A 72089-nucleotide genomic window follows, 5' to 3' on the forward strand; every position below is an offset into this window, starting at 1 on the left:
GTATTTTTAAACTTAGGCATTTTTAAACTTCGGAGGAGAACGGTCCATTGTAGCAGACGGTGGCGCAGCCGACGCTCTATTCGATCGCAGACGACGCCGGCGACCGCGAATGACATTCGTGTGAGAAGACGGGCTGTTGGTCGTCTGCTGTTGTGCACGGTTCGTTTTTCGTGCCGAGCGATGACTGCTTTTAGCTTAAAAGCTTGTATCATTTGAGCGGCCGCCTTTAAGAGGGAACGGTGAAACTTTTGGAAGAGCAGACAGCTAAATTTCAGGCGTATGCAGGTTTTTACAACGCAGATTCATCGAGGCGCGTAAATATTTTTTGGCTCCAAAAAAGCTGTAGCATATTTTGTCATACGTCTTCTTCAAATCATTCGCTAACCTTTAACCATCTGCCGTGTTCATTGGGGCTGGCCTAAACTAGAAAATTATTTTGGTAAGTTTTCTTTGCCTATGGCCCATGGTGTCGATTTTTACGGCATACGTTTCGTGGCATTTTAAATATACTCCGCCTCTCTAATAATACTTCGTATAGTTTCGCAGTGTATTCTCCGAGGTTCATAGTTACTTTGCGCTGAATGATGACATCATAGGCGCACTGTTAACTCGGAAAACTGCTTTGGCCTGACATTGTTTCTTTCGGAAAAACGGTTTGCTTCTTCGGATTTAAAATTTGCACGGGGTTGCATTGTTAATTTTCGTTTTCTACTACGTTTGCTGGGGGTAGTGTTCCGATTCGGTTAAAGTTATTAATTGTATCCTCATCCTCTGTAACAACGACGAACCAAATCAGTACCTTTGCAGCATGGGTTCCATCTCTCGCCTGTCGGAAAAACAAAGAAGCAGGAGTTCCTGCGCTGGAAAATTCAGTCCTTGAATGGCTGCGAGATGACACTGCTTGCCGCGAGCTTTCAGACCCCTGCGTACGTATACGCTTCCGCCCTACTAAAAGTCTTTCTGTGGCATGTACGCGACCGTGGCGTAGCGTTCCGCAAAGTACGTGGGCTGTGCGTACGTAGCGCTCACTACGCAGTACTGTCGTTTAGTAGAGAATACTGTTGCAGGTTTTGTTGTCACCTCTCATTCTATCTGTAAGGAAACGGGGAGCTGGAGCTAGTGCATTGTTTATGATTTCATTGCGAGCTACGTTAGGAGCGATAATGGTAATTTGAAGAATTTAGTAATCTCGCAACCATTTACAAGTCGGAACTTCAGCGTCAACAAAGAAGGCCTTCTTTTGAAGCGTGTGCTACACTACGCGGGCTGGGAGGAGTTCCGCGTGTCGTTTGTTCAGACCAAGCTGTGCATGCGCGAGAGCCACGCTACGTCACAAGGACACAGCTGCCGCCGCTGTCGCCGCCGCAACCCTAGCATGGATGGATGGATGGATGGAAAAACTTTATTTTCGTCAGAGAGCATGTATGGATGGTTCCGTGTTAGATGGCCATCAACCCATGGCTGACGGCGACCTGGGTGGCCCACTCCACGGCCCTGGTCTGGACGACCGGGTCTGAGCTGGCCAACACGGCCTCCCACTGCTCGAGGGAAGGATCACGCATAATATCCGCCGGTGGCGGTGCTATGCTACAGCTCCATAATATGTGGTCATAGGTTGCCAATTCCTGACACCATTTGCACTCCGGCTGAATGTCCGGGTAGATTTTGCTCAACACGTATGGGTTTAAGAAACATCTAGTCTGCAATCGTCGCCAGACGCATTCCTGCGCCTTCACCAATTGCTTGTCCGGGGGTGGGTAAATCCTCCGCTCAAGTTTGAAATGATTAGTAATGTCATGAAAGGATACCAGCCCATCTCTCGTGGACCTTCCCGGAACGTCCGGCTCACCTACTCGGCTGACGAAACCTCGAGCATTCATGTGAGCCGTCTCGTTCCCAGGATTCCCAGAGTGTGCTGGTACCCAGACAATTTCGCCTCCGTAGTCCCTCGTCCCGTGGCCCGATTCAGCAATCGCGCCGCTGTGACAGATATTCTGCCCCTCGCCAAATTTCGGATGGCTGTTTTGGAATCGCTGAAGATCAAGTCAGCATTACTACTAGTAATAGCTAGTGCTATTGCCGCTTCCTCTGCAGTTTCTGGGGAGCGGGTTTTGACTGATCCGGAGGCGATCAAGCGTCCCCGCCCGTCCACCACCGCAATTGCAAATGCGTCCTTGTCCCTATACTCGGCGACATCTACATAGACTGCCCCGTTGTACTTCCCGTACTTAACATGTAAAGCTTTGGCTCTTGCCTTCCTGCGGTCCTCGTGATGTATTGGATGCATGTTCTTGGGCAAAGGTTTTATGTACAAGCCCTTGTGCATTTCCCGCCTAATCTGAATTTTAGTGTCACCAGCTGGAGCATCAACTCCAATGCCGATCCTTTCCAATATGTCCCTTCCTGCTTTTGTTTTTGAAAGCCTACCGAGCTGCATCACCAAGTGCGCCTCCCGTAGTTCTTCTAGGGTGTTGTGCACCCCTAATCCCAGCAGCCTTTCGGTAGACGCATTGTGAGGCAACCCAAGGGCCGCTTTATATGCCTGCCTAATCATAGCCTCCACCTTGCCTTTTTCCGTCGCGTCCAACTTCAAATAAGGCGTCGCATACACTATTCTACTGAGCACAAACGCCTGCGCCAGCTTACACAAGTCCTTTTCCTTAACACCTCTCTTACGATTAGCGATTCTCCTGATTAACCTCACGGTAGCATTGACCGTATTTTTAAGCCTTTTCAAGGACTCGCTATTTTTCCTGTTAGTCTGCAGGTACATACCCAGGATCCTGATCGTTTGAACCTCAGCGACCGGTACGCCCCCCACTTTGACCTCTAAAGTCGGTGGCGGCACATAGTGTCTCGCATGTATCCCTCTTGGCTTGTCCCTCAGCACAAAAAGCTCGGACTTGGGCTGAGAGCACGAGAGTCCTGCTTCCCCTGCTAGCTCCTCAACAATATCCACCGCGTGCTGTAGAGTTTCTTGCAAATGTGCGTCACTGCCTCTTGTTACCCAAAGAGTAATGTCATCCGCATAAAATGTATGTTTAAGTCCCGATATCCCTTGCAGCCTGGGTGGTATCTTGATCAATGCGAGATTAAATAGGAACGGCGATAATACCGACCCTTGCGGTGTCCCTCTGCCCCCCAATGGGAAGGGATCCGATTTCATTTCTCCGACTATAATCTCCGCAGTCCTACCCTCCAGAAACGATCTGATGTACCGGAAGGTTCTACCCCCCGGTCTTATGTCCGATAGGTTCCAGCAGAGGAAAAGGAGAAAGGGTGTGTCGAGCGAGAGAGAAATAGAGCAACCACGCCTATGACAGTAAAGAAGGAGGAGGAGGAATAGGAGAAAGGGGGTGTGTCGAACGAGAGAAAGGGAGAGCAACTGTGCCCATGACAGTGTAGTTCAAATTTCGTAGCTCGGCATTTGTAGGCAGCGTTCGTTAACCACCAGCGCTCGCACACTGGCGTTTCCAGCATAGATGAAAGAAGGGGAAGAACGCTCTCGCGTTCCAATCTTAAAGCGTAGTTTAAGCGTTCTACCAAGACCACCTAGAAGAAAAGTGTATTGGTTCTGAGTGATTGACTTATAGGAAGGGAAAGGCGCGGTAACTGTCTCACTTGTTTTCTGTGGACACCTCAACCGCGCCGTAAGGGAAGGGAGGAAGATGGGATTTAAAGTGGAATGAGAGAAAGAGGAGCCGTAGTGGTGGCCTACGGAGTAATTTCGACCACTTGGGGATCTGTAACGTGGGCTGACAGCTCCTGTGATAGGGCTGGGGCAGGTAGGTCACCGCACCGAATTTTTATCTGTTGTAGGCCGTCATTGCGCCCGCCACCGCTCCGGTGGTGGACAACGGCTGTTGTTGCGCCGCGCGTCTTTCTCTCCGTCTTCCTTTTCTATCTTCTCTATTTTCTCTTCTGTGTGCACGAGGCAGTGAAGATGGCTCAGCTACAGAGCCAGTAGCAGGCCCGTGCATTTTCTTGTTTTTCTTCCTACAGCCACAACAACAACATCGCACAGTACACGGGCGCCTCTTCATCCATGTGCTGTGCGATGTCAGCGCACGTTAAAGGTCCCCAGGTGGTCGAAATTGGTTCTACCGGGCTGGGTCAAGCGAGAGAGAGAGAGAAAGGGATCGCAACCACACCCATGACAGCTCCTGCTATCTGCAATCCCACACTCGAACGCGGCGCGCCAAGGAACGCCACGCGACAGGAGCGATGGCGTACCATCCAAACGCACACTTGTCAGAGAAAGTGTGACGGATACTACGCCTTGTCTAGCGTTCCTGCCATCTGCAATCCCACACTTGAACGCGCGCCAAGGAACGCCAGGCGACAGCAGCCGCAAAAGCGGGACACACTTTGTCCACGACAGTATGAGCCATTAAAAGCTCAAATCTTCCACAGCGTTCGCCTTAAAGCTCGGCTTCTAGCTCTGATAACAGAATTCAGCACCAGCGCGCCTCTCGAGCCAACAACCGCTTCGTCGTCGTCGGCAGCAAGCTCGGCGGCCGCGCGGCGCTAGGCACGTGGCAATATAATACTTGGTTTACAGTAAAGACGCGGTATCTGTGACGCTTTCTCCGGCAAGCGTGAGTTTGCACTGCACACTATCTCTCCTGTCGCGTGGCGTTCTTTGACGCGCGTTTTAGATGGATTTATTGAAAGGAAAAGGCAGAGAGGTTGGCCGGAATAATTCTAATCTGGCCTGCTACTCTGTACTGGGGAAGGGGAAGGAGACAGAAAGAAGATCATGATGCCTTTTTCTACAAAAGGCCATCACGGAGACAAAATGGGCTGGAAGCAGGGGAACCCCGCGCCTCCGCAAGCAGTGGCTCGAGGCTTATGTCGGTCTCTTGCTCAGTCCGCAGAGCCGAGGCGTCGGGAAACTCGGGCACGACTGAGGCGATGTAATAATCGAAGTCACCAGAGTCACATTCGGTCGTATGAAAAGGAAGACGTGAAAGACAGTCTGCATCGGCGTGTTTGCGGGCACTCATGTAAGAAACAGTGAAGTCGTACTCCTGCAGACGAAGGGCCCAGCGTGCCAGACGACCAGATGGATCACGAAGGTTGACGAGCCAACACAGGGCATGATGGTCCGTCACAACCGTGAAATGCTGAACAGCGATAACTACAGCGAGACACTCCTGCTCCGTAACAGTCTATAGTTACGCTCAGGTTTGCCGATGGAACGGCTCGCATACGCAATTACATGCTCGCCTGTTGTCGAACGTTGCACAAGCACAGCGCCAACATCAATCCCACTTGCATCAGTGTGGACTTCAGTCGGAGCGGAGGGGTTGAAGTGCCTTAGTATGGGATGTGACGTAAGCAGAAACTTTTGGTGGAAAAACGCGTCACAATCTGAGGTCCAGTCGAAAGGGGCGTCCTTTTGTAGAAGAGATGTCAGAGTAGGCGACGTCGGCAAACGTTGGGATGAATCGTCCAAAGTTGGAACATAGCCCCAAAAAACTGCGGAGCTCCTTTTGAGTCTGTGGTCGTTGGAATGCTGCAACTGCTGCAGTCTTCTGTGGATCTGGCCGAACTCCATCGCGGTCGACGAGATGCCCGAGTAACAGCGCTTGACGTTCACCAAAGCGGCACTTTTTGGAATTCAGGACGAGGCCAGCCTTCTGTAAGCCATCTAAAACAATAGCGAGTCGGGTGTTATGTTCAGTAAAAGTCCGGCCAAAAATAACATCGTCAAAATAGCACATGCAGATTTCCCACTTGAGGCCACGAAGTATTGTGTCCATAAATCTTTCAAATGTGGCCGGCGCATTACATAGGCCGAAGGGCATCACGTTAATTTCAAATAGGCCGTCCGGCGTTACAAATGCAGTTTTTTTCCTTGTCAGCAGGGTCCATCGGAATCTGCTAATACCCCGATCGCAAATCAACTGAAATACGACGCGGAGAAAGGGCAATCTATGGCATCGTCGATGCGCGGAAAAGGATACACATCCTTTTGAGTGATGGAGTTGAGGCGACGATAGTCAATGCAGAACCTCCATGTTCCGTCTTTTTTCTTTACCAATATCACGGGAGCACCAAGGACTGGAGGATTTCTGTATTATGCCCCTGTTCAACATGTCTTTGACTCGCTCGGTGATGATCTTACGCTCTGATGGCGACACACGGTGCGGCTTTTGACGTATCGGATGGGCAGATCCCGTGCCAATCCTGTGGCATGCGCGCGACAGCGGAAAACGTTGCGAGCCGTCGGACTGCACAAAATCAAAGACGGATAGGTGCTGGGACAAGAGGTTCTCGAATATCTGTCGTTGTGAGGTGTTCTACGATGCGCTGATCATCGGAAGAAGCTTTTCGTCAGCAGTTGAGTTAGTAGCGGGGTTGTCTAGGGAAGGAGTAACGACAGCTACACAATTCGGGAGAGTTGCGCTACATGAACCTAGTTTGGAGCCCGCTGGAAAAATAACTGCATGGTTCCGATGAGCAATTTACAGTCCACAATCCGGTACGGCCCTCTTTCACGCGAATCAAACGATGCGGCACTAACGCATTTCTCTCTATGCACTGTAAATTAAGAGGCGCCAAAGTAACCTCAAAAGAGTCGTTAATAGCACGGGAGCAGGACACCGGGACACACACTGCAGAATGTGGCGCTATGACGACTTCATCACACACATACAAAACGTCTTCATAATTTGACGTCTCTTCCAAACGTTCACGAGGAAGAGAACCACTAACACTTAGCTCTCCCGTTCGACAATCAACTGTAGCGCCGCACATACGCAGGAAGTCAGTTCCAAAGATTACGTCGTGCGTAGATCGGGGCAGTACTGCGAACTCCGCCGGAAATATTGTGCCCCCCCCCCCCCCCTGCATACCCCAACCGGATACAATAACTCTCCACTTACTCCATAAAAATTTGCAGTCTTGTCCCAAACAAACATAACTTTGTTCTTCAAAAGGTTCTTAAATTCTGAACTCATTACTGAAACTGTAGCACCAGTGTCTACCAACGGCAAACCATCAACAATCACATTGAAATTGTTCTTTAACATGCACACAGACGGAGGAATAATAGGTATCAGCGCACATTGTCCAGCGACCTCACCTCCATTGGCCGCGCTGGCTAGTTTTCCGTCATTGGCAACGGAGATCGGCGCTGTGGTGAAGGGCAGCGGCGCACACTAAATGACGGAGGTGGTGTCACTACGATCAGACGCTGGTGAATGGCTGCGGAGCCCTTCGTTTTGGAAACGGCCCCTCCGGGAAGGATGTTCTGGCCGATAGCTGTCGATGTAGGGCTGGACGATGCGTCGGTTCGATGACGTCGGGGGATTCCGGAACGATGCGCGCCGATTGCAGTAGCGAGAAATGTGACCCGCGACACCACACCGGTAGCACACCGGAAAAGGTCGGTCAAAAAGTGGCGTGTCAGCTGGTTCCTGCATGGTAGGCCGCGACGAATATCTAGATAGTGGTTCCGGGACGATGTAGTTGTCCGGCGGTCGGCGCGATGTACGACTGGAGTAAGGGCGAGGATCTCTGCGCTGATGGCAAGAAAATTGTTGGAAACTCTCTTCCGGTCTTGGTCGTGGAGTGTATAGGTCTTCGCGGCAAGCAAAGTCGGTGACATTCGCGGACATCGGCGGGCACGTACCCCCATAGGTTGGAAGAGCATATACGTCCCCTCCGAAGCCATTGAGCCAAGCAAGCTGCTCACGTCGTGACATCTCATCTCGAACAATTTCACGGATGGCGCACAGGAGGCTTTGAGATGGCGATTCTTCAATACTAGCCACTGTATTCGCACTTGCGAGCCGTCCAAATTTCGGTGTAATGCGGCTAGTCTTTAGGGCCTCGAATGTTCGGCAGTGCTGGATAACGTCAGAGACCGAACTCAAGTTTTCCTTGGCAATGAGGAAGTGGTAGACATCTTACGCAATACCCTTGAGCAGATAGCCTACTTTATCGTCTTCAGTCATCCTGCTGTCGACGGTCTTGCACAACTTGAGTATGGCCTCTATGTAGGTGGTGCAAGTGTCCCCGGCTGCCTGGGCCCTCTGAGCAAGTGTCTGCTCGGCCTGTTTCTTCTTTGCAGCTAGGTCACCGAAACATTCCTTGATTGCTTCGACAAAACTTTCCCAAGTTGCCAGCGGGTCCTCGTGGTTCTCATACCACATCAAGGCGTTTGCGTCAAAAAAAGACAACATTGGCTAGTTTAGCCACTGAATCCCAGCGGTTATGGCGGCTCACACGTTCATAACTAGTGAGCCAGTCAACATCTTCCCCTGCTTGGCCGGCAAAGGAACTAGGCTCGCGAAACGGTAGCGTCGCATTCGTGGTGGTCGGCGGCACATCGCGAGACGGGGGTAGAGGCTCCCGTGTTGATGTTAGGGGCTGCTCGGTAGTCTGCTGCATTCTTGTTGAAAATGGTGGGAGACCAGCGAGGCGACGGCTCCGACAGAGCTCCAGCGGTTTAGGATGCGTCTTGAGGGTAGTCGTACCCCACACCTGACCACCAATTTGTTACGACGGGGGTAAGACGTCGGAGCGCTGAACAACAAGACGATAGGGCAGGGAGCTCAGCTGCTCAACGGCAGCGCGTCCGGCACGAGTCTTTTTGCCAACGTCTTTCTCCTTCACTTGTGTTCTAAACTTCTTCTGTACTGTTACAATATGCAAGGGCAGTTAGGTCTTGCTCGCACTTGGAACTTACTGCGGTACCTTATTGACCCAGCCAACTCCAAATCTACCCAATTAGACAGCTTGGCAACCCTAATGCACAAATACCCGGTAACCGACGGAGATCTCCTCCGAGACCAACAAACAACATACATAAGGTCCCATCCCTCGGTCACGCTTCCAACGTATGCGGGGACTGCAAATCCAAACTTGACGCCACCATCACCTAGGCCGAAGTACGCTTCTCCATACCACAACTTCGCGTAAACTCTTCCCCCGGTGCGGAGGGTGTTACCAAAAAATCTTCAATGCACTCGGCGTCCACAACACTCTTAGCGAGCTGGTAGAGGCCAGCCTTACCTCTCAATACGAACGGCTAATCCACACACCGACCGGATGATTTATCCTTAACGCTCTCTCAATCGGTTTCCCCGCAACAAGACAGGACAAAGTGTCACTTCCAATAAGCCTGTGAACTCGCTTGAAACTCCTACCTCGCACGAAGAATGTGCACCCTAAATTTCGTTCAGACAGGAAAGTAGAAAGCGCCAAAGCCCTACACAAGCAATACCAGTACAGTCAGGGCGTGATCTATGTCGATGCAGCCGAACACGCGGACCGTAATGCATTCACGATTGTGACCGTAAGTTATCAGGGTCAACAACTGACGGCTGGTTCGGTCATTACCAACGATCCGCAGGAAGCGGAGGAGGCTGCGATCGCCTTCGCGATAAGCTCAACATCAGCCCTTCATATAATTAGCGACTCGAAAATCGCAATAAGAAATTACAGCAACTTATACCACATACTATGGGCTTGCCCACTAGACTCCCCTCCGCGGGATCTGCAGCTCTCCACCAGCGAGCAATGGGAGGCCGCTATGCTCAGCTCGGACCCGGTAATCGAACTGCGGGTCATCGAGCGTGGAACCCAGGTCGCCAGAGTTCAAGGGTTCCTGGCCATCTAGCGCGGAAGCTTCTGCCTGCCTGACTTCCTCAAATAATAAATGTTTATCCTCCTCTTCCTTTCTGTTTGGTTGGTTGGTTGGTTGGTTGTACAACTTTTAATTCATCGGAAATGGGCTTCCTCTTCCCCGCCCCTCGGCACGCGTGCCGGGGAAGACGAAGAGTCGTGCGCCCGTGGATTAGAGGCTGGCAGGTAGCCCTTGGCTTGTTGCGGTCTCTTCCGCCAGATGGACGGTGCGGTGCTGGATCGCAGGGTCCGTGCTTCGCAGCAACGTATCCCAGGCTTCTCTACTTGTAATATCTTTTCCTATCCCTGGAGATTGTGGGCACTCCCAAATTATGTGGTCGAGGGTCCCTCTCGCCCCACAGTGTTTGCACAGATCATTGTCCCTAAGGTCTGGTAGCGCGTGAAACGCCCAGACCGCGTTCATGAACGTATTAGTTTGTAGCCGCCTCCACGCGACAGCTTCTCTATTATTAGTCTAACATCTGGCGGGGGTATCACTCTACGTCCCAATTTATAATGGTCGATGATTTCCCCGTAATTTTGCAGACGCTCGTCGTATGCCCAGTGTTCGGGGGGCTCGACGGCTACCCGGAAGTAGAGAGCTCGGGCTAGCTCGTGAGCCGCCTCGTTACCAGGGACGGCAGCGTGAGCGGGTGTCCAAATTAAATGAATTTTCCTATTTATCGTTCTTTGGGTGAGGATTTTGGCCGCCTCCGGCGATATCCTCTCCTTCCCAAAATTTTGAATGTCATCTTTGCTGTCGCTAATTATGAACTTGGCTTCTGTTCCTACGCAAGCTGGCGCTATCGCAACTTCCTCCGCAGTCTCTATGTTGCGGCCTCTGATGGCTGCCGCGGATACCGGTGCCCCTCGGCCATCGACTACCGAAGCTATCGCCGCACCTGTTCTGCCACTTGCCGCATCAACATAGACTACTTCCTTTGGTCCCATGTTCTTGAACCGTCGCTCTAGAGCTTCGGCTCGTTTGGCCCTTCTTTCGACATTAAATTCTGGATGCATATTCCTAGGGAAGGGGGGGACTACCAAGGCATTCCTGATTTCACTATTAATTGTGACTTTTCTTTGAACTCGATTCTCTGTCTGGGTTGAGGCCTACTTTTGCAAGGATTACACTGCCCGTCTCGGTCGTGCTTAGTCTCTCTAATTGGGAGACTCGCACTGCCTCCGCCAATTCTGCCCACGTGTTATGCACCCCGAGTTCGAGCAGTCGTTCGCTCGAGAGACCCATGGGCAGTCCTAGCGCCTTCTTAACGCATCTTCGAATCAGGCAGTCTAACGTCTCTTTTTCGCCGGCCTTGATGTCCAGGTAGGGCGTGGCGTAACTGATTCTGCTTATTACGTATGCCTGGATTAGTGTTAGTAAATTTCTCTCCTCGAGGCCTCTTCCTTTAGTGGCGACCCTCCTCAAGAGCCTCTCCGTTATGGCCGTGGGATTGAATGACCATCCCCAAAACGCTGATCTGATCTACTTTTGGCACCGGTTTGCCCTCCACCTCAATATGAAACTCCCCGCTATTCGTGCAACGAAGGTACTTTGGGTTATAAACGAACAATTCATATTTATGCGGGGATCACGGAAGTCCCCTTTTCGCCGCGTAATCGACAATTATGTCGGTCGCTGCCTGCAGGCGTTCCTCTGTACTCTAATCGCTCCCATGGTTAATCCAGAGATTGATATCGTCCGCATACATGCTAGAATTTTGCCCCTTGATTTGGTTAAGTTTACCCGGGAGGCCTCTCATTGCCACGTTGAATAGGAAATGCGATAGCACTGAGCCCTGCGGTGTGCCTTTGCTTCCTAACTCTATCGTTAATAGGAAGGGAAAGGCGCAGTAACTGTCACACTTGCTCTGTGGACACCCGAACCGCGCCGTAAGGGAAGGGAGGAAGGTGGGAATGAAAGTGGAAAGAGAGAAAGAGGAGCCGTAGTGGAGGGCTACGGAGTAATTTCGACCACCTGGGGATCTTTAACGTGCGCTGACATCGCACAGCACACGGACGCCACTTCTCTATCGTAGGAGATTCTAAATTTTGAAATATCATGCAGGCTTTTCTGCCCGATAAGAAGTCTTTCATGTAGTTGTATGTTCTCTCCCCTACTCCAAGCACTTCGAGCCCTTCGAGGATAGCCTCGTGGCTGACATTGTCGAAGGCCTTGGTGTGGTCTAGGCCCAGGATCACTTTGGCGTCTCTCGACCGCGAGTCTATAATATCATGCTTTAGTCGGAGCATTACGTCCTGCGTGCACAAGTGTGGTCGGAAACCGACCATTTCGTGCGGCCACAGGTTGTTTTGCTCCATGAAGCACGTTAATCTTGTCTGTATTACGTGCTCCAGCAACTTCCCTACGCAGGAGGTTAGGAAAATTGGTTTCAAATTTTCCATTTGCGGGGGCTTTCCAGGTTTCGGTATTAGTATTATGTTTGCCGCTTTCCATTTATCTGGCAACTGGCTCGTTTCCCAAACTTTTCCAATGAATTCCGTTGGAAGACTTATAGAGTCTTCGTCCAGATTAACATTTTATTGGTGATCCCATCGGGGCCTGGGGCTGATTTAGTTTTTAGTCTTACAATTTCCACCCTTACCTCTGCCTCCGTGATGAGGGCGTCAAGCACCTCGTTGGGCGTGCCACCGTAGCTCGGGAGGGAGGAACGGCGGTTGTCTGCAACGTACGTTTTTACAAATTTTACATAAACGCCGCATCGTCTCCTTCAAAGGCGTGTCTGACTTTGAGTTTTTGAATTTGTTGGGTCCAGCAGATGCCAGAGCATGCCCCACGTTTTGGAGAGATTCATGCCTCCTTCCATTTCGTCGCATCTGCTGAGCCAGTTTTGTTCGCAAAATTGGATTGCGCAGCTTTCAATTTCCTTGTTATGCCTCGCGATTCGTCTTTAAGATTCTTGTTCCACTTTTGCTTTTTGAGCCTGCGTTCCATGCTTTGTTGAGCGTCCCACATGTGGAGCAGTCGGCTATCTGCTATACCAGGAGCGTCGTCTCCTACCAGCGTCTTTGTCGCCTCACCAACGTGGCGTTTGAGCGCCTCCGTCTTATCCTCAATGTTCTCAATCCGTTCTAATTTCGCGGTTGCCCTGATTTCTCTAAATTGATCCTATTCCGTAACGGCCGGTTGGCACGCCCTGTGCGTCTTGACGCCCTCTTTGAGGACCGAAACGACAATGAAATGGTCACTGCCAAAAATTTGCTCCGAATTTTGCCACTCTAAACCCTGCACGCTTTTTGAAAATGTCAGGTCTGGGGATGTGTCTGCGCATACGCTGTTACCCGTCCTCATTGGATGATCGGGATCCGTAAGGAGGGTGAGACTTAGCTCGTGCGTGTCCTCCCATAGCTGCCTACCTTTGGTGTCCTGTATAGCATAGCCCCATTCTTGATGTCTGGCGTTAAAGTCGTCAACGATCAGCAAGGGATCCCGGCCGCCTTGATGGCTTTGCGCATCAGGGCCCTAAATCTAATTTTCTTTTGCTTGGGTGAGCTATAAATGTTATAGCCTGGGATCCTTCTTTCGTCCCGCTAATATCTCGAGAAATACGTTATCGATATCTCTCGAATTCAAATCGTGTTCTATAACCGCTACGTTGCGCTTGACAAAGGTCGCCACCGTCGATTTCGCGCCTCTATCGCTGTTGAACTGGTATCCCATTAGTTTGGCTCCCTTCCCTGTTTCCTGAAGGGCGATTGCGAGGGGGGTCTCAGTTATGAGTGGAAGGTATTGGTGCAGTAGCGCTCTCTTGCGCTGGAAGCCGCGACAGTTCCACTGCCAAATTTGGTTTTCATTTACGCGCCTGGCCATTTTGCACCTGGGTTAGGGTTTGCTCGACATTCTGCTGCCACGTGTTGACGGCTATGAGCTCGGTTCGAACTCTTTGCACTTCCCCTGCAAGTGCCTGTACCTGGCTCTGAATTTGGTTCATGAATTGGGTCATTTGGTTCATCAATGAATTCAATTTTTCGTCAAGCCTATTCTCGAGTGCTTGGAACGGGTCTCTTTCATTAATTTTGCGCTTCACCGGGGGCGGGCGAGACGCTTCAGTCACCATTTGCTCATCCCCTTTCGCTGGTGGCACCGCTTGTGGCGGGGCGACTGGCTGAGCAGGTGGCAGCTGCTTCGCGGTAGTGGGAGGCCCTTGCCTTTCCGTATGCTGTTTCGAATTTTGATTTTGAGTTAGCTTTTTAATCACCCCCTTAAGCTTCTCAATTTCTTTTTTACGGATTTCGACTTCCTCGTCTTTTTATCTTTTCTAGGTTTAGCCTGGGAGGCCCCGCTGTTGAAGCTTACATTTTTCCGGTCTACGCTGGCGTTCCGCTTGGTCCATGAGTTGGCCGCGTCCCTCGAACTCGAGCGTCTCCTGGACCCAGACCTGGAGCGTCCCATGGTGCGAGAACTGGAACGCCCTCGCTGCTGCGATGGCGTCTCGTTGGCGGTAGATTCTAGCCTTGGGAAGGAGTCTTCTCTAACGCGGCAGTCTCCTCCTCCTTCTTGCTTGACGTTCGGTCGCCCTCTGTTGTCGTCGTGCGCTGGCTTCTTTTCGCTCCCATTGCTATCTTCTTTACCTCGGACGGAGTCCTGTATATTTCCTTACATTTCCGGTCACCAAGCAGGTGGCCCTTGCCGCATAGCTGGCATTTTGCCTCGCACTGGTGACCTTGCGGTGGCCTCTCCATTCCGCAGCTCCTGCACTTGAGGTTGCTCGGGTTCGGACAGAAGTCCTCCCTGTGACCGAGCCTTCCGCAGGCATTGCATACTTCATATTTTTTGCGGTAAAGTTGACACCTCTGCGCCATCGGAGTCAGGCGAACCCACCGTGGTACTTCTCTTTCTTCAAAGAGAATTAGTACAGTTCTTGAATTTTTGCCGAGTCTCCGCACACCCAAAACTGGCGGGTTGCCGTGGATTCTCAGGCTCTCCATGATGATCTCGTCGGTATAAGTAAGTGGCACGTCATGTACCACGCCCTTGCCGTAATCTTCCGGCGTCGCCACGTAGGCTGTCAATACGATCTTCTCCCCCTCGAACACAAGGTGGGTTAGGCTCGCGTAGTGTCTCTTCCTTTCGGCGCTTTTAGTTGCCACGAGGATCGAGTGCTGCTTAATATTCGTCGAAATGACGTCCTCCCCGGCCTCGCCCCGGGGAGATACCAGCTGCCACGATTATTGCGTCAGCCAAGATTGCGTTGCCAAACTTGAACAGACGCACGAGGCTGCCACGTGGCCTCAAAATGATGATCTCGGCGCCATCGGGTAGGCGAGCATGCTGCTTTTCCACCGATTTCGCAGCTATTTTTCTTCCAGCATGCTTCTCAGCAGCTCGCTGCTTCTCAACTTGTTGCACGGTCTTCTCGAGCGGCACGTATCATTTCTTCTTGGTGGTATACCATTGGCCAGGCACTTGAAATTCCTCCGCATCTACCGGCGTTCCTTCGACAAATTCCATTTTTTTGTTTCTAGCTTCAGTCGGCTTCGCGAGGCTAGGGGTGGGTACCCGACGGGGCCGCCGCGATCCCACGCTGCCGCGAGACGCTAGGCCACGTTAGGCCTAGCTTCAGCACGTAGTCCACCGAAGAAAAGTCCGAAAAAATCGGAAACAAAAGTCCCACCTTGGAAAAACTGGTATTCCTGTGTTCCTCTTGATGCGTTCCGTCGATTCGACACAAAATTCAAAAACGCCGAGCCGATGAATTGCCCAAAGTAACCGAAATTGGTGGAGCCCATGGAAGGCACGTCCGCTCGATTCCCTGGCCACGAAAGTACTCCCTCCTTTCTGCTTAATCTCGCTTTGTGATGTCATCGGTCATGACCGGATGTGACATCATGATGTCACATCCGGTCACTGTATTCCGTGGAATGTTGCGAAATGTGAGACATCTTGCGCACGGCACTCATGTCCTAAAACTTTTATCTTCAGCTTTGTGTGCCAAGAAGACTTAGACGCACGTGCTTGGACGCAACTTGAAACGCGTCAATTTAGAACGCAAGCTCCAACGCGCCAAACAAGCGCCGACGCCGGGGCACACGACGTTCTAACTACTGTATTGCGTCACAATGGTTGAGTCATTACCATGCTGTTATAAATGTTAATTGAATCATTAATACCGCAAATGTCTGCTGTAATTATGATGCTGAATATGGCTGTAAATCATTACTGGCCACATGACACACAACAAATACATGCTTTTTAACAAGCAGTCGTTACAAAACCATACATGGCATGCTTGTCATGGCCGCACTTCAATAATCATACTACGCACACCATACGAATGCACACACATCGCTGTACACGGCACCATGCTTTCCATATGCCACCGATCGCCACCTTCTAGTAACCACAGATACCATTTTTGCAGCTACAGGCGTAGCGCACAACCGTTACCAACCATGTCTAGCAGAAATACGCCACTCTGGCAAAGCACGACTAACGATTCCCCTTACTCTCTCACATAGGCTCCACCGGGAATAAAGTAATTTTTCATAAATTACGACTATAGCACGATTCTATTTGTAGAAGTTGGCGAATCTCAAATACCCCAAATCAAAACATGATTTACCGTTGTCCGTGTCCCAAGCCCAAGAGATGCCGGCGTGACTCGGCTGTTGTATACTCTTCGATAAGCTACCTGCATGCTCCGGGGAACTTGACTGCGTCTGACGTCTGGAAGGCCAACGAGAGAGGTTTAGCACTGCGTACGTAAGCATACGCAGAACCCTTGCGTACGTAGACGGCCTGCGTACTGCTTACTGCGCATGCGTCATACGCAGCACGATTCTTGCGTACTGCGTATGTGTTGTTCGCGTAGGCAGATATCCCTGCCTCTGCGTGCGGTCGCGTCTGCGTGTTCTCGTTGTGTATGAGAAAGCGCTGGTGTACATCGTCATCAGGATCGCTAAAACCTGAAGCAGTAAGTGCCAGGTTTCCAGTAGGCCTTACATCATAGTCCAGCGCCGTGTTTACAAAGGTGGCGTTCGTGACGCTGCCACAGACTAGGGGTGAAAAGTTGGCTTACCATTGAGAAGAGCATGTTGCCGGGCTAGTTGGTGATCCATTGGGTAAAAAATTAGCGCTTGTCAAACGTCTTATGTGTTCTTCTTTTTCCTTTGTGTTTTTTGCGCAAAATTTTTTACCCATTGGCTTACCATCCATGAGAATACGTGAAAGCGAAAGGTTTCAAAGCCGTTGTATGTCTTCACGGGGCACATATGATGTTTTGTTTGTTTTTTTTTTGTTTTTTTTGGTGTAGAGCAACCACAGACATCCTAGAACAGACTGAAAATAAATACAGCTAAAATATGTGTTGTAAAGTCGTCTAACCGCCTACAGGCTCGCAATGCGCTGGGTGCTTCTCCCTATCTCGCAAGCTTCTCGTATAGCCTGATATGCTGTCGTAAAAAGTTTGTAATATTACCGATCATTCAAAGTAAGCAGCCCATAGACAAAACTAAGTTCAAAAAGCACTTTTTAAACTTCAAAACGAAAACGAAAAAGAACGGCCCATTGTAGCAGACGGCAGCGCAGCCGACGCTCCATTCGATCGCAGACGACGCCGACCACCCAAACGACATTCGTGTGAGAGACGGACTGTTGGTCGTGAGCTGCTGTGCGTGGTTCGTTTATCGTGCCGAGTAAAGACTGCCTTCAGCTTAAAAGCTTGTATCATTTGAGTGGTCGTATTTAAGAGGGAACGTAGCCTGGGTGACGACATGCAGGAAAACACGAAAAGCTCTCGCCATTGAGAAAAGCACCCAAAGGACAGCTAGTTTTCATGGGTATGTAGGTCGTTACGACACAGGTTTATCAATGCACGTTAAAAATTGGTTGGCTTTAAAATGATGCAGTATATTTTGTCAGTTTTTTTTTCTTCAAAACATTCGCTAACTTTTAAAAATCTGCCGTGTTTACGGGTGCTCTCCTAAAGCGGCAAACTGTTTTGGTAAATTTTCTTTGCATGTGTTTCCATAGGCCATGCTCCCCACTTTTACCAGTGTTTTAAATATACCCCGCCTGTCTAATAAGACTGCATAGTCTGACAATGTGTTCTCCGAGGTACAGTCGTTGTCAAAAGTGTAGAGCCCAGGGGGTCTGCTTTTGAGCCATCTCGTGCGGCTTGTAATATATTGAGTGTTTAGAATCACTTGATGGTAAGATGACTTTTTGTCCTACCCTTTCTGATGGGAAGGACCTCCACTAATGCTAAACCAGAGCCACTACACTGCTCACAAGCAGACCCGGCCCCTGGGCTGTACACTTTTGACAAAGGCTGTACATAGGCAATTTGAACCGAATGATGGCATCATAGGCGCACTGTGAACTCAGAAAACTGCTTTGACATCGTTTCTCTACGCCCAGCGGTTTGCTTCTCCGCATTTAAATTTTGTACGGGGTTGTATTATCAATTTTCACTTTCTACTACGTTTGCAGGCAGTGGTATCCCGATTCCGTTAAAGTTATTCATTATATCCCCATTCTCTGCAACAACGACCCCCCAAAGCAGCACCTTTGCAGCATGGGTTCCATCTGTCGCTTGTCGGGAAAACAAAGAAGCAGGAATTCCTGCACTGGAACATTTCGTTTTTGGATGGCTGCAAGATGGCACTACACAGGCCACTGCGCTTGCAGCGTTAGCTTTCGGACCCCTGCGTACGTATGTGCTTGCGCCCTACTAAAAGTCTTTCTGCGGCATGTACCAACACCCTCTTATGTACGCGCCGTGGCGTAGCGTTCCGCAAGGTACGTGGGCTGTGCGTACGTAGCGCTCACTACGCAGTACTAAAACTCTCTAATACCTACCGCGTTCATTTGCATGAGTTCGGAACGTGACTCCGACATGCAAGAAAAAAAGGCCTCGTGAATGCCCTCTCAGTGTAGCTCCGCAGAGTTGCCAGACATACGAGTAGCGCTATACAGACATAGAGTTCCTTACACTACCTAGAGGGAAAGCTGAGGACGCTGCACTTCAGCCGCCATGGGCGCGCTAAGAATCATGGGCCAGTGTGCTACTTGTTGCGGGACAGTCGAGTTTTCTCGGGTACGTGGAGTGGCGTTACTGCAATGTTTCTTTTTCGTCATCATCATCATCATCTGAAGGTGCGTACATAGACCGCGAAAGCCATAGTAGCGAAGGCGCAAAAGCAGACGTCGTCAATAAATGGTTCCTGTTTCCCGAAATTCCACTAAAAACTTTCTTAAGTGATTGTACAACCATAAATATTTTCATAACGTTTTTTTATTTCAAAGTTTGGGTATTAGGTGCGAAATATTGGTATTTGTGCTGCTGAAAACTAAGCCAATAGGAGAAAGAGCCATCGCTTCTATTGGATAAATTTCACACTGACATGCTGTTTCTCTCTCTTTTTGCAATTTATAGTCACAATATTTAATCTTAGGACATTATTTACGGTAGAACAACGCTTATCTTTGCATTAGTTTTGGCCAAAAGTTGTAGTTCTGCACTCGGTAGCTCTCCGGCCCATGATGCTTTGAGCGCCCATGGTGGCTGAACTAGCCGTCTGGAAACTCCATGTAAACTCCCATAGACGGCAGCACAGCTTTCCCTCTAGGTAAGAGTAAGAAACTCTATGTATACAGATGTGGCAAGAGTTGGCGTCTCACAACGGACAACACACCACTTTTCGGAAGAACCTGCTATGCAACAGATTCATCCCCGCCGTGGTGGTGCAGTGGTAAGACGCCCGACTACTGTCCGGAATACCCGGGTTCGAACCCGATTTCGGCGGCTGCGTTTCGATGGAGGCGAAACGAAGAGGCGTCCGTGTGCTGTACGATGTCAGCGCTGTTGTTGTTGTGGATGTAGGACGAAGGAAAAGAAAATGCACGGGCCTGCTACTGGCTCTGAAGCTGAGCCACCTCCGCTGCCTTGTGCAGACAGACGAGAAAATAGAGAAGAACAGGAAGAAGGAGAGAAAGACGCGCGCCGCAACAACAGCCGTCGTCCACCACCGAAATGGTGGCAGGTGCAATGACGTCCTACAACAGATAAAAATTCGGTGGCAGACTAGCCCCCGCAGCAAGCGGCGGTGACCTACCTGTCACAGCCCCATCAGGGGAGTACAGGACCCTGGCCTGGGAAGGACAAACGTTAAAGATCCCCAGGTGGTCACAATTACTCCGTAGCCCTCCACTATGGCTCCTCTTTCTCTCTTTTCACTTTCACTCAAGCCTTCCTTCTTCTTTCCCTTACGGCGCGGTCCAGGTGTCCACAGACACAAGTGTGACAGATACTGCGCCTTTCCCTTCCTGTGAACCAATTATTATGTAACAGATTCATCGCAGCGGGAATAGTGAGTGACAAAGCTTGTCCCAGTAGCTTCAGAGTATTAAACTGACAATAAATTGCTGTAACGAACAGTATATGATACCGCTTGTCATATTAATGTGTTAACTGAATAAAAATATCCGCCTCATAAAGTTCCCGCCGGGATGGTGCAGTGGTAAGACGCCCGACTACTGTCCGGAATACCCGGGTTCGAACCTGACCTCGGCGGTAGCGTTTCGATGAAGGTGAAACGAACAGGCGTCCGTGTGCTGTGCGATGTCAGTGCACGTTAAAGATCCCCAGGTGGTCGAAATTACTCCGTAGCCCTCCACTACGGCTCCTCTTTCTCTCTTTCTGCTTTAACACCCACCTTCCTCCATTCCCTTACGGCGCGGTTCAGGTGTCCACAGACACAAGTGTGACAAATACTGCGCCTTTCCCTTCCTGTGAATCAATTATTATTACATAAAGTCAAAGGATAGGAGATTCGATGAATTAGGAGTAATGGCTGATTATGACATGATCTGGAAATCACAAATGAACAGCGTTTGCTGGAAACTCATGTCTGTTTTTAATTACCCAGGTGCCAAGCATTCTTTCACATCTTTATAACGACCGCATATTATCCCATCGTCTCCACTGTGTCTGTCCTGTGTTTTTCGCGACTTTAAATATTAATAACGCCTGATGAGGCAGGAATTTTATTTTTCTGATGAGGTGATCAAGATGATTGACCAGTGGTACATGAGTGCATAGATACGATGCACAGATAGCATGCATAGATCGGACGTAAAAATCCTGCGCACAGCCAGTGCACAACACTTGCGCACAGGAATTCGTATCCATGAGCCTGTGTGAAATGACAGAGGTACAATATATTGGTAAGCAGCAAAGTGCGTGTATGCGAACGAGAATGCGCAAGGAAAGCTGTAGATGGATGCCATTAACGCCGTCTCGTCATACCTTTAAAACCTTAACGACCGAGCATAATTGAATCCCTCTTTTTTTTTTCGTTTTCTTTTCTTAATTGCGCATTCGTAGGCGCTCAGCTGATCTCATTTGAAACAGCAAGGCATTGCCTCTTGAATTATCGCATATTGTTTAGAGCGCACCTCTTTGATGCCCGTTCCTGCGTTTCGCGTCATCGTCGGCGTCGCCGTCGTCCCTCGTAACCAGCTCCGCAGACGGAGCAGCGCGCTCTCCTGCCGCCACCGTTCGCCGGTGATTTCCACAATAGGTGATTTCAACAACAAGCAGCATGAAAGCTCTTTCCTATGTCTCGTTAGGCGTTTAAAGAAAAATTTCTAAAGCACTGAAAAATCTGCAGTGGAGAAATACGCAAGCCTGAGCATTGCTGCTGCACACGGTATATTGCGCACTCCTTGCAGAGACTTCCCACTGCCGAAATTATGACAGCAGCTTCGTCGTTGACGACACTGTGTAGAAAGCTGCGCATGTTATTTTTTTATGTTTGAAAGGATTAAATCACGCTACACATGTTCTGCCGACAGCCTACCAGGAGGGCATTTGTGTGTCCGTCCCTTTTCCAAGAGCAGACGAAGCGAGTACAACACTTTGATCACTGGCGTGAAAAATTTCGATTGCCATGTCGATTCTGAACCCTAATCTAAAGCTACCACTTCCACCCAGCCAACACGACAGGATGAAACTTTTCTCTGCCGCCTGTAGTTTGGTGCTGCCTTCACAAACCAGTATTCTTTGTTTTCAGCATAGCTGATAACGCTGCGTGCGACAACTGTGGTAGTGATGAAACCATTTCACATATTTTTTGCGAGCCTCGCCGTCGTGGTGCAGTGGTTAGGGGCTCGAATACTCTGTCCAAGGATGCGGCATCGAATACCGGCCACTGCTGCCGCTTTTCAATGGAGGCAAAAAGCAAGGCGCCTGTGTGCTGTGTGATGCAAGGGCACGTTAAACAACACCAGGTGGTCGAAATTTCTGCAGACCTCCATCACTGTGTCTCGCAACGCCTAAGTCGCTCTGGAACGTCAAAATTGGATAAACCAAACCAACTGCTTTTTGTCAGTGCTCCAAATACAATGTCCAAAGACGATCTCTTAGTCATGCACTGCAGAACAAGAGCCACGACTGTTGACGAAGGAAAAGATCCTCGGACTTCTCCTTTTCCTAAGAGCGCCGGGTCTCCACGACAGGCTCAGACTTTACAGGGCCTGTTTTGCCTTGGAATTTCTTTCCTGTTGCTCTCTTTTCTCCTCCTCCTCCTAATCAGCGCGGGCTGAGCATGCGAACACTTCAGGGAGTTTCAGCGATTTACGGCGCGACACGCAGGAAGCGAGCCGTTTTATTTTGTGATGGCGACATAGTTCCAAGCAGGCAAGGTATTGTGCAGACGAGGTTGCTTTTTCAATGAAAGCCAAAAGGAAAATAAAGTGCATGTTTTTGTTGGTAAGGCATACGGCAACTCAGTTGTGTGTGTGGGCGGTTATATTAGCAACTCACAAAGAGGATTTTGGTGGCTGGTTGAAAGGAAAGCACTTTGGCCCCTAAATTACCGAAATTCTCCTCCATGCTTGCGGTCACTTCCTTGCTTTCTGCACCCGGCATGTTTTTTCAGACCAGGTTCACCATGCGGGCATTCGCCTGATTGATATGTGCGCATCACACGGAAAGCTTTGTTGGCCAAGTTCTGGCCATGCATGCTAAGATAGCCAGCTGCAGAGTAGCGGCAGACAGCCTCCTGGCGGGTAAACAGGCGTCTGCAACAAGTAAGGAAAACAAATACATAGCTGGTGCCACGCTTCTATCTCTATGGAGACGAGAATAGGAGGTAGTCATCGCTCAGGTATGCGACTATTAGATATGCGGGCCAGGAGGAAGCGCGAGCGTCGGCACGTGCTCTGGTGGCGAAGTGCACAGTATGTCGCTGTTTCCTAGATCAAGGTGCTTTACTTGACAGTTTGCTGAGGCAGGCGAACTTGCAAAGATCATCGTAACAGAGCAGGATGGTAGCGACGGCGCTAAGAGAAATGCCTGCATGAAAGGGTTGCACATTGCAAGGAGCGCATGCATGAGCTAACCGGCAGCGGTATGTCGAAGGAGATGGAGGACCGTGCGAGCGTGTGCGTTCCCAGTGAGGCGGAAGCAGAAATTTTGCTTGACCAGGGAGATGAAATTGCAGATCAGCCACGTGAGTCGCGGACCCCACGGCAGTCGCGCCGGGCAAAATGGGGCAGGACTTGAATGATTGCATGCGGACCGGTCACAAGGGTCACAAAGATTCTCGTTAAGGAAAGAAGAGTAGGCAGGGGGAGCTCCGATCATATTCTTTGCAAGCGATGCATGAAGTCCAGTGTGTGGACAAAGAGCAGGACTCGAAAAAAGGAAATTGCCAAAAGGGGCACAACTTTGGAGATTATTCGTATGGATCACACTGAACCGACTGACCGTACTCCGCCGCAGGGGGCCGGAGGCAATCTCGCGCCTGGCCTGACGCGCTGTCGACGCTTGTGCACCAGCTCCATTGCTCATAGGGAGCAAGAGCCCTTTTGTTTCTATTTTTGCGTTTGTTCTTGTTGTCATGGTGCGCCGGAGGGGAATCAAAAACATCAGCCGCGCACTGGTGTCGTGTGAGATGTGACGCGTTCCAAGAAGTCACTCATCACAGTGGCGGCGGAGGTGTTAAGTGCGCGTTTGAAGCGCCCTGATCGAGGGCAGACCCAACGAACGATTGGAAAGACCGCGACGTGTGTGTGTATGCGTATTCCTTTGCGTTTCTGTTTGTTTTTGTGTGCGTACGTGCGTGCGTGCAAACGAAGCGGCCGTGGCTGACGCCCCCCTTGAACCGTCCGAACGTGGGAGGAGGTCTGCGGGCTGGCGCCGCACGGACGGCCAGCGATGTCGGCCATAGAAGAACGTAGCTCCCTAGGACACCTGATCCTCCCTCAACCACCCTCAGCTGTGCCAGCGAGTCCGGGAATTCGCCCGGAGCTTGCGACTGCTGCTACGGTGACACCGCAGACGGGGGAAGAGGAGCTGTGAGCCGGAGAAAGGGAGGAGCTCCGAGGATTCCGAGCGTCCGAGCTCCGCGGGTCAAACAGGAGACGGGTTTCGGGTGCCGTGATGAGAGCTAGAAGTGAAGATAGGCTGAAGAAGTGAAGTTGGGCTGAAATGTGTATATAGCTGTATTTATTTATTTGGTTACTATCAGGGCTGTTGAGGCATTACAGATAGGAGGGGTTTAACTACTTATACAAAAATTAGGACTAACGAGAATTTTTTAACATAGGTGATGAAGCGCAGATTTTAAAACTTCGGGTTCGGAAATGGAGAGTGAGTGAGTGAGTGAAAAACTTTATTTAGCTCTAGATTGGCTTATCTTCTGCGGTTTTCAGATGGCTTCGTCCATCTTCTAAGACAAAGGTCGGTTGCCCTTAGTCCAGGCTCCGCTGGATGCTGCTGCCAGTTGTGCTCGCCGAATCAGACCTCCTTGGTCGACTCGGCGATCGCTGGAGAGCACTCCCTCCCATTGTTCCGCACTCGGGTGTCTTATAACGGGTACCACGCTTATCCTCTGGCATGCCCACGTTATGTGGTACAGCGTGGGTGGTTCTTGGCACCAAGGGCATTTGTCAGTGTACTGTGTGGGATACATTTTGTTGAGTACGTGTAGGTTCGGGTACGAGCCCGTTTGTATCTGCCTCCACGCGACTGAGTCTTCTCTGCTAAGGGAGTTGTGTGGTGGTGGGTACCGCTTTCTCCAGCCCTTGTAATGGTTTAGTATCGCCGAATAATCCTGGGGTACAGGTTCGTTCCCCTCGAGGTCGCCTACGTTGGATGCTCGGTAATAAGCGTACCCTCGAGCTATCCTGTCCGCCTCTTGGTTCCCTGTTACTCCCGCGTGTGCCGGCGTCCATACTATCGTATGCTTGATTGGTTTTTCGTTTGGTTGTCGTGTTATGTGGTCCCCAGAGCGGAGTTTGCGGAGCGCTCTGTGCCAGATTCTGCCGCGAAGATAGTTGCGACATGCTGTTTGTGAGTCTGTAAGGATTGTTAGAGACAGTTTAGATCGATAGCCCTCCGCTGCCGCTAGAGCAACGGCCGCTTCCTCAGCCTCGACTTTGGTACAGTCTTGTAGTGATGCGCTGGTGATCTCGCGTATCATCGAGTTAATCACTGTTGTTACCACATTGCTGTAGTGCTGCCCCGCTTTTGTGGTGTATGTGGCTGCGTCCACGTATACCGTCGTTTCTCTGGGTGCTAATGTCTTTTGTCGATATTCAGCCTTGCCTCTCTGCGTGCTTTGTGTAATTTGGGATCCATCCCAGGTCGCACAAAATGGGCTATGACGTGGGGGCCCGCGTTGGGCCCGTGGGGGCAGCCCATACGGGCCCCATGCGGGATTTGCAATACGTACCCAGAGGGGGCCCGCGTGGGCTGCCCAATTTTGCGCGATTGGTCCCAATCTGTACCCGTGTGGGCAGCCCAAATAGGGCTGCCGGCATTCAGCCGAGATAGCCGAATGTGGGCAGCATACCAGAATCAATAATTGGTCCTACGTTTATGAAGGTAGTGCCGCCTCATTGATCAAGGTTTGAATTTTTATGTCGGTTAATCCTTCTAATACCTGAATTCTTCCGGCGCGGTCTTTGCGGAGGCCATTCCGTTTCGGGCTCGCCCACGTGCTGCCCTCATGAGTTGAATCTGGTATTTTCGGAGCTGCCGAAGTTCTGTTAATCATCAAGTGTGAAACATTGAGCCCTATTTATTCGTCTTGTATTCGACACTCAGTAACATAAGAGAAATTTATTCCCAACACTAACAATTATGTGGGCTGGCCCACATACCCCCGCAAATGTTGGTCTGAATATTTATTTCGGTGGTGCATGTAGAATAATAATAACGGCGCAGGAAAAATCTTGAGGTAGTTCAGTACTTACTCTTAAAGCTGAACAGTTACTGCTGCATATTTTCTTCCAATACTGCATAATTAATGTAGACTTTATAGTAAAATTAGATAGTCTTTATTTATGGCATGTATATATATGCATAGAATAGTTATGTGAAAAATCCAGAAGATGCAATTAGCCCCCGGTATATGATGAATTACATATATAAAATTTGGAGGACGCTTAAGCTTCGCCTTCAAGAGTGGAACGCGATAGCGTTATTGCACCTCGTCGAGAAAACAATAAACGCAAGGGTATTGGGGCATCCTCGCACCGGTACCCGCGCGGCCCGAAGGGGAGAAGCGGGTGAGCGAAGATAGTGATCTAAAGAAAGGAAAGACGCTTGATTCTACAACCCGTGAGGGTGCACGGCGAAACGTCAGGAGCGAGTGGCGCGCCACGTGTCGGGGCAGCGCCGCACATTGCGAGGAGGGGTTCTTCTTTGTTTGGCGCAAGATGGCTCTGCATGTGCGCAGAGCGCAGAAGAAATGTAGCGGAAACGTACTTCGCTACTGTGTAACTGCGACTTCTGTAAGTAACATGCTCATAATTACCGATATACACCGCAGTATAACGTTCTACGGCACGTTTCTAAGGCAACACCGCATTCACTAGAAGCGCTTTTGTACCGCTTTCAAGCATCGAACTCGTGGCTGGCTGTAACTAGTGACCCTGCTACTATCAAAAATACCTTTATAGAACACTACAATGAATTGCTTGGCCGTAAACGCGAAGTCAAAAATGGCTTTCAGGCAGAATTTTTGCGCCAAATGCCAAAGCTCGATGAGGATGTTAAAACGCGTCTAGAACGACCCATAAGTTTGACAGAAATAGAAAGTGCGATAGACGACCTTCCAATGGGAAAGTCGCCAGGACCTGACGGGCTTGGCGCTGCTTTCTACAAAGCATTTAAAGATTACACAGCCCAGATTTTGCTTAAAGTGCTAGATGAGTCATACGAACGTAAGCAGGTCCCACCTTCGTTTTCTACCTCGCACATTGTTTTGATTCCGAAGTATGATGAGCCAGGAAAACGCCTGTTGGTGGGTTCTTATCGGCCGATAAGCCTCACCAACGTGGATTACAAAATATACATGAAAGTGCTGGCGAAAAGGCTTCAAAGTGTAATACCGAGTCTGGTTGGGCCACACCAGACGTGCGGCATTAAAGGTCGAAGCATCGCAACTAATGTGCACGTGGTACGAACTGTTTTGGAGTGTTGTGACGCGATTGGATCTCGAGTGGCAATGATACAGCTGGATCTCGCCAAAGCATTCGATCGCGTTTCGCACGATGCCTTGTTCGAAGTATTGACACACTCAAACATAGGGCGAGTGATTGAGGAAGGTGTTCGAATGGTGTATGCGAACTGCACGACACGGATAATTGTGAATGGAGAGCTCACTGACAGCATTCGTGTGCTGTCGTCAGTGAGGCAAGGCTGCCCCCTGTCACCCCTACTGTTTGCGGCCTACCTCGAGCCTCTCTGCCGGTCTATCATAAACAATGAACGTATAACTGGTTTTATGCTGCAGTCAGCACAGGTCAAAATGCTGGCATATGCAGATGACATCGCTGTATTCTGTTCAAGCAGAGAAAGCATTCAAGAAGTTACTGCCCTTGTTGAAAAATTCTGCCGACAGACAGGCTGTGAAGTAAATTGGGAAAAAAGTGCCGGTTTCTGGCATGGAGACTGGGATGTTACGCCTGAATACTTTTCTCGTTTGCAATGGTCAAAATTGCCGACCCAGTATTTAGGCGTGCCGCTTGAATCGTACCAAGATCCCACCCCTTTCTGGGCTGGCCAAGCAGAGAGAGCGAGAGAGAAAGCTGATTCATGGCAGGGCAAGCCGTTGTCAATGTTCTCACGCGCTTATGTGTGCAATGTTTTCCTTGTGGCAAAGATATGGTACGTAATGAATGTGCTTTCGGCGACGCGTGTTAGCATTAAAAAAATTCATCGTGTCTTTGCCGTTTTCATGTGGGCATCAACATGGGAAAAGTGCAGCAGAACCAACCTCTTTCTTCCTGTTAAGGCGGGGGGCTTGGGCCTTGTGCATCTCTTTTTGCGACAGGTTGTCTCGCGCTTTTTTTTCCTTCGTGATCAAAAACGACAAATTCTTGAGGACGGTCATGCAAGTACGACTGTGTAAAATGCTTCCAGAATACGTTGTCTGTTCTGGTGAGAATATGAGTGGCGCTTTAAAAGGGTACATGCGCGAAGTTGTCTTGTCTTTCAGAATGTTGCATGCGCGTTTTTCAATGGAATACTTGAGCAAAGTGTGTAAGAAGAAGCTGTACAATGATCTTCTGGATGTGATGATACCGTTGCCGATTTACCGTGCACCACACCGTGGGGGCCCCGGACAGGATGTCTTAAAGCGTGTGAAAAAGATGCCAGTTAAGCCTTCAGTTAAAACGTTCTTCTTTAAGCTACATTCCAACACATTACCTGTTAAAACCTGGTTACATGAAAGAGGCTTATTCGTTCCCTGGACAACAGACTGTCTCCTTTGCAAAAAACCAGAGACAATCGAGCACGTCTTTCTGGATTGCTGGGACCCAGTCTTTCACTGGGATGTTCTCCAGAGAACACTAAAGAAAGACCTTCCGTTAGATCCGTATGGCATACGGTTCCTTCCAGTCGAGAGTGAGGGTATTCCTTTGGATTTAGTCATGGTCTTGGGCCTCCACAGCCTGTGGAAAACAAGGATGCAAGTGCAACATGCAGATGTCAATACGCGTTCTGTACGCGAGAACTTTATCGAGAGTGTGCTGCTCCTTAGAGAAACGTATCGGGTGCTTTCTGATCCACCTGACTGGATCAGTGTGCTCGATGAACTGGCTGTCCTAAAAAAATTTTAAACCTTTCGTGACAGCCGAAGTCTGGTTGTTGCGAGTTTTACCATTATTGTGGATCTTTTTTGAATTGATGTGAACTCAAAACAGGCAATAAAGAAAAAAAAAAAAAACTCGTGGCTGAGGGGTAGCGTCTCCGTCTCACACTTAGGAGACCCTGGTTCGATTCCCACCCAGCCCATCTTGGAAGTTGCTTTTTATTAACGCTACCGCGTTAAGGAGCTCGTGTCGCAGAGAGAGAGAGAGAGAAAACTTTTAATGAGCATGTAATCAGTAAATATTCGCAGGAGCTGGGTGGTCGGTGCCCCTAGTCCAGGGCTCCGCTGGCAGCAGCTGACTTGCGGACTAGCTGGATAATCCAGGCTTGCTGGTCCAGGTTGCGCTGGTCAGGGCCGCCTCCCACTGCTCGTGTGTCGGGCATGGCACTATTAACGTTGGGTCAGGTTTGTCCTGGCGTTCCCAAGAGATGTGAAAGAGTGTGGGGCTTGCGCCGCACCAAGGACAGTAGCTCGTGTATTTTGTTGGGCTTATCTTATTTAAAATTTGAAGATTAGGGAATGTGTTTGTTTGTATTTTTCTCCAGTCTATAGCGTCCGAGGAAGGAAGGTGTTTGTGTGGTGGTGAGAAAAGTCTTCTTTCTAACCGTAGGTGTTCCAGCCTGTCGCCGTAGGGTCCTAGGAGAGGGGTGAGGTAGGGATGGGGATCCGCCCGGTTTGTGAGAGCTCGGGCTAGATCATTCGCTACCTCATTTCCTTCTAGGCCTTCGTGTCAAGGTGTCCATGTAATTGTGTGCGTCTGGGCGATGGAACGTAATATTGCACACGCTCTTTTGTGAGGTTTTCCGGCCAGGTAGTCCCTGCAAGTTGGTTGAGAGTCCGTCACTACGTGTGATGACTTATTTTGGTTTTGTGTTTTTATGGTGATGGCTATTGCCAGTGATTCCGCTTCCGCAGGATCCTTTGCATAGATCGAAGCCTGAATAATTGGCCTCTTCTTGTGGTCAACTGCAGCTATTGTGAACTTGCCAGGTTCGCCGTAAGCCCCTATGTCCACGTAGACAACTTCCGCGTCTTTAGACAATTGTTTTTCCAATGATTTGACTCTGGCTTTCCTTCGACCCTTTTGTAACTCATGGTGCATGTGCTTGGGTATAGGGTTCACATAGATGTTGTTTCTTGTGGATGTCGGAATTTGTGATTTGATCTCAGAAGTTCTTAGTGCCTGCCATAGCCCTAGTTTTGACAGGATTTCCCTACCCGCCTGCGTTGTTGTTAGGCGTTGTTTCTGACTCTCTAGAACCGCCTCCTTGAGCTCCTCGAAGTTGTTGTGCACTCCGAGTGCCCAAAGACGTTCCGTTGATGTTGTTGGCGGGAGGTTTAGGGCCGTTTTATAGGCTCCTCTTATGATAGTGTCAATGGCCCTTTTATCAGTGAATCTAATTTCGTGATATGGGAGCCCGTAGGTAATCCTGCTAACGACTAGGGCCTGTACAAGGCGTAGGGTGTCCTCCTCCCTCATCCCTTTCCGGTGCCAGGTCACCCTTCTAATCATTCTGGAAATTTGGTTGACTGTAGTTTTGAGTGTTTTGATTGTATAATCCACTCTCAAATTGCTTTGCAACCACAGCCCCAAAACTCTGATCTTGTCCTTCTCTTGAATTATCTGGTCTCCTAGATAGAGCTGAATTTCTCCTGGGGACTTGTAATTTCTTCTGTGTAACCTGATAAGTTCGGATTTTTCTGGGGAGCATTGAAGACCACTCTCCCCGGCAAATTCTTCGACTAGGTCTATAGCGGCTTGCAGAGCTTCTTCTTTTTGCGCCAAGGATCCCTGAGTAGCCCAGATGGTGATGTCGTCCGCGTATAAAGTGAAGCCAATATCAGTGCGGGTCAACAGTTTTTTTGCTAAATTTATCATTGCTATGTTAAATAGCATTGGAGAGATTATAGAACCCTGCGGTGTACCTTTGTTCGGCATGGGTACTTTTGATGATCGGATCTCTCCAATTCCTATGGTGGCTGTGCGATCTGAGAGGAAAGCCTTCACGTATTTGAAAATTTTCTCTCCGCAGTTGGTATTGTTTAATTCTTGCAATATGGTTTGGTGGCCAATGTTGTCGAATGCTCCTTTGAGATCTAGTGCCAGAATGAAATTTTCGCCTTTTCGGGGTATGGCGTTGATGACTTCTTCCCTAATCCGGAGGAAAGCATCTTGCGTGCAGAGTCCCTTGCGGAAGCCCAGCATGCAGGAAGGAAAGATGTTGTTTTCGTCGATGTAATTTTGGAGCCTTATGTGGACTACTTTTTCATAGAGTTTTCCCAGGCAAGAAGTGAGGGAGATAGGACGGAGACTCTCCACAGCCGGTGGCTTTCCAGCCTTTGGTATGGTGATGATATCCGCGTGTCTCCAAGCTGATGGGACCTGTCCCTTCTCCCACAGTTCTTCGTTGATGTACTTCGTTAGGTCTTGCAGATGTTCGGTGCTTAAGTTCCTAATCATAGCGTAGGTGACTTTGTCTCCTCCAGGGGCAGTGTTTCTTGTAAATGTACGGGCGGCTGAGCAGACCTCCGCCAGTGTTATGGGGGAGTCAAGGGAGGTGTTTGGTTGACCCGCATATGAAGTTTGGCAAGCCGGAGTAGGGTCTCCTATGTATTTCTTGTGCATGGCGGTGATCAACTCTGCATCTGTGCCCGGGTATTTATGGGCTATGGTGTGGAGGGTTCTTCTTGTGGCCGTTTTGGTTTTTGATGTGTCTATCATGCTTCTTAATATTGACCATGCTTTAGCCGTGCTTAGGGTACCTTTCAGTGAATTGCAGAAATCTGCCCAGTTTTGCTTGGCGAGCTTTATAGCATACTCTTGTGCTTCAGCCGTAACCTGTGCTATCTTCATTTTAAGTTTTCTATTTAATTTTTGCATTTTCCACCGTTTTAATAGACTTTTTCGGGCGTCCCATAAATGTAGGAGATGTCTGTCTACTTCCGGGGTTTTTGTCGTTGTGTTGATAGTCTTGGTCGTTTTTGCATGAGCATCCTTCAGGCTTTGAACCCAATCTTCAATTGTTGTGATGCCGTCGTGTGGCCGTCTAATTTGTCTGAACTTATCCCAGTCTGTTATTTTAGTAGAGCCAATGTTCCTTTTCATACGGGTTGTCATTAGGGATAAGCTAAGGATTTTGTGATCGCTGCCAAGTGTTTCTTCTAGATTGGTCCAGGTGCAATGTCTTATGTTTTTGGTGAAAGCTAGGTCTGGGCAGGTGTCTCTGCTTACACTGTTTCCTATTCTAGTGGGGGACATGGTGTCCGTCATAAGACAGAGGTCCAGCTGCTCAGCCGCTTCCAACAACTTGGTTCCCTTCGGGGTGTCCTTGTGGTAGCCCCATGCCGTATGTACAGCGTTTAGGTCCCCCATAATAATAAGGGGGTTCGCTCCCGCTATGCGTGTGCATTCCAGTAAAAGTGGCTTGAAATCTTCCTGCGTGTTGCTTGGAGGACTGTAAAGGTTTAGAACAAACACACTCTGCTTTCTTCTTTTTTGAGAGATGATCTCGATGAGAACTTGATTAATTTCACTGAAGGGAAGGTCGTGCGGTATGACTGTTAGTGTGGGGGCCACTAGTGTAGCTATTTTAGGTGCCGTGTCATGGGTGTATGTGAGGTATCCTTTGAGGTATGTTGTGCATCCTGTTTCTTGGAGACAGATGACGTCCGGTGGTATCGGTTGTTTTTGAATAAACATCTGCAGGGAGCTGCGTTTCCTCTTGAAGGAGCGACAGTTCCACTGCCAGAGCTCTAGGTGGTTTGGTTGCCGGTTAGGGGAGGCAGCCATCAGCGTTACTCGCCACTGACTCGCAGTCGCTGAGATCTGTCATGCCAGCGGACCTTCGGTGGGTTTTTAGTCGAGGGTCATCGGGGATTCCCGTGCGTTTTCGCACCCCCTGAGTTATTATTTGGATTTTCGAATTGAATTCTTCTTGAACTGCCGCAAATTGAGTTTGCGTGGCAATTTGTTGGTCTTGGAGTTGTTGGGTTAGTTGTGTCATGGTGTGCTGCATTTGAATAATCATTTGTTGCATTTGAGTAAGAATGCTTGGTGCGTTTTCTTGAGTGTGAAGTCCGAGTGTTTGCGTAAGCGTTTTCTGCCGTTGCGTTTGGAGTACACTCGCCTGTTGAGGTTGAGATGCGGAGGTGTTTACAGCATTTTGTACCGATTGTGGCTGTATCGATACTATTGATGAGGGTTGGGGGGCAGTTTGCTTCTGACCCATTTGTAGCAGTTGTTGTAGTTGTTGTTCCACCTTATTAAGGCGTTTCTGTTGTTCTGATAGTTTTATTTTCAGTTGTCTATTTTGCTCCTCGAGCCTAGTGCAATCCTGGCATGGACCATACCCATTTAGAGCAGTGGGAGAGGCAACCTGAGCCCAGCTTACCCTTTTGCTGTCGTGCTCTAGCTTGTCTGGCGTCGCCCCTATCGCTTCTGGTGGTCCCTGCTGGTTGGGCCTGATCTGTTGTGTCTTCTGTTGGGAATAGTAGGCTGTCAAGTCCCGTCCCTTGGATCTCGATCGGGATTGGGGTCTCTGTTTCTCTGCCAGCTGCTGTTCCTCCTCCTCCGATGAAAACCAGCGGCGCTCCATCGGCTTGATCTGCTGATCTCTCCGGCTGACGTGCTGCTTGGGGGGCTTCTGTTGCTGATTGTTATTGCTTTGTTTAGCTTTGTTGTTGTAACGTCCGATATGTGCCCTGAGGCGCTGCTTGCAGGCCTTGTCTCCCGTTGGGTGGTTTCCCTGGCAGGCCACGCACTTGGCTTCACAGGTGTGGTTTTCCTCTGGTTCATGAAGGCCGCAGTTCCGACATACGTTGGCGTTGGGTGTTGGGCAGACATCCGCTCTGTGGCCTGCCTTGAGACAGTCTTGGCAGATCTGTTGGGTTGGTCGATATGGGTAACATGCCGTCTCTCCCCCGTAATAGATGACGTAGCGGGGGAGAATGGGGCCTATGAATGTTAGCACTGCCGTGCGAGACTTTCCCAACATTCGTGCTTGAACGAGCTCGACCCCTTGTGTGCGTAGTCGGATGTTTGTTAGAAGCTCCTCTGATGGTGTGTTTGGATCCACTCTATGAATAACTCCTCTGATGACGTCCTCAGGCGCCGCCAGCTAGACGTTGACTTCGTAAGCCTTGTTTTCCAAGGTCAAACTCTTGATGTGCCGTATGGCGTCCGCAGTCTCGTCGTAAGGAGTGCTGACTATGATGATGTTCGATCCTGTGCGGGGTCTCACAATAAATTTGGAGAAGTCGCACAATTCCGGGTTGTTGCAGGCAGCCACGATGGCTCGTGAGAACTGGGTAGGAACGAATTTTCTGACTTCCATGCCCTTCTTGGGTCTTATTATCACCTTATAGTCAGTTTTAGGAAGGGGTGGTAATTTCCTCCTCTTCTGAGACGTTGTTTGATCCATAGCCGGCTGTACTGGCGATGCTATCGTTTTCTTCGGTTTCACGACGGTCTGCAGCAAGTGTGTCGGGGGAGCATAGATCTTTCCTGCGATCACGACTTGTTCGCCTCTTGCTAACCTTTGACGATTTTTCTTGCATATGTTTACGTGCCAGTTGGAGTAAAGGTCATCCGGCGTCCAGGCATGACCCTCTTCCATGTCATTAGAAGTTTGGATTTGGACGTCTAATTCCATTCCCTGGTGTTTAGCAGAGTGAGCTGGGTTAGCGGTTGTTGAACACAGACCACTAGATCCCGCTTCGCCTTGGTCTAAGGTATCCATGCGCTCTGGATCGGCATTACTAGGCCTCGCATCGCCTAGCATGGCCGCCGCCGAGGAGCTTCAAAAGCCCATTTTGATGCCCAATAAAACACTCACGGGTTTGAGAAAGGCCTCGGTGAATTCCGGTGACTTCAGGAAGGTCCTCGAAACAAACTTTCCAGGATTTGTTGGATTTTCCAGACAATTTCCTTTCTTGTTAGCCGAGCCCAATCGAAGTGCATCCGCTCCCGTCGGCTTCTTCTTCTTGTCGCAGAAAAGCCGGTGTCGTCGGCGTCGGCGGCGTTAGCCGTGAGCGATAAATCCCGGCATGCACTTCATAAATAAAAAATTTGGAGGACGCTTAAGCTTCGCCTTCAAGAGTAGAACGCGATAGCGTTTTTATGAAGTGCATGCCGGGATTTATCGCTCACGGCCAACGCCGCCGACGACACCAGCTTTTCTGCGACACGAGCTCCTTTACGTTACCGCGTTAAAATGGTGCCTGAAATATAGGGTGAAGACGTGTCAGAGCGGTAAACCCACCTACGGTCAATTTGGGGCCCACTGCGGCCTTTCATGGGCAGCCTCAATTGGGCTTATCTTATTTTTACAGCATGGAGGAGGAATATATGTTACATTTGCCCACAATTAACCCAAGAAATACTTATGTGGGCAGCGTGGAGGCATGCCCGCTTTTCAGCCCGGATGCAAACCACGCGGGACCTATTCTGTTTTTGAGTGGGCAGCCAGATTTGGGCTAGCCTGTCTACTATTCGCTTTAGGCCCACATTTGCATCGAATGTGCCCAAAAGTGCCCCGCAAGAAACCGATGCGAGCAGAAGCGGGAAAGAGTACTTTGCAGCCCCGCTACAGACCATATGAAAATTATCTAGGTTTTTGGTGGGCAGCCCCTTTTGGGGCAGCCCAGGAATTTTCTGCATGAAGCCTACATTTCCGTTTGACCCTCCCTCGAGAGCCCCTCAAGGGTCCCATGTACGCAATGTGCGGGCATACCCGTATTTAGCCCCGCCGCGGCCCATGCAGGACCTATTGCGCTTTTGAGTGGGCAGCCCTAATTAGATTATCCCAGGGTTTTTCTACACAAAGCCCAAATTTTCTTTGCATCGGCCCTAAAATTTCCCGAGCGGGACCCTTGAGGGCCAGATGTGGGGATATGTACTCGGTTAGCCCTTTCCACGCCTATATGATGCCCCGATGGAAAAAGCAGGGGCAAGCCCAAATTGGGCTTGCCCGCTTGATCGCTACAGGGAGCTCTCATGGGTGTTATCGTGGTTGCCCAATCCCAACTTGCCCATACGGGCCCAGGTTGGCCACGTAATGTGTGCTACTTGGGATGTTCCTGGGTATGGTCGTTACTTGTAGTGTGTGGCGATATTCGTCCGGGATTGTTTGTGTTCTCTGTATCTCTTGAATTTGATCGGCGCGGCCCAGTATCCTAAGCAGCTCCCTGCCAGGTGGGGTCTGCTGTAGTCTGCGCACTTGGGAGACTAGTTGTGCCTCTCTCAATTCATCGAAAGTGTTGTGTAGTCCTAGGGCTAGGAGCTTTTCGGTTGAAGTGCGGTGTAGAAGGTGGAGTGCGGTTTTGTAGGCTTTGCGTAGAATCACGTCCGGCTGTTGTACCTCACTCTTGATAGGGTTGTAGTAGGGGAGGCTGTATGTCACTCGGCTGACTACCAGGCTTCTACCCAGCTTGAGTGTGTCCTCCTCTCGCATGCCATGACGTCTGCGAGAGATGCGCGTGATCATGCGGGTCACTTGTAGAGTGGATGCCTTGAGTAGGACGAGGGTGTGGGTACAGCGTTGGTTTGACTGCATCCACATCCTCAAAATTCTGATGAGTGTTTTTTCTGGTATCGACTTCCCTGCGAGGTAGACGTTTAGCTTTAAGTCGTCGCTAGTGGGGACCGTGCGGTTGTGTCTTCCTCTCCAAACTCTTAAGAGCTCGGATTTCTCGGTGGAGCATGCTAGCCCTCTTGCTCTGACGTAGTTCTCTACGCAGGAGGCTGCCTTTCGTAATTTCTCTTCTTTCTCTCCGAGCGAGCCTGTGTTGACCCAGATGGTGATGTCGTCGGCATACATGGCATGGTGTATGCCGTCGATTTCTTTCAACTGTTTTGCCAAGCCAATCATGGCTATGTTGAAGAGCGTAGGAGAGATGACCGATTCTTGAGGTGTTCCTTTGTTTGGCGTAAGGAATTTGTCTGATCTGAGGTCCCCCAGGCCAATCGTTGCCGTTCTGTTTGACAGGAAGGCTTTGACATAGCCGTAGACTCTCCTCCCGCAGTTCAGGTCGTTCGTGCCCGTAAGGATAGCCTCGTGACTGACATTGTCAAAAGCCCCCTTGATGTCCAATGTCATTATTATGTTCTATCCGCTCTTGGGGACGTTCCCGAGTACTTCTTCTTTGATTTGAAGTAGTACATCCTGTGTCGATAGTTTTGCTCTGAAACCGAACATGCTGTGGGGATAGAGTTCGTTGTTCTCCATGTACTGTTGTAGTCTCAGCGTCACTACTTGTTCGTACAGTTTCCCATGGCACGATATGAGCGAGATCGGTCTGAGGTTCTCAATTTGTAGTTTCTTGCCCGGTTTAGGAATCATGACTACTTCCGCATGCTTCCACTCTTCGGGGACGGTCTCCGCTTCCCAGTGTTTGTTGAGAAAGTCGGTTAATTCAGCGACTAGATCATCACTGAGGTTGCGGATGAGTGCGTTATTGATCTTGTGCGCACCCGCGGCCGTGTTTCCGGTTGTGTTTCGAATCGCTGCGTAGACCTCTTCTCGCGTGATGGGCCTGTCCAGGGTATCGTTTTCTCTTCCCCGGTAGTGCTATTGGTAAGCCGCTGGATTTGTGTCCCCGAAGCACTTAACGCGTACTTTCTCCAGGAGTTCTGAGTCTGGTCCCTCGAACTGGTGGATTAACCGGTAGATGGCCTTGTTGTTTTCTGCCTTGGTCTTGGCTGGATCTATGAGAGACTTGAGGATATGCCACGTCCTCGCTGTGCTCAAAGTTCCGTTGAGGGAGTCGCTGAATTGTTGCCAGTTTTGCCTTGCCAATTGCGCCGCGTACTCCTCTGCCTTCGCTGTGACTTCTGCGATCCTAAGTTTTAGTTTTCTGCTGTAATTTTGTTTCTTCCATCTCTTAGTGAGCCCGCGTCTAGCTTCCCACAACTTGAGCAGCCTGGCGTCTACCTCGGGTGTCTGCGTCGTTCGTGCGATTTCTTTGGTGTACTTGCGCTGTTTTTCCTTTAGCATGTTTCCCCACTCTTCTATCGATTGGATCCCGTTCTCGGCGAGATTCCCGTTGCATGCCTCTCGAAAAGCGCTCCAATCCGTGATTTTTGCCGATTCCAGCTGGCGCTTTAGTCTGTCTGAGGTTACTTGCGTTTTGAGTATGTAGTGGGCACTGCCCAGATTCTCTAACAGGTTCTCCCACACTGCCTGTTCCGCTCCCCGTATGAATGTGAGGTCGGGGCAGGTGTCGGTACTGACGCTGTTTCCGATTCTGGTTGGAGTGTCTGAGTCTGTGAGGAGGTTGCAGTCAATGTTTTCTGCTGCCTCTGCTAGTGCTTTACCTTTTGGGTTAGCTGTTTGGTATCCCCAGCTTTTGTCCATGGCATTGAACTCTGCTAGTATGATTAGCGTGTTGTTTTTTGCGAGTTTGCGTGCGCCATGGAAACGTTCGTGAAATTTTGCTTTCCTCTGTCTTGGAGGGCTGTATGCATTCACAATGAAGATGCTGCCCCTCTTTCTTTTCTTCTTTGGTATAATTTCTACTATCACGTGTTCTACGTCGGTGTCGGTTATCCTTGCGTGGCGGAAATGGAGACGATGCAGGCGGGCAGGGGCTTCCAGTCAGAGCTGGTCTTGGGGAGGAAAGAGTAGAAATACTGGTTAGTCCTGCAGTTTGGAACATTAAATTGAAAACGATGGTCAATGCGGAATGATATGTAACTCGGAGCAGTGAAAAGACTTTGTTTCAAGGATTCATTTCTGTAATATATTTTGTGGAATGTGGGAAGTTGAGAAAAATGACGCCGCATCAAAAGATCTGGGAGATCTAGAGATCCCTTTATGAGTGTGACACTAGATGAACGGGAGTAGTTATTCAAAATAAAACGAGCTGAACGATTCTGGACAGATTCCAAGATATTAATAAGAGTCTTGATGTTAGGACCCCACACAGAAGACGCGTATTCCATCTTACTACGAACGACCGTTTTGTAGAGAAGCAGCTTTAAAGAAACCAGAGCAAGTGAAAAGTTACGGCGAAGGAAGCCAAGCATGCGATTAGCGTTGTTACTTTCATGTTCGATATGCGTTTTCCATGAGAGGTCACTGCTGATGTGTACGCCAAGATACTTACATACTGAAACAAAGTCTAAAGAAGAGCCATTAAGAACGTATGGATGTGGGTTAGCCTTGTTAGGAAGTCGTGTTACATTCATTGCTTTACATTTGGATACGCTAAGTTTCATTAGCCAAGTTTCACACCATGCAGAAATGTTGTTAATATCACGCTGCAAAACAACAGTATCAGATGGGTTGGAAATTTCCGTATATATCACACAGTCATCAGCGAACAGCCGTACATATGATGCTACAAGATCAGGAAGGTCACTAATATAGATTAGAAAGAGAGGTCCTAGTACTGATCCTTGAGGAACGCCCGATGTTACCGATAAAAGATTAGAGTTATGGTCATTAGCCGTCACGCATTGTGTGTGGCTCTCCAAAAAACATTCAATCCAGTGTAGCACTTCATTATCTATGTTAAGTTTACTAAGTTTTAGGAGTAGAAGAGGATGAGACACGGTGTCAAAGGCCTTAGCGAAATCTATGAAAAAGCAATCAACGACCGATGAATAATCCAAAGCTGAAAAAAGATCATTAGTAAAAGCTATTAATTAATTAGTTTATTTATTTATTTATTTATTTATTTATTTATTTATTTATTTATTTATTTATTTATTTATTTATTTATTTATTTATTTATTTATTTATTTATTTATTTATTTATTTATTTATTACAGGTTCCTGCAGCGCCCGAAGGCACTATTGCAGGGGGGGAGATGACAAATAATCTTGCTGGGAACGCCAGTGGTACAATAAAATACATAAAAGTGAAGAAACTAGCACGACACAAGTGATAATGCAGAATGAGAAACATGCATCTAAAGGGGGCAACTGCGCGACGAACAAAGTGATGAAAACACTCAAAAACAAAGTGATGAAGGAATCACACGCAGGAATTACGCGTAGAAATACGCATTCCTGTTTCACGGGAATGATTACGTTGAAAACCATGTTGATTGGCTGTAAAAAAAGAAGTGGACTCAAGATGTTTTACAAGGGCAGAATAGATAACATGTTCAAGAAATTTCCATGGTATAGATGCTATCGATATTGGTCTGTAATTTAAAGGGCAGTGAACATCACCAGACTTGTGCACCGGAACCACCTTGCCCCCTTCCAGTCGTCAGGGAGTGTGCCGGACTGCAATGATTGAGTAAAAAGTTCTGATAACATAAGTGAAGAAAAAGTGACGGTGTTTTTCAATAACTTGTTGCTGATACCGCCAACGCCGGCAGATGATGGCACTTTAGCATTATCAATAAGTTTAGAAATGCCCTCCCACTCAATGGTGATAGCATCCATCAATGGCAAGCGTGAGGGAGATACGTTAGGAAGGTTAACTGGCGTAGCCCTCATGAAATATGAAGAAAACGTATGATTAAATAACGTGCAACATTGGTTCGATGGGGCGAGATCACCTCGGGTATTTTTCAGTACAATAGCATTTTTTTTTTTCAGATTCACGTCAAGAACAGTCCAGAACTTACATAAGTAATCAGTAATCTAGTCAAGGTATCTTGAAAAAAGTTGCGTTTCGCACTATATAAAGCATTCTTATACTGCGATGATACAGCACGATAAGCATTCCATCTATCACTAGAGTTCGATACGATGCAGTGACGAAAGATGTGTTTTTTTTTTTTTCTTGTTTAGGAGTCGTTTCAATGAAATGTTGAACCATGGTGAACGTTTAGTGCACGTTATTCTGCGAAGAGGGATGTACGTTTCACTAAGTGCTTTTAGGTTATCTTTAAAAAGGACCAGTTATCATGTAGTGAACGTTCCCAAAATTCGGGCAAAAAACACGTCATTAAATTGTTCTAGTTCATTGTCAATTGCAGAATAATTTCCTTTTTTGTAATCCGGAATTATTTTATGATGTTTGACTGGGTGAGGGGAGCGAAACGGTATAGTGAAAGTGATAACGGAATGATCACTTAGTCCTAGTAGAAGTGTGAAAGATGAAATAGAATCAGGGCAGGTTGTTAAAGCAAGGTCTAAAATGTTAGCAGTTGATGGTGTAACGCGAGTTGGCTCTTTTACAAGCTGCGAAAAGTTGAAAGTTAAGCATAAGTCGATGAAGTCTAGAGATTCTGATGAAGGGGAAATAACCGTAGGGCCGGCTTCCGTCCATGATATGGCAGGGAAATTACAGTCGCCTAAAAGAAAAATTGCCGCTTTTGGAAACCTCGCAATGATTTTGTTAATGCGGTCATAAAGGTCATCACAAAAACTACTTGATGATTGCGGCGGCCGGTAACACACACAAAAAACAGTCTCTTTATGGTTTATCTTGATAAACGTACAAATAAATTCAAGCTCCGATGGTGTGAAGACGTCATAAGAAAATAAATCATCCGAAACCGCTATCACAATTCCGCCACCCGAGCGCCCGGGACGGTCTTGTTGATAAACAATGTAGTGCCGCTCACAATCAAATAGTTCAGAATTATCAATTCTGTTTGACAACCAAGTTTCTGTTAAAATAATGACGTTGGCAGCAGAACGTCTATCAGGGACGATAAGGCATCGCGTTTATTTAAAAGGCTTCTTATATCTGTGAAAAGGAATCTGAAAAATACGTGTACACTCTACGTCACCGGCCACCGACCCCTAAGGGCCAACAACAAGCGAGTTGGAAGAAGCTGCTGCATCATGGGAACTTGTGGATTCTGTCAAAGCGGACTCGATTTCGCACACACGATCAGTTTGCGAACAATAAACGTAGAATTTTTTGTTCACGTATAGTTCGTTATAACGGAAGTTATAGAACGAGCCGGTGCTTTTTTCCAAATTCTGTAAGCTTTTTTCCGCAATTGTCTAGTCGCTTTACAGAAATCTTCTTGAACAGAGATGTGGCTGTTTTTTAGTTTCGACTCTGCGATAGGATGTGGTACTTTGTCCTGGGGGAAAGAATTTTACAATTATCGGACGGGTAACAAATAAATTATGCATTCTGCAATTAGAGTGGTCAGTCCATGTAATCGGGAGAGAGAGTGAAATTTGAAGAAAATAAGAAGAAGAAAAGAACCTGATATTTAACTGCTGGTGCCACGCTTCTGTCTCTATGGAGACGAGAATAGGAGGCAGCCATCGCTCAGGTATGCGACTATTAGATATGCGAGCCAGGAGCAAGTGCGAGCGTCGGCACGTGCTCTTGTGGCGAAATGCACAGTACGTCGTTATTTCCTAGATTAAGGTGCTTTACTTGACAGTAGTCAGGAAATATTTATTAAATAGGTATTCAAACATGATCGATTTGCACGATGCCCTTTTTCCAAAGCTTATCACCTCACAGAAGAGGAGCACTAGAAAGGAGTTAATGTACAGTCCTGAGCAAAAGGGGTTTACAACACGCAGCCAGTAACGGAGCTCGGAATAACTGCACCAAAACGTCATTTAGCAATAGCGAGAGAGGCAGCGACAGCGTCGCATGCAAGTAGGACAAATGGGTGACCACCACGATTGCCTCGATTCTTGGCATCGTTTGCTGTATGGCGTTGCAATGCAATAGGCTGCGTGTTGTACACCATTTCTGCTCACGACTGTACGTTAAAAATAAATTGGTTCACAGGAAGGGAAAGGCGCAGTAACTGTCACACTTGCTTTGTGGACACCCGAACCGCGCCGTAGGGGAAGGGAGGAAGGTGGGAATGAAAGTGGAAAGAGAGAAAGAGGAGCCGTAGTGGAGGGCTACGGAGTAATTTCGACCACCTGGGGATCTTTAACGTGCGCTGACATCGCACAGCACACGGACGCCACTTCGTGTGCTCAGAAATTTTCGGAATTTTTCTTAACTCGAAACTCCGCTTATCTCGAAATTTTTCCCGGATTTTACAACTTCGTGTTAACGAGGGTTTACTGTACGCTTGCTTACTTACTAGTGATGAACACTAATCATCGTAAAGAGCCCTAAACACTTTATTACAGCATAAACCAATAGCCATAAAATAACTTAAAGGTCCACTGAAACGGCCACCAAGAAGCCACACGGAGTAAGATAAGAAGACAGGAGCGCCGACTCTGGCGCGCTGCAATGCATTCGGCGTAGGCCGATTTTGCTACACGAACGCCGAGCCCGCGTCCGGCACTCAGCTTCGCACTGTACTCTCTCCTTCCGCTCGCCTTTCTTCGCCGACGCGGCTTTGGTCACGCTTTCCTCCTCCCGATCCTCCTTGTAGAAAGAAACAAATATTCGCGCCACCTGTCAACAGTGTTGCGAAACGAAATGAACCCGAGCTCGACCCAGGCGAACGTGCGAGCGTCGCGTACAACGGGCGGAGAGCAGACAGAGGCAGCAGACGGGTAGTTTTGCACGTCGTCTGCTAGCCGTAAAACGCACAAGTGGAATCGTGGTCATCACCAAGCTGTATCATTTTTTAAGTAAAACATTAAGATAAAGCTCCGCCAGTATTTTTTGCTTGTTTGTTTTTTGTCGTCTGCGTACTTCCTGAGAATGAGTCGACAGGGGCATGCAGACGGCAAACCACGCAGCGAGATCACCAGTACGCACCTTACGCACCTTATATCTACCTAAACTTCATGTAATACCGGACCACACAGCATTAGCGGTCTAAATAAATCAGTCTAAAGCAATATTTTGAAACATATGCTGGAACCCTGAGACACCAGCGGATATTTTGTCATAATTTGTTTATCGTTTTTGCAATTTTAAGCCGTACAAAATCCATATTAAGTCTTTGAATGCGTCATCTTTCAGTGAGCATGGACCCAAACGCTGATTTCATTCGCGCCCATATAATCTCCAGCCGATAGCAAAAGTCCTTAACATTGTTCGAGGTCTTCTTCGTATATTTAGTGCATGGCTTGTCGTTGCAAATGAAGTAACTCACATCGTACGCTCAGGAACCGCTTTTACTGACAGACGACCAGTTCGCAGCATCGAGGGAAGACGCCGGCTCCCTTTAACGAAGTGCACTCACGGTCCAGAGCCATTTGGGTCCTCCTTTCGCAACTGGAAATAAAAGCATTCATATATGGCATATATCCAAAACCAGTAGTATTCTATTGCAATCACGATAAATGGAGAGAAAGAAGACGGCTACGTGGTATACATGAAAGAGCACATAACAAAGTATTGAGGAGTGGAGCCTCAGTTCACAAGTGGAGCCAATGTTTCGACAAGTGGACTTCTCTTCGTCTGCCCGAACCAAGCCACACGATTGTATGATTGTTCTGTAACGATATGACAGATTATTCTCCCTTAATAGCCATTGGTAGGGCGTTATGTAGGAGGAAAGCAAAAATGCTTTCCCGATATATGTAATGCCCATCTCGCAATTCAGCTGATTACTAAATGCAGAAATAAATAGTCAGGGGGCTAAAACATAACAGTGAATTTATTTCAACGTTTCGATCGGGTACCGATTGTCAACAATGATTGCGGGCCAAGAATGGCCGCGAAGTAACAAGACGGTCACGAGGCTAGCGCTTTCGCGCACCACGATTGTGCTGCTGGATGGATGGATGGATGGAATATAGGAGCGTCCCCTTTGAAACGGGGTGGTAGCAGTAGCTATCATGCTCATTTTTCTCCCTATATCTTAATTATTGACTTAGAATGATTAACTAAACCACCATTCTATTTATTAAATTTTGTTCCTACTTTACTAACATTATGTCACTTCTCTGCTTTTAAGCCACCAATCTTCCAGTCGTTTTTTGCTAGTTTCCACGCGGCTTATTCACCCGGCCACTGTTATCTCTAAAGCCCAGAGCTTCAGGAACAGTGATTGCGCCTGCACCAACTTCCGGATGGATACCACTACATTCGAGTATAATATGGTCAATTGTTTCACTGGAGTTTCCACATACAGCACATGCGTCATCTCCATTGTTAAATTTCTTTTTGTAGCTGCGTGTTTTAAGGCACCCTGATCTAGCTTCAAAACTGCTCTCAGCCGGCGTTTGAGACACGAAACCAGTTGCGGTCGTGACTCCACGGCTGTGTTGCAGCGATAGTTTCATATGTTGGTAGAACAAATCACGGGCGAAGAAATCATCGCACACATATCGGCCGTCACAGTCGAAATTCTCTCAAGCTGAGGTTGAGAGCAGCACAGTGCTGGCGGGCGAATGAGCTATGCACATGATTTATTTGTTTGTTTGTTTGTTTTTAGCACTTTGCGGAGTTTTTGCAGCTCGCATAATGAAACACGTGTCTCTCTTTATTGGACGTAATGGAGCGGTGTTTTGAACGTGCTCTCTAATTTGCAAATCATACTTGAGTAAAGCGAATATTTTTTTTGAAAAATTACCTTAATTAGCAAATTGATTAATTGATTATATGCAAAACAAGAAATGCTGTGGTTCGTAGCTGCATGCACGTGATTTTCGTGGCCTACCTCAAATGTTTAATGTTTTTATCCCTTCGCTCAAGTTAGCTATAACACCCGGTATATATGTAACAAAACCACAGGAAGGAAAATATTTTCATGCGCATAAATAAATGTGGTTTGGGTTAATTTCGCTTCAGAGAAAAGGCTTCGAATTTGTAATATATTTTAACTTGCTTCTAACGCTTTTTCTCGGCAATATACCCGCTGCGTAGGTTCAGACAAATTATATTGCATGAAGGGAAGCAGTGGCCGCGGCGCCGCTGCAGCGTTGTTGTGTTGCCTTTCACAAGCGTCTTCGTGCAACATGGGGGCCAAACCTTCCTCATTTCGGTGTGGTGGTCGTGCTAAATTTTTACAGCCAAGCAAACGCTATAAGTGCACGCTAGGAGTTGCAACAGCCGCTGCGTGCCTGCCTTCTTGGAGCGCATGACAATGCTGCATCAGCGCTTGGACAACCGGACACGTCTAGCAAAGGGCAGGAGTTCTGTTTTTTATCTTAAAGACATGTGTCTCATTTGGAAAAGCCTTGTGGCCGCTCTGTCAGCTACCCGTTTCGGCTAATAACAAGTTCCAAAATAGGGTGACCTTAACGACTAGGGGGATAATAGAATAGCAGGTTGGAGTGCTCTTGTCCAGAACGAAAGCTACACCCCTCGCTCTTTCAGCAAAGCATGCGGCGTATACGCATTGTGACTCCGCAATCACCCAATACCGTTAACTGACGCACGTGTCTTTGTTCCTATTCCTCCCTATTCTGAAACTCGCTATTGCCTCGCGGGAACGCACCAAAATTTAGTTGAATGTTCAAACTGCCATCATTTCCGAATTATACTATGCGACCTAAATTTTTCACGGGAATAATAAACGGTGAAGTCACTCTAAGTTTGCAGCGTTCATAGTGGTGATTTCAAAAAGCTGTGCTACGGACTATACAGCATTGGCGGTCCCATGATTGAATGGCGGGAGAGGGGAGAGTCTTTTACCAAACGTGAGGAAGAAAATATAACCAATTTCTTTGCTTATCTTTTACTTTTAGTACAACAACTGTGCGCTTTGCTGTTGAAAGGCGACCGATATTAACAAATGCTTTATCACAACTCATGTTTCTTTATCACAACTCATGTTATACGTATCAACGCTTGCGTGAGCAAAGCAATTTTGTATTCCTCTACAATATTAAAAATTGAATCACAAGGTTTCGTAGGTGTTTAATTATCTTGCTTTGTGAAATGATCGCCGAGAAATTCTTTTAACTGCCACATCCATGCAGAAGGGGTTGTATTCAGCCTGTCCTTCATACTTCAGTGGTCAATGTCGCTGACGCCGCAACCAAAGGCGCAAGCAAACACTCACAGATACAAACATTTCTAAGGATTAGGCATCCCCACTTGGGCAAGCACAACTGTTCGCTCATATTAACCTCGATAAACGCCAAAGGAAATGCGAGGAGAAAATTGAATCGCGCACAATAAGAACACATTTTTTTTTTTCAGAGAACAAAACTACATCAGAGATAATTTTCAATTTCAATTGCGCAATAACATCGTTCTGTAAGCAACAGCAAATCCTTTATATATTTCTTAACTAGATGATTATAGCTCTGCGTTTAGAGCTGGCGTTTCAGTTATCTCGTTCGCTTTCTTTTTGCCGTCGATGGGGCGTTGCTTGTTCTCAAACGTCATGACCTTTTATAACCTTGCCATCTCTGATTCGCACATGCTATATTTATACGCTCAGCCAGCATCATTTCAAGACCACGGCAGTCGATCTGAATGGGGCCACCTTCCTTCTGCTCAAGAAGTTTATCGTCCTGGGACATCTAAGTATTTTATTGTGCTCTAATAAATCACGACTGTCAATGCAATAGAGCTTCACTTGCGCCCACTCATTTTTGCCTTTGCAAAATAACCAAGCCATGTGATGCTCACAAAACAGGCCACTGCTCCACCCTCATTCACGTTGTCAGCAAAGCACTATCCCAACCGCGTTGCAGTCACGGAGAAAATTTGGCAGAAAACAAATTGGCGCCAAAACAATCGTTCAGTTTTTTTCGTTGTTTGGAAGCCGAACAAGTAGTAGTCGATCCAGTCATCGATTCTCATTTATCTACTTTGTCTGACCACCAAGACATCAATTTTTTAACACGAAATCGCGTCTATACCTTGTGTCCATAACATCACACATTCCAAACATCACGGAATTCTCCTTTCGAATTAAGAATCCGAGCAGGAGCTATATTTCTAGCAGCAAGCGAATAAACCAAGGCCAATAGAAAAGAGGCAGAACTAACATCTTGATGATCAGTTCACCCTCCGGGATGCATTCCCAATCTTCACAAGGAAACTCGGCGTACAGATGTTCACCCGATGCAATCTCCGTCCCGTTGTGCAGGCATTTACCTTGAAATGGAAAAACGTATTTCCTTGTAATGCGCTCTAAGTAGAAACCTTGGCAGTAGGACACGTTTTATAGCTGGCAAGTCACGTTCATCAAAGCCAGGCGAAAACAAAAACTGATGAAGAGGGAAATATCCTAACCTGACTTCGTTATGGTCATGCCACCCATATCTATATAGTTGCTCTCAAGTGGCGCCAACGCCACTCAAGCCAAGAACGGGACAACTACATGCCGCCATCCGGCGACACGTTATGCTTATCCTGTATGAGCCCCATAATGAAGCCCCTCAATCTCAGTGCATTTGCTTCCTGATTTCCTTAAAAAAGGCTTCGAATCCGGCATTTTTTATGCCAAAGGTATGGCGCAAAACGATTATTCCCAGCCCACGCCCTTCCCGCTACAGATCCCGTTCTGTGTGACACTTTCGGTTATACATCACTGCCTATTTTCAATGCTGCGTTGTGTTACCTTTGCCCTGAGAGAAAGATTTATCAGGGATATTTATGAAAAAACTTTTTTTGCCGACCTTAGATGTCAGTTGTTAAGTAAATTTAGCACTTGAGCAGCATAAAGGGTACATGCTACCACAGGTGCTAACTTAATTTTACTCACACGATAGTTACTACCATATAGGAAACAAGTGTTGAGGGAATGAGGGACACTGGTTATGGCGATCGCATCGTTGGAATGTGGTCGTTTTTCTTCTAGTTGCTAGTTAACGTTTAACAAACACCTTACATCCCTAAAAATATCCTGCGTTTTGCTTTGCGTCAGTGGCTGTTCGCGTTCTTAATTATACCAGTATAGGAGTTCGATAACTGGTAAGATGTGTCTACATGCCGGCCACAAGAACAAAACGCTCATGTGAAAGTCATTCCTGAGTTTACATTTCGCTGGGCTGGCCAATGCGAGTAACGCTATCGCGCATGAACTAGAATGCCTGTAGATCAATAAATTCTCCCAGTGCATTTCTTTGAGGGCTTATGATGTGAGATTACTAAATGGTATACACTATTCCAATATCTAGAGGCTTACCATTTTCGAAGGGAACCTTGATAATCAGATAGTTATAGCCTAACGAGACTCGGCATTCTCTGGACAACAGCATCGCAATGACGGCAAGAACTGCTGCTTGAAAACGCATGATGGGTTGTTACTTTGCCCTATACTGAGCTCAACCAGTTCCCTCGTTCAGCCTGCCAGATATTAGCGCTGCGAATCTTTGCTGACAGCTTCGGGTATCTCTAGCAGCGGGACGGACGGTGTTATCTACACTCGACACGTAGCCTTCAGCGCTAAGACTCGGAAGCAGCGAGACGTTGTACTTAGCCTTCGCAGTCCGTGCTGCAGTTTTCAAGGCCTTTCCGCTGCCTAAAGATATTTAGTGAGCTCCTGAAACCAAGATGCCGACGCATGCACGAGGAACAACGCCTGATAAAGAATCATCTTACTGCAAGCTAAGCGCGACGTGGGAAACGCGTATAAATAGCATACGTCTCTTGGTGCTGTTAGAAACCACTGAAAGTCTCTATACATTTTGTCCCTCGTGACATTGCTCAGGTATTCAATGGAGAACCGCAAGTGCAACTTCCTCATTTCTCCAAAATCGACGAACCTGCGTTGGTTGTGAAACAAAGGAAATAAAGCAAAAAAAAAGAACTTTCCTATTGTCCAGCCATCTTCACCTGTCTCGAAAAAGGCACCTAATGAGGGCTAACAATAGAAGCGCTCGAAAATGACCCATTTTGGCTTCAATTTGTGGCTTCAGAATGAGATGCTCTCTTCTTCTAGTTCACTCTAGTCCCTACCCTACAGAGCATAGCTACACAACATGCATATGCCACCCGTGCAAATTCCACGAAGCTCAAACAGATTTCTCTATCTTCAAACAAAACCCAGATTCAACGGACTCTTTTCTCAAGAACCGTGCTGACGAGCTTCGGAGCGCCCTTTTCCTTCGCCAGCTCCGGCCTGGGACCACCGGAGGGGCAGCCGGAGAACGAAGACGCGACACCTGCCTTGCGGGCCCGAGAGAGGCGGCACTCGGTCGCACTAGGGCTTTGAATGTGTCGGTCTAACCAGTAACAAGGGCCATATGGCAGCTTAGCTATGATTGCGGGCGTTTACGGCTTTGGGGTGGGCTCTCCGTCATTGCTGTGAGAGAGGGATAGAGTCCGCAACGCAGCCGTGTTCGTACCCTGCGTTCATGTGGGCAACCAAGGGGCGACAGGGCTGCACCCTTCTGGCGAGTCAGACCTTTCGGCGTCAAATACCAGTTATATCATGCAGCCTAATGCGCTAACCTTAACTACCATTTTAAGGTGGAAGCCTCTCTTTACACATATTACACATGATGCATCCCACGACATTCAGAGACGAGTGCCCGTGGTGCGGGAAGACCCCTACACTGTACCACATAACATGGGAATGCAGCTCACATCAACTACAAAAAATTGAAAACCCAAATAAAAGACAGTGGGAGGCTTTGCTGGCCAGCTCTGACCCGGAGGCTTAGCTCTACCTGGTCACAAGAGCTCGCAAACTGGCGAAAGCCAGTGGTGCCCTGGACTGGGTGCGCCAATCGCTCGTCAGCCTCGGTTGAAGAGGCGAAGAAAAAGATCCCCGAACAGTTAATAAAGTTCACTCACTCACTCTCTTGTCTAATGAGTGGCATCCGCAGGAACTTCTCAGACGACAGAGATTCACAGTCAATCCAACAGTAACCATAAAACAAGACAACATTTTAAAATGGCTAAAGTACCTAAGCAGTGGGTAATCAATAGCCAAAAGCCACAAGCCAATCCAGAAAGGTCGTAAAACAATCCAGAAGTCCAGAATCCAATCCAATCGCCACGTAAGAAGACCTTGGGTAATAATAACCAGAAGTCATACAAAATTAGAAAAGGAAAATAAAAAAAAAAGTTGGAAAAAAAATAAAATGGCTTCCGCCTTAATGCACCTAAACAGTGTTAAGTGGCTCCTAGAAGTTTGTTGACCTGCAGCATTCTTTTTCATCCTCTTCATGCATCCCGGAGAATTTTATATTAAAAACAGGCCCAGCTGCTTGCCTAAATGTTCCAGCGGTATTTGAGGGCTCGGGATTGGCGGCGACTGGATGCGAGGGAATTCATTTATCAAATTTTGTTCGCATTAAAAAATCAGAGGTAGTTTTTGCTAAAAGTAGTGTCCTATTATTTGAAATCCAGAGCACAATTCTCACAAAGCAGCGACTCAAAAAGACGTTACTCATCTACCGCTTGAGGGAATCTAAGCAATTAAACATTCACAGTGTGATAGGCTAGTTGCCTGCTGCCAAGAAGATATAAGTGTGTTGTCAATAAGTCGAGCCCTTCAAAGCAAAATTGAGGCTGCCATTTGCAACGTTTGGACGATAGACGCTTCATTGGTAGATTAGCCACAAAGACTGAGTTAGGCATAAAATCAAGTGCTCACAGAACGACGAAGCGAGAGAAAGTACTGGCGACTGAGCCAATTATATCAATGAGTTTGAAATGATAGAGGATATTCAGCCACCCACTTGCTATAGGTACCCCGAAACTTAACGAAGCCACTGACCTCATTACATACTGCTGTCTGTGTAGTGCGCAAAAAACAGCATGCTATCATCAAGTTTCTGCGGAAGCAACATGCCATAAGACGTGTCTTACGAATCTCCGTGATCTGTGATAATGATGCAGTGTAAAAGGGCAGCATCGGAACCGCATATCTAGAGGCGTTAGTAGGACGAAACCCTTTTTTTGTAGCATTGTAGAGGGTTCAGCAACATGCAGGCATGTAAACTTGAATAACAGCATTCACTTTTTCAGAGTCTCGCGTACAGATTTTTCCGAAGCGTTCCGCTCCTCGACGCTTATTTCAGCTTTACTGGTCTGTTTTCGTACCACCGTTTGCGGTGAAAAAAGCCAACGGATTTCGTTCCTGTGAGCCCTGTGAGGCTTGCGTCTCAAAACGCTTCTACCGGCGACCGACCTCTCCACCTTTCGTTTCTTTAAATCACTTTCTCCATCCCTCTTATCCAACGGCGAGGACAGCTTTTAGCCGTTCGTGCGGTTGCAACCCGTATAATTGAAAAAAAAATAATAAACGTGTTGTTACGTCCAATCGTTTCTTTAAAAAAGTGACGTTACCTAAGAACTGGCACTGAATTCGGGTGGCAGTACTTGAGAGACAAATTAAAAATGTAAATATATGCACTTTTTAACCGCCGCATATGATGATATTGACTGAACGTTGCGACTGAGTCATCGGTGTTTTTCAAGTGCTAGCACATGAGAAAAGCTTTTATAATTTATCTAACCACTTCTATTTTTATTCCTTTATGTATCAAACTTACAGAAAAATAAACTATCGCAGCGAATTACGACTTTTGTTGCTTCTGGAGAGGCGCGCTTTGCGACTTTGTTTTGGGTTGCCAAAATCAGTTTCAAATGCAGTCCTCTATTTAGAGGCCCATGTACGTGACTAGAACTCTCGATTTGAGCTCCTCACTGTGCGAATCTGTTTACGAGCACTGGAATCTCTGTCTGGAGGGGCTTCTTCCATTTTTTTTACACACCAAGCTCAGTTTCTAGATTATCATTGGCCGCAATATAAGCAAGTACAATTTGTATTTACTCAGTCCTTGCTGTCCAAAATTGCAGTTTCGCTTATGTCAGTAACACGTGTTGGCAATGTTCAAGCTACTTCCGCACTGTGTTTTGACCAGTCATTGCCATCTAATCCAAACACTTGACTACCACTGTAATAAATGGGCACCTTGAAGATTATCTATTACAGTATCCACGACACGTAGCTATTTTCACAGATGCCTCACAACGGAATGAAAAAGCAGCAATAGGAATTTATTCCCAAGCACTTGATTAGAGTTTTTCTATACGGATCCCAGATTACACACCAATATTTACTGCTGAATTGCTTGCAATTGGTTTGGCCCTTCAAAAAGTTCCCGGTAACGTTACTCCCGTAATCATACTCTCTACTGCCTGTCAGTCTCTACTGCCTGTCAGACCGAAAATGCGTATTTTGAAACAAACCCTGATGTTTTTCCTTCTGTTACATTTACAGGAAGTACGTTTTCAGTGGGTTCCGGGACACTGCGGCATCGCTTCTAATACAATGGCGGATTATTTAGCAAATTCAGCTCTCAATGGGTCTGTTGCCGATGTTGTAACCAATATTATCTTGCTAAATATATCCTGTTTTGAACGGTTTCAAACGTTAGACTCCTTGAGCCATGAGCCACTCCTTGGGACTACGGATTTTAACCATTTATATTTCTATTGGTATGTCCGATGTTGTACCTCGAGGCAATGTGAGGTCTCCATGACGCTCATGCGTTGTAGAATTCCTTCCCTCAATCTTTATTTATGTCGCTCTGGATTCACGCCGTCGAATCTTTGTGCGTCATGTGATGGCATGGAAACAATTGAACATTACATCCTCTCCTGCCGCAGGTATGCTACTCAGAGAAGAAATTATTTAGAAATACCTTTTGCTCGCCTATTATTGCCATTTACAGTTCCTGTCCTCCTCTCCTTTGGTGCAACCGTCAAAGGGTATGCCCTAAAACCGGTGTGTGACTTACTTCAAAATTATAATATTGCTACTGGAAGATTTGTGTGTTAGCGCTGATCTGTCTGAATTGTCAGGCATCGACGACGGGGCCTACAGTTACTTAGCTCGGAATGTGTCTGTATTCCTCTCTGAGGGCCAAGCCGTCCCGAACGATGCTGCCCTTGAAGAGCTGCGTGTCGACGAAACGTCTTTTCGGGGAATCATATTGTCCGCGCAGAACGAGACTTATGGTGACAGGTTCGACGTCCTGCTATTGCTTAACAACGTCTCTACTCTCTTCGAAGGCAGATTACCTTCCTTTAAATTAAGCGGGCTCCTGGGCAAGTACTTAGGTAGCGTTTTGAGCGTGGCCATTGAAACCAAGGTGCTTATCCTGAACAAGCAGCAATTCGTTCGCATCGCCCGCCTGATGATGTCGCTTCCAGCTTAAAGACTTCTAAACGTGGTTGGGTGGACGATCGCATACGCTTATGTTAGGTTAGTGAAAGAAAATTTCAACTACCTATCGTCGACAATCGGAGATCTAAGCGCGTACGTCCAGGGCTTCGTTGCGGCGCAGGAATAATTCGGCATCTCACAAGCGGCGCCTCTGTTCCCAGAAGCCTTCGACGCCAAGGAGAGGCAAAACGTGGCCGCGGTGCTCGACTGTTCTTTAGCCGCGCTCAACGACATCATACGAGAGTCGAAGAGAATAGTAGAGATGACGAAGAAAGCGGCTGTGGCTAAGATCGACTCTCTCTCATCGGGCTGGCTGTAGCCATCGGACAAATACTTCCACAATGATCCCCTCAACGTCTTGTATGCTAACTTCTCCAAAGGCGGAGATACCTACTTTGAGACTTGGCTGCAGACGAAGAGGACGCTGAAGTCCGCACTGGCCAGTCCCCTCTACGGCAGTGTTATGACGTCCAGGTGAGATTCAAATGAATACATTTGTTTGCTTTAACTTTGCAAATGCGGGCACTATCACGCAACAAGCTTTAATCTTGCGCATAGCTTGGCAAACGAAACCTTTGTCTCCAGTTTTTTATTTATCATAACTACAGATGTTCAATTGTGCTTTTGCATTGCCATAACAAATGTCACCATCATCAACGCACATGAGTTAACGTCAAATAGGAACAGCGATCCGGCCTTTATTCAAATGTTTCTTTCTTTGATTAACGATTATGGGGGATACATATGTTTGTGTACTGTTTTTATTACTAAAACAATTAAAATGACTGAAATACGCACTAGCCCATCTGTAGCCATTATCACTGGGATAGGCGTGTTCCGGCGAATTCCAATAGATGATCACAAGCAATTTTTTTTTCGTCTCCACGGAACCGGAGATATGCTTCAGTGTTGCAATCTGTATTCCGATTCCAACTTCTCGTGGGACTTAAAGACTGCATGGCTCCAGGACTTTCTAAACATAATCTTACTTCCAGCAATCAAAGAAAGGTAAGCATCCCTGATTACAATTCGTCATTATACTCCAGTAATATAATCATAAAACGGCTTGTGCAAAGTAAAATCTCTAAGGAACATGACCTTTAGGATTCTTTGCTTTGATTTATGCGCACCCCGAGTAAAAGCCCAGGTTCGCGCACAGGCCCCAGCAAGAGAGCCGGACAACCGCAGCCAAGAAATGACCACGCGCAGTGCTGCGGTGTGCGAATTCTACAGTTACGAGTATTATATAGGCTTCTTTATTACTGTTAGCGTTTCTAGTACATGTGGTTTGCCGCTGGTTATCTGTTCGGGTATTTTGCTCCTATATTGCTCCTACCATTTCCTTGCACATGTGGTTTCATATGTCTGCTTTTAATGTATCTTTTTTTTTTCTTTTTCTTTTGGTGGTCAATTTCACTGTACGAACAGCGTGTTGATGTGTGAGTATTTTAATCCATTTTTTGGTGGCAGGTCGACACCGGGATTATTTTTTATTTCTTAGGTTTTTCCTCTTGTTAAGCTGGTTTTTCTTTTTTGCTGTGTGTTTTAACAATGCATGTAATCCCACTCCTGCCTAAGGCCTTCTGTGAAGGCTGGCAGTATTTCTGAAATAAATAAAGATCTGAGACTCATAGCATGCAAATACTTTTCCTTCTTTTTTTCCTTCTTTGAAAGACTGTTTTACGATAACAAATGAGAAAAGAGATGGGGAATGCGTGTTCACCAACTGTACAGTCACGGCCAAAGCAGCAAGTCCACATGCGCCAAGAAAGCGCAATACTTAAAACACCACCGTGCTAGTAGTTATACAGCCCCACACAGAGCTCAAGCCCTGACCCCAAAAACATCCGCAAGAAAAAAGCGGCGAGGAGACACTTAAGGATATATGACGCGACAGCAATTAAAAACACTTTTACCATACTGTGTGCCGCGTTACTGTTTGCGTTACGGGAGTACCACGAGCCCGCTTGTTGCCAATACGCAGGCGTTTTATAGGTCCCGACACGCGGTAGGTACCACATTTATCCAAATATTATCTGATATATATAATAGTGTCCCTTTAAGCAAGCCTTACGAAAGTACTGGCGTGATGGCATAAGGGTAAAATATCTTACTCGGGACCCAAGAAGCCCGCAAGCTTCGGTTCGCACCTGAGCATAGAGGTAGGCCCACTTGGCAGCTTCTCTTATATGATTTGGCATCGTGACATCATACAACGCAACAATGTGCAGCAAGCAGTCAGTGCCCGGTCATGTGCGCTGCAAACCACTAACGGCCAAATGCATACCTATCATAGTTCGCCCAGAATGGCGACATCCAATTTTGAGAGAGAGAAAAACTTTATATAATTGCAGAGAACGAACTTTAATACTATCGGGTTGAACATGCATAGAACTCTGCTCACGACCACGACGTTGTAACAAAGTCCATGCGCAATATGATGCACGACCGGCCGGTTACCAAGACAGCAAAATGCCAACCCAGTGCTTGGAACGGAGCACGCTTGACAAAAGTTGCTTCCTGCCGAACCCGTCTTTAATAAAACGAGGCATCTTCATAGCCGATGTCACTTTTCGGCGTCGAACAGAAGCCACCACCAACCCATACCAAGTTTTCGCTTTCCAGATGGCACAAGTCCGAAGTATCACAGTAGAATTCCATAAGGTGTTTAACACTGCCCGATCAGTAATTTCGCATCCCCCATGAGGAATATGGCCGAAGTGCTAGCAACTATTCTACTTGGGTGTGTACCCACACGCAGGTACCGATGGCGTTCGGGCAGTCTGCTGTACTAGTACTCGCTCAACGACCTCCGGCTCAGCCTGTCTGCCCTGTTCCCTCCGTCGCAGCTGCACAAAGGGACAGCCGCAATGACATACGCGGGTCTAGGCTTCCAGCTCGCCAGGGAGGTAGTGCGCACCGTCGATTTGCGAGGCCGGGGCCTAGACATAGCGGGTAACCACATTTGTTGGTGGAAACCGAGCAAGCGCGGACCTTCGCCATGCAGGTTTCTTCAAGCCAATCATGATCGAAACAGCTGCGTCTGAGCGTGTGCTCGAGCAGGAAGCAATTTTTGAGCCCCCTTACTATTTCCTTCGTCGTGCAAAGTCTGCGTAAAAGCGCATCTAAGGCACATCCTCCTTTGTCTGGGCCACGTGAATCGGGTGTGCATAAACACGGGCCTGCATGGCCTCAACTTACTTGTCTTCTACAGAAAGGTGCACCTATAGCGTCAATTATGATTAATGTATAAAATTTTTACTTTGTTAATATGGACATCACTTGCCAATACAGTGATAACGTCCTCACCATTATTTAGGGATGAGGAGAGAGGGCGCCAGACAACTGGCTCATATTTTAAGACTAGTGCTGCTCTGATGCGTTGAAGTATGACGCGTTTTTAATATTAGTGTGACCGATATTTTAGAAGATATGTTGAATGCAAAGCGCATTTGCTAAATTCTCTTTAACTGCGTATATTTAGAACGCCTTTATAAACACTATATATAAAGAATAAAATGCGTGCCGACAAGGTGTCAATCCAACAAAGGCTTGTTCACATATCTCTCCGGTGTGCAATCAACAGCATGTACTGCTGACTCCTTTGTTGCGCGGCTAATGTCCATAGTAAATGTTCCTATTGATCTCTATCATTCTTGAACTGGCGTACGTTCTATAGAAGGCAGGACTGTCACATTCAATGCGAACGTCTCACCGGTAAGTGCGGTGTTGGGTGCCTTAGTCTCTCGCAGGAATATTGCAGAGAATATCTTACTATCGACAACAACCAGCACTTGCGGCGCGCTCTTCTACGCTTGAGTAGCTCCAAGCATAAAAGACCCGCGTTTCTTGCCTTGACTGACGAAGGGCCTTAAGGAAGTATCTAGCAGTTAATTTAACTGTCCTGATGATAGGAACAAAGAACATCGGGAAATCTTCTTATCAATCTCTACTTTGTTGAGGCTAAGGTCAGCCACCTCTTTATTCAAAAAAAAAACACAAAAAACGTTGCAACTTCATTGCCCTACCTGACTGAAGAAAACACAGAAGTGGGCGCACAGATGCAAAGAAGGACACCGAACTGACGCTAACTAAAAAGTAAATGATTTCTCAGAAAGATTTAGAAGATTTAGGCTTCAATCAAAGCCAATAGCTCCGTTGCACTGAATAGTAAACCGTTCATTTTCAACAGATTCTAACTCAGATGTCATATAGTGTGCTAGTGAAAGGAGGTCACTGTTGGCATGGGAATTGTTTAAACGCCTACGTTGCCATTCAGCCGACCTGTAGACTCTTCTCTCCAATGGTACATCAATATTTTCTCTGCGCTCTCTTTCTACCGCTATAGAAGCATTTCTAGGGATAGATGCGCATGCCAATTATATGTCGTAATTTGACGTTTTCCGTTTGGCTTTCTAAAGAGGCTGCATTACACAGCGCCCCCTTTGATGCAATTGTCCGGGTGAAACTAAATATATTTTCGCATTCAGAATCTGCAAGCACGACGTTACAACCGCGCAACGAAACTTCGCATTATCTGTATCGATGAGGAAGCCAAAAGAGAACACATGGAACAGTTTATTGCCTAACGCCATATATTGGGCGCAGTCTGATGCAAGTGCACGCTGAAGATCACCAGGTGGTATACATTAGCTGAAGCCTCTCATCAGTAGTCAGAACGGTAAACCTCAGATGCCGCACCATACTGTGGCATGTTAAATCTCATCTTCTGCAGCAGAAAGAAAGCAGGCGACAGGCACCGAAGGTGTCTCTTCCGAACCCTTATGGTTAAGAGGCGGCACTAGGGAATTATGTGTTGCTAGAATCCCCCCCCCCCTTTTTTTTTTTTTTAAGAAAAGCTTCATGGGGTGGGGTGCTGATTTGTGTCAGCATTCGATGTTTTTTAATTTTTGTTGCCTACAACAGTGAAGAGCTTCATCCAGATGAATGCTAAATATAATTTGTATTGAAAAAATTAACCACTACGCCACCCTGGCGGGGTGGCGCAGTGGTTACGGCGCTCGACTACTGTGCCCAAGGAAGCGGAATCGAATCCCGGCCTCAGCGGCTGCGTTTCGATGGAGGCGAAACGGAGTGGCGTCCGTGTGCTGTGCGATGTCAGTGCACGTTAAAGAACCCCAGGTGGTCGAAATTCCCGTAGTCCTCCACTAAAGCGTCTCTCATAGCCTGAGTCGCTTTAGGACGTTAAACCCCACAAACTAACCAACCAACCACTGCGGTGTATTGGCCAGGGGGCGTTGCTGATCCAAACATATTCATGGAGAAGGAGTGAAGAGTTTGCATCAAAAGGGTGGCTTTTTGGGCTTGTTGTGCGTGAACATAGCGAGACTGTAGCGCAAAGCAGACAGGACACACGAGAAGAACGAACAACACGAGCGCTCGTGTTGTTCGTTCTTCTCGTGTGTCCTGTCTGCTTTGCGCTACAGTCTCGCTATGTTTGCATCAATCTGTCTACTCAATTTCTGGTTAAGTTCGTATACCTAAGGAATTCGCAGCGCGTCGCACATCGCACAGTTTAATCTTCTTCTGGTTAATTTTCGTCGCCATTCAGGACACCAGTTTCCGAATGTATAAATAGCATTTTGTAATAAAATAGGTTAATGAGAGGAAGTTACGGTGCCTTAAACGGCCCTGTAATACCTAGACAACCTTCATGAGGAATTATTTCTGATGTAGACAAGAAAAACGTGTGCCCACACTATGCATCTCCAAGATACTACAGACTGCACAGTTTCATTTTATAATTATTCATTCGTTTATGCCTACTACAGCGTTGAATGAGGATATGGAAAAAAATGTAAAAAATGCACGGTGAAGTGGTGGCAGTCAGTAGAGTGCGAGGTACTGTGACAAGAGATGTAAAAGCATGGCAACACATCCGCGCTCAATAGCATAACCTCAAAAGTCGTTCAAAGCGCGATTAGTACAAGAATGGGCGTTCCCAACTACTATGTTGCTCTGAAATTGCGTTTCAAAAACCGTGAGTGAGCTCAATAAATAAGAGCTCAAATCGCGGTAGCCTGCTAATGGTACGTTAGGGCATAGACAATTTTGAGTAGTTGCCAAGTTATTCGATTCCCGGAGAAATAGTTCTAAGAACTATAAGAACCCGAGAGATGATAAGAAGCATCTGATAATCAGGAAGTAAAAAACTAGCCTTTCGGGAAGTATAGAACAAGTCAATTTTGCTTTAAACCTGTTTCAGTCTGCTCACGTCCAGATTCTTAGCGGATTTCCAAACGACCAACCTACAAGCGTCGATCGATGGGACCATAGTCTTCGAGCTAAGTAACTTTCTTCATATTCAGGAATTCGCAAAGAGTGTCGCAAGCATTCGAGCCCTTGGAAAGTTTTCTCAGAAATCAGATCGATACATTTAGAAAAAGATCGCATGTCAGGTTGCGATGTCTGTATACTAAATATCATTCAAGGAGTATTCCGAACGAATATATAATGAAGTAATAGGATGTGCGCCCAGGAGGATAATGAAAAATCTTCTACAAAATAACGCTAACGTTTTATGTCGTGCAGCACCAATTTTTTTAAAAAGGTGGTGATCTAAAGGTGATTTAATTACACAATAAGATGCACACTCCTATTGTACAGGGGACGAAAATAGCACAAGAATTATGAGTCTTCTGAGGAAAAACTAGGCGTACAATTAACAGATGGATGACGTGCGCTGCCCTGTAAATTTGGTCAATTGCGTCTTACTCTGGTTTATTTCTTAACAAAGCTCATTTGGCCCTGCATTGAACAGTCATGCTAAGTAATAAAGCGGAAAAAAAACGTAATGTCTTGGAAGTGTTACATGAAAACCATTATCATACGTCAGTGGTTTCCTTCAGCCTACCGTCAAGTAGCGTGCTTAATCTGAGTAAGAATCCGTGATCGGTAGACTTAATTCATACGTACGGGTCACAGAGCTCATAGCAGCAACGCAAGAACTTGTGTCACATTTCAGTTCAGGTCAGTTCAGTTTTTATTCATTTTCGTAATAATAGCACTATATCGCTGTCTTTATATCTGTTCATAACGTTGTTTAAACACCGTCTGAGTGGGGAATGGGAGAGCCATTGAGCAGAGGTTGGAGCAAGTTAATTTGTCTGGTGGCGACAGCTAGTGCAGGAGAGGATACGTGCGAGAGGAGTTAGTCATGTTGTGTAAGTAGCTTCACATGTGATGATGATGATGACGACAGTGCACAGTTGTGATCATTGGTACACGTACATTCTGGGCATGATAAGAATGCACAGCGCCGGCATAACGCGGTGTTTCTCTTAGGCTGCGAGTCATCAGTCTTTCTTCTGATGTTCACAAAGCGACGAATATAAACATATTCTAATTTCTTTTTATACAGATACCAGGAGTCGGGCAGATCTCTGTACTTTAAAAATTCCTTCCTCTGTTCTGTGTCACTGTTGCTCCAGCTATATAGACCTCCAGCTGCCTCTTTAAGGGGTCGCTATGTATCGTTAAGGTTTGCAGCCGGAGTTGAGAGATTGAAGCCTTAAAATACCCAGGCCATATTTCGTTTCATTAATCTCGCTGTCCGCCTCCTGAAACCTTTCTCAGCGTATCCGTTCACCGGATTTCAGACCACTTAAGTCACGCTGAGGTGCCTATACCCTCCATCTGCTCGTACCTATATGTGTCTTAGCATTTCCATTCTTTTCTCCTTCCCTTAACCGAGGACAAGAACCTTCTTTTTTCCCATGCACTCAACCATTCAAATCCTGCACACTTCATTGTATTGAACAAGTCATATTCATGCTGTAAATTCCCCCACCTCACATATTACCTCAGCACGGTACATATGTGATAACAAATTAATAAAGTCATGCTGGAAGCATTTGTCGATGCTCTGGGGCACCAAGATAGTGCAGTTTATTTCTCATTCGTACTTAAAACAGTTTGCTTTTATAACAATAGCTCTCAGAACTAGAACTTATAGACGCATCTAGATGTGTCGTCCCGGCATACGCATGTGCCCGCCAAAGAGCTTGTAGCACAGACTGCAGCTGATAGCATGAACATTTAACGGGCTTTTAAGGGTTTGCTTTGTGTCTTCCGCAGGGGTGGCTCGTGCTTGCAAGGGACGCGTCAGGATGCATATCTAGTCCACAAGAACAGTCTTTAGTGACAGGCTACTTGATCACAGCACCGAGGATAGACGCCGGACCCCTTTAGCAAAGTGCAGTCGCGGCCAGCCGAGACTCTCCCGCAGCTGCAAATACAAAAAACGACGGCCATTCAGCAAATCTGCTGCCACTCATACCCAAAATATTGGCGCAGCAGCAGCTACGGAACTAAAAAAAAAATGAAGCAGGTTAAGTGGTGCATCTCGCATTTCTGCACTTGCCCATATTTCTTTCGCCTGTTCACTCATAGCGTAGGCTCGTATAGCCGCAGCTTTTGGCTAAGTCGTGATATTGAGTCCTGATAGCGGTGGCGGAATTTCGATAGCGGCGGAACGCTAAATAGGTACGTGCTGCTAAGGTGTCTATAGTACTCGATAAGCAGCCACAGGTGACCAAATTAAAATGCGCCCTATAATATAACTAATGTTACAAAACTGCCCGCTTTCGTCTCCTCATCTTCCATCGGCCCCACAATCGGGTTGTACATACAACACCTAAAGTATGTCATCTGAGCCATCATGGAGCAACGCAGCCGTCAGGGCAAGTTGTATAACATGCCAACAGGTCAATCTCAGTGACTACAACACTAGACTGCTGCACCCAAGGACGCTGGATCGAATCTTTGGCGCAGCGGCCGCTTTTTGATGGAAGCTAAGGAAGGGTGCCCGTGTGCTGTGCGATATCAGTGCATGTTAAAGGTCCCCAGGGGGTCGAATATTCTGGAGCCCTACACTACGGCGTCCTTTACAATCTCACTCGCATAGGAACTTTGGACTGTAAATAGAACAGAAAAGAACATGTGAACTTGCATTTCGCCTCTGGTCAAACTATCGCTGGCCTACTGGGATTGTTTGTTGAAGAGGTGCCAAAGCATACTTGAGGGGTTAAGCAATATTATTTATAACGCGTATTTGTACATGTATCCACAATACAAATCTAATATCGCAAGCTAGGTATATTACATGCACAGAACGGGTTCGCAGGTTCAATAACAAGCACTGCAACTGCGACTGGAATGCGTACTTTCCTCTCTCAAGGTATTTTTATCACCCTTCAACTGCAAAATGCACTACCTCCTAATGAACCCTTTTTATCCTATGTTCCTCTGATGATGCTCTTTCGTTAAGGCATTTTATATTTAGAGATAACCAAGGGTCTCATAAGCTAAAAAATTTGTTTGAAAGCGCTTCGCGCGCTTTCAAACGCTAGTGTCAAGAGGTAGCTATTGCCGCAGCCCACCAACCCGCGCTCAGAATTCAACACATTCTCGAGCTGTCATTGCACGTCATCGCCTTCATCCCGCCTTGCCGCAAACGATTTCGCGCGTTTGAACGTGTTAAGCCTGCAGTTTGTTGTCTTTTTCTGTGGCAAAGCGAAGATGCCACAAGGAATCGCCACCGCTTTATAGTGTAGAACTAGATGAGAATAACATCCATCAGAACTGCAACCTAGTATACTACCTATTCTATATTGTGTACTAAACGTTTGCCTTAACGTGTGCTCCAATATTAACGACGCACAACAGAGAAAACACAGCATTGCTGATGTCTTACTAGTGTATTAGCCACGTGCGATTCAAGCCATGTGCGTATAGTTGGCATTTTTGGCTTGTATGTGCAATTCGAATCTTTTTTTTTTTCTTCTTCTACTGAATGCATAAGCCAGACGCCACCACAAGTCAATGCGATCAGTTCAAGACGCGGGACTAACCCCGTAATGGTCAGGTCACCCTCCTTGGTGCACTCCCATTCTTCGCAGGGGAACTCGGCATACAGCGGTTGGCCTGGTGCAATCTCTGTCCCGTTGTACAGGCATTTACCTTGAAAGGAAAAACGCAATTACATGTTATGCACTTCATGAAACCGTTTCGGCAGCAAGACAAGTTCAGATGAGAAGTCAGATCCGCCACGACCTGCAACACTGCCTTTTTTTTTTTAATCTATGCAAGAAAAAGAAAACTGATAACGATAGAAATATATGCTACACTGTTTATACTAGGCCTTTGAGCTCTTAATTTATGTTTTGTCGCTAAGTAGTGTTATTCATTTTGGATGGGAAATCATTTGCGCTTCTGCAATTTTCTGTTTATTGAGATTATCATTTCATTCTCATTTTTCGCTTTGCTGAAACATTTCAATGTGTGAGGTTTAATCCATGCTTTATCAGTATTCAATAGACGTTCACCAGTCGGCACACTATTCAACGGTCACGAACAATCATTATAACCTTAAACCCACCTAATGCCATTATATTCAGGTCAATAATATTATTGTGCGGTGTAGGTGAGGGCCACAGTGTAATTAGCCACGTTTCCTGCTGGCGCTGGTGTATTGGTTCTCCAATATATTATATGCGAACCAAATCAATAACAGGTCCATTTTTATTTTATTTGCTTGTTTTCAAATTTAGAATTGGGTTTGTTTTTTTCTCTCAAAGCTTTCATTGATACTCTGTTATAGCGAGTTCTTCTTTGCATTCATGTATTTTGTTTTTATCTGCTATGTATATTAAGTAACAAATTTGGTCATTCTCTAATAGGAGGTTCCCGGAGACTTTATAGCTTCTGATATAATTAGTAATGCTAATAATTCTGTGCATAAAAATGTATCATACGTTCAAATTAAAAATGACGATGGCGATGTATACTAAAACTTGAACACATCATGCGCCCAGATTTATACATTTTCCATCATTAATGTGGTACCTCACTTGTGAAGATCTTGAGATAGTAAAATAAATATAATTGAGAACACGCGCTACAAGAAAGAAAGCTGATACTGCTCGAATGATCGGACACCGCTATCAACTGCTGCTGGAGCCAGTCCTATACTTATGTTCTGAGTAAGGTAGAAAATGAAGTTCTATGAAAGACGGCTGTGTCATATAGAGTGAGAGGGAGCGCAGACCTTTTCATTTCATGCCTTACCTTCATTTACCTCGACTGAAAAGCTGAGTTTTGGTTACGAGCTGTGCGCCCTGGAAGTTTTACAAAAGAGGCAAGTATGGTTGGCTGTGACTAACTGGCGGATACTAGAATAATAAAAGTTACGGATTGCACCAGGACACCGATCTCTCTTTTCTTGATTACGGTTCCATTCACACGTTAGAGAAATAGAGAACACCGCTCTTTCTCAGCCGGTCGTTTTACTAGGAGGACCATGTGTCTGAAAACGTTTGCGTCCTTTTTTTTTCTTTAACAAAACCCAACCTATCAGTACTGCCTTTTCTGCTAACAGCAAGCTACTTTACACCATGTCGGTTCACAGAAATCCTGTAAGCCGTAAGAGGAACACGTCCTTCATGAAAAGGAACAAGGCATAACGCTGCTCAAGCAGCCGCATCTGGGGCCTTTACGAGCTCGCCAGGCTTTCTACTCAAAGGGCAAGTGACTTCGCAGCTCCATATCTTGTAACGCTTCACGTAACCTCTCTTAGTGGCATAAATCATTCCAGTCTACCTGGCTTCACCTGTTCCCTCAAATTCTTGGATAAAAAGTTACTCTTCCCGTGCAATCATGCTGTCTGAGGTGCTACGTATAAGTCGCTGGAATGGCTATAGTGTAAATTACTATATGTAGAACAGGCCGCAAAACAGCAGCAAATAAATATCTGTTTATAAATCCATATCGAGGTATATTTCTCATTGAGAAGAGAAAACCTCATTAATTGCTAGTAATGTTTTCTCTTTGTGACGGCGGAAACACGCAATTCGGATTTTCTTTTATCTGTAACTGGGGTTCTTGACGTGTGGATTTCAATATTATTGGATGCTCGCTTTTATTGAAGCTCGTTTCAGATATGATCCAGTTTGGTTTATAGGTTTTAGTGGCCCAAATGCAAGACACCGTAATTAAGGCCGAAGGCCAACCTGCAGGCTCTTTTAACCTGCAGTGACATCGCTCAACACACGAGCGCTTTGCTTTTCGCCACCATCGAAAAGCGGTCACCTCGGCCAGATTCATCCTTGATAGGCTGAGTTGTCGAGCACACTGACCACTGAGCCACCACGGCTCACTTCTTCCAATCTTTACAGCGATAGTAAAACAACGCAGAGAAATTAGCAACGCTTACTTCTTTTCGCAAATACACACTGCCTATATTCCGCTTACCCTCTCATAGCTGGACTATAATCTTTATTACGGGACTTCATTGTATCTCAGCGAAATAAACAGCCGTGACAAAGTTCTCCTCAGATATTGCATGCGTACTGAAAGCAGCAATTTTCACCAGTATTGGAACAGTGCTGATATGATGCCTTGCAGGGCGAACGTGTTTTGAGAGAACGGCATCGAACAAAGATGCCAAAATATCAGAAAAAAAAAAGAAAGGATTGAAAATATGATGTCATTCATACGTACGAAAAAGAGAATGCTTTAAAGTTATAAAATCGGCGAAAGGGTCCGAAATCCCGCGGGTATGTATAAGGAATGTTCAGTGCACGACGCCTACGCATTAAGGGCTTATACAAAATGTATTAGTAATATATGAACTGCATTTGCGTCCTTCAAGCACAATAAGGAATTCACCTGCGCAACATTTTCATACCGCAACTTACGTAACGCAAAACCTAGTGTGAGGACAGCACTAGTCGCGCCAAATACGTTCGCACACTCTGCACCATTAGTAAAACAAGTTCAATAACGAACTCGGGAAGGATGTGATAAAACTGGTACCCCAATTACCAACCCGAAATATCTGAACGATATGTGTCGCCTGTTGATTTTACCGTTTTGATGTCTGAGAGATATTCCGAAAACAAACCTTTTCATGGAGGTTTTTGAAGTCAATGCTAAAGTAAAGTTGGCCAGTATATGCTAGCTCCATAGTTTCACGCCATTTACGCACAGAAGTGTTCCTGCCTGTATATGTGCAAAATATGCCTCTAATACCTCAAAAGGGCTGCCTGAAAAGACAACATTTAGGTGACAGTTATACATGCACTCCTTTTCTGAACAAAGCATGCTCATGAAAGTTCTCGTTCGAGAACAAACATATAATTAGTTAAAAGTGATGTCGCTTCCCAGTACGTCACTCTTAAATATTTTTGGGGAGCCCCTTGCGTCACTAACCAATTTGAGTTTCCAAGCGCTATTACCGCTTCTGAGAGCTAAATGCTTACCATTTTCGACGGGAACCTTGCCAATCGACACGTAGCCTGCAGAGAGTTCCCATTCCGCGACAAATACAGCCGCCATGGCGACAAGTACCACTGCTTGACAACGCATGTTAGAGCTGCTACTACTGCGGCTTATCCGACCTCTTTTCAACGGAGCGAATGAATTCGAGCTCGACCAGTTCTCTCTTTCAGTCTGCAAGTATTAGCTGTTGTGAACAGCTGCTGACAGCGCCGGGTATTTCTGGTAGCGGGCACGCCGGTGTTATCTGCACTCGACACTTCGCCTTGACCCTTCAAACGCGGACGTAGGCGACCCGTTGTGCGTAGCCCTAGCTGTTACACAAGATGTAGCACTCAAGGCCTTGGCGTCGCCTGGGGGTGCTGAGCGAGCTCTCAAAACCACGGCGCAGACGCATGCTAGAGGAAAAAAAACGCCGGTTAGAATATTTTCTTTTTACATGCTCAGCACAGCATACGAGACACGTACAAGCCGCTTGCGTGTCCTGGCTCTGTAGGGAACAGAGGAAAGCTATCGCCCGTGCTGCCCGGTGGACTTTCGAGAGTTGACATCACCGGCAAGCAACGAACGAGGTCCCACTCGTCAAAAAAAAAAAAATTAACAAAAATTACGCTTTATCTTGACTTCTAACGCAACCTTCAAGCGTAGTACTTTTGTCGAGTGATAAGACGAACGGTCTGGTCTGTATAAACCGACATGAAACGTAACTCGAAAAAGCCCTGAGCAAGGCATTGCCGTAAGAGGAGGTTTTGTTTGCACAGTGTTCGAGCCCACTCTGTCTTGTGTAGCAGCTGTCACCCGGTTAGGAAAAAGCAGTTCCACAAGTAACTCTGTCAGTTTATTCCGTGCCGGTCTGTACCTTGACCTTGCGTCAGCGCTGATGTTTGCAGTGTCGTTCACGATTTCAATCTACTTGTGCTTTTGTCCAACAAATTCCCATTCCATGCACGGCTCGGCCTACACGTGTACGTGTTCTTTCATGCTGGTCTCCACATGGAAAGCGAACAAACCAATTGCAGGCTTTTTGCGGTGACGCACTCAACAGTCTCCAGGAATGGTTAGGCGCGTGCAGCTAAATGAAACAGGTTATGAATGAACGCTTTATTCGTAGACAGTCATTGTTCAGTAGCAGTGAGTAAAAGGACCGTTTCTTAGCAGGAATAGGAGCAATGTACGAGATGAAAAGAAATGATAACCTTCTAAACCAAGTAAAGTAGAATTATGCGCTGTGAACGACAAGCTCTCCGCAGTTTTTCATTTGGTTTTCTTCCCATACATGGGTAGATTGAAAACAAGGTCGCTATTGTACAGCTAGACTAGTCATCATCGTTTTTAACAACTGCAAAGAATAAAACACGTATACAAATTCGCTTATCTATGCAGAACGGTAACACGTAACAAATAAATTTATGAAAATGCATCTTGCACTGAAATTCAAATATAAATAAGCCCAATACCATTCAGATGCGCGCTCAATAGCACGTACGTGCTATTAATTATTAATACAGAGCAAGAAGAAGTGAGTAACTCATATGTTATTTCCCAATTTTCTAACCACCTCAGTATATCCGCATATGTCTTATTCTATTTGTCTTGCAGTTTTGCTTCGCATGTGGTTTGTTTGCTACTCCAGTGTATGTCATCTCCATCTGTAAATGCACCTGCATCCTCCACAGCGTGCGTCACATTAATATTTGCTTGTACCCGAGCTTCATGAATGTGCATAATAAGTATATTTACAGCGCACAAGGCCCAATTAGTATTTTGCAGACGTTCGACAGAGACAATCTCAGACACCGTGTCAGTGTGAGTTACGCAGCCGCCGCATGGCGCAATTCCAGACAAAGGCGGACGGCACGCGTGCAGGGCCTACATAGATGAAACATCTCCTGTGGTTTGCTCTAGTGGGTTTGTCATTATCGCTCTTGCTACGTCCTCGTTTCCCTTTAGAATCGCTCCCATGTGAGCACGACGATTGACTGGCCCTTGGGCAATTCATTTTCTTTTATGAAATGACCGCAATCAGAGACGGTGCTTTGCCGTGGGGCAAAGGGCGTCGCAAAAGAAATTGGGAGCAAAATAGTAACTCGGAAGCAGTTATAGCATAATAAAATTTTATTACATTTTACATAAAATCAGATCGGTATTCTCATTGAATGTTTACAAACGCGGACAGTGACTCTTAACTTTGCAAATAAACACGCAAATGTATTAAATGGCTGCATCTTGACCTTCTCGTCTAGGTGCGGGTTTTTAGGCATGTTCGCTGACGGACAGCTTGTCCATAATAGATAATGACATCGATATGCTTGTTATCGCACACTGTGTGACTAGTAATATATGCTTCACTTGTGGTCACTTGAAAAGAAGATGAACTAGGAGCAAGGAGTAAAGTAAAAGCTAGGGACGAATAACGAAATCCAGCGCATACAACAGTATTTACTACAGCTCGGGAAAGGAAAAGAGATAATCGTCATAATAATTATTATGATAATCATTTCACAGCCCGCATAAGGTTTCTGGACACTATGGCGGTCAATAACAGAAAAACGTTGCATTCTGCGACTGAAAAGTGAACACTCTCTTGGAAGAGCCTTGGGGAAAGTACTCTGCAAAGCAAACTTTGTGTAGGGATCTGAATCTCTATGAACAACTAAGCGAAACGTATACACCGGTACCTTACCAAGCTAAAGTTTACTTGAAGCCCCTGCACATCTGGTTTTCTTCATCACTTCAGTTCAATATTAAATTCTTTAACATTTTCAGTTTGTTTAGATGGGGAAGGGCAGATATATCTCCTTTTCTTATAAGAACAGTGGCACGGTGCTGGTTCACGTACTTTCTATGCATACTCGCAAGCACGTGTCAAAATTCAACCCTCACAAATTGTTTCCTCGTAGACTCGCTTTCCCGCGGTTACTGTGTATATTCACGAACCAAAGTTAACAAGATTATGGATATCAGAAAACGAGATATGCGCGGTTATGATATCAGGAGAAGAAAAGTCAAACCTACGCGAGCAGACAATTATGCTGAATCTGGCGCAACAAATGCTTACCTAGAGACCAGCAAGCGATGCGAAAACACGTCCATTTGCACTCTTTTATAACCGTGAAAATACAATCCGGACAAAACGCAATTACTCCGAGCGAAATGTATCTAATTGCAGTAGTCTGTCACAGCCCATAAAAAAGAAATTGAGCAATCACAGATAAGTAATCGAACAATGTGTTTACGTTTCGTTCATTCTTGTTCGCCCAGAATGAATTCGAAAAATTCAAGAACGAGCTCCTGTGGATTCTTTGACCTGTAGCGTGATTTAGTAAATACGTTTGCAATTTATACCAGGAGCTGTTTTTCGCAGCTTTCTTCTGCATGTTTTCCATCCTGGAACTGGTTGCTAGCGGCAATTAACTTGCTTTGAAGAACGCGCTGAAGTAAAATTTCATTGATTTCACAAACACATTGCGCGCCGCCTCTAAGTTAAGCAAAGCGTCATGTATTGCTGCTATTCGTGGCCTGAGGGGACGTCACCCCCCCCCCCTCCCCAGTCTCCCCAAACATGTCATTCTACTGTGCTGCCGTGCTGGAATGCGAAGATCCGAACACAAGACTCGGTCAATTGAATTGCTGGCATTGAGTATGCGCCACAGGTCGCACGTCCTTCCCTGACGCTCTAAATACAGCGAAGTCAATGCTACACATGTGTTTCCCACCGGGTTCAAGTGTACAAGGTTATGAGACAGCTTACAGCTTGAAATACAGAAAGTAACCTACGCTCTACTTAGGTTCAAAGAAAATGTAATTTGTTCCATGTGGTAGTGTGCTTGTAACGCGTTACGTAGAAGTCTGTTATATTACTCAAATCCATATTCTACGAACCTTTCTCGACGACTGCACATGTCAAGTAACCGTCATACCAGTGTGGCGTTGGGCAGCACAAGAAATTTATGTTCGTGATTCATTTTACTGCGAGAGAAATCAACAAAAGGAAAAAAACCTTATTTCTATTGTAAGTTTTCTCCCAGTCGCCAACCACGTCTTTAAATGGTCGTTTGCTGGCAGCTTCTCTACAAGTTCGCAATTCAGGTCAATTGTTTGTAAAATGGTCTTCTCGTTTGAACCTTCATTGATGTTCGAAGAGTGACCCACAATGGATAAACGTCTTTCTCCATTCCGTAATCCATGTGCACTAGAGGAAAATAGATAATTTTATAAAGAGTGCAAGCTTTCTGAATCAGTGTAAAAATACATGCTTGTTAGAGGCTCCTTCCTATTTTCTGTGAAACAATTAAAACTCGTGATGCAGCGGCATTAGTTGTATTCAACATTTCTTTTTTTTTTTATTAAATGTGCCATTCCTTGGTCTTAACGGTTTCGTTTTTTTTTTTTTTTTTGCTGCCCTGCTTCCAATTGTTACGCAGCGCCCTCTTTCCGTTTGGCCAGAAAACAACTTCAATTATTCATACACCGAAAACTCTAATAAATCATGCCCAGAAGCTAGCTGTTAAATGGAAGTGTAGATATGTAAGGGGCTGAGAAAAAGTGAACTTGCGAAATTCGGAAGTTTGCAAGCGATTCAGAACAAATAATTCATTTTCGGAGTTTGACTTTTTTATTGTTATTACTTCGTTTTTTGTTTTGTTTTTCAATGTGCATTGCTTTGCTTGCTCGCTGAAGGGTTTTTCAACTCCTTGATATTCAAAAGGTAAAGTAACTGATTACCGAGAATCAATTAAAGCTCTATGTAACCTCCCTTCCTGACAGACGCCGTTGAGGACAGGGAGTCACATAAATTTGCCACTTTAGTCGGGCTCCTATTCATAGCGCCTTTCAATGTGTCTCGAACAATTGTGCGCATAGTAGGCCCACAGCAAACATAGTCGATCGTGCTAAATAGGACGCGTGACAAGAGACCCGAATAACTGCTACCGCAGCTGTCAGTCAGCGACCCTAAAAGCATGCAGGGCTAAACAAGTCGGACGTAGCCTCCCTGCTAATTAGGGACGGAATTAAGAAAGAAATTTGCACCTAAACGCAATTCATGCTTGAGCGGAGATGACTGCCTTACACTGAAGTTAGCTTCCAGAATTAGCTCTAGCAGCTGTGCCTGATCAGTATAGGCATCACGCTCTCTTCGTTC

The 72089-nt window shown here is 46.8% G+C and overlaps 1 protein-coding gene and 1 long non-coding RNA gene across 2 annotated transcripts; both read right to left on the reverse strand.

Moving 5' to 3' along the window:
* Positions 1-38252: 38252 nt before the first annotated feature.
* LOC146190097 (uncharacterized) lies at positions 38253-48830 on the reverse strand. The gene is made up of 4 exons (XR_014707331.1): positions 48653-48830; positions 47511-47619; positions 43715-43836; positions 38253-38371 (listed from the first exon to the last, which is right to left on the reverse strand). It is a non-coding gene; the product is annotated as an uncharacterized LOC146190097 (long non-coding RNA).
* Positions 48831-61504: 12674 nt separating this feature from the next.
* LOC146190098 (U-scoloptoxin(16)-Er7a-like) lies at positions 61505-67154 on the reverse strand. Its single transcript, XM_084603376.1, has 3 exons — positions 66931-67154; positions 63523-63631; positions 61505-61898 (listed from the first exon to the last, which is right to left on the reverse strand). The coding sequence occupies exons 1-3, from the start codon at positions 67034-67036 to the stop codon at positions 61808-61810; spliced, it is 306 nt and encodes a 101-aa protein (XP_084459502.1). The 5' UTR covers positions 67037-67154; the 3' UTR covers positions 61505-61807.
* Positions 67155-72089: the final 4935 nt, after the last annotated feature.

Source organism: Amblyomma maculatum, chromosome 5 (assembly GCF_055883805.1).
Source record: "Amblyomma maculatum isolate TAMU_Amacu chromosome 5, ASM5588380v1, whole genome shotgun sequence".
NCBI classification, from domain to species: Eukaryota; Metazoa; Arthropoda; class Arachnida; order Ixodida; family Ixodidae; genus Amblyomma; species Amblyomma maculatum.

What these genes read in the sequence shown, in the direction of transcription:
- LOC146190098 (XM_084603376.1), bottom strand. Translation starts at nt 67,036, where the DNA reads ATGCGTTGTCAAGCAGTGGTACTTGTCGCCATGGCGGCTGTATTTGTC. An exon ending in CAAGGTTCCCGTCGAAAATG is followed by an intron (nt 63,632 to 66,930) that starts GTAAGCATTTAG and finishes TTTCCTTTCAAG; the next exon opens with GTAAATGCCTGTACAACGGG. An exon ending in GGTGACCTGACCATTACGGG is followed by an intron (nt 61,899 to 63,522) that starts GTTAGTCCCGCG and finishes TTGTATTTGCAG; the next exon opens with CTGCGGGAGAGTCTCGGCTG.